A 72,089-nucleotide genomic window follows, 5' to 3' on the forward strand; every position below is an offset into this window, starting at 1 on the left:
GATTTAGTATACTGATCACAATACTTCGACATTTCTGGAAAGATTTGAGGACAAGAACACCAGATTATTTCATTGGAGTCTCATGTTACAAGCATTTAATTTACAGATTGTACATATTGCAGGTCGTGAAAATATTATCACAGATGCTTTATCAAGAGCTTAAAACAAAAATGTTTGTTAAGTTAGAACTGGTAGTGTTCAATATAGAATTAGTATAAAATATTGGTAGTGTTCAATATAGAATTAGTATAAAATATGTAACACGAGATTAATGAGCTATGGATTGAGTAATATAAAAGAGTTGAGGTTTTAAAAGAACGAAACAAAGCCATCTTTTCAGAGTGATAGTTCATTTCTTTTCTTAAGGGGAGGTGTTGTGAATCTTGGGTAGAGTACTTGCAGATTGGGAGGCAGGAAGTTAACATTTTACAAACACCAAATTCTAAGGGGGAAAGCATTGTGTGATCCCTTTAAGAGATGATGTGCTTACTCTATGCTTAGAGGTGTAAAATAGATGTCTGTGAGCTGCAGCTTGAAAGTTTGCAAATACACAGAGAGTACCCGAATTGAAACATTTCTATCAAAAGGCCATACAGTTAGCAGGCGAAGCAGTAATTTTTACCATGACAATAGGATTTTGAATTTGCCAATCAATTTTAACCAGGCACTTAGATACCGTCACCAATTAAATTTAAATCTGATGGCCAACAACATCAGACCAAACCTATGTATGAAACTGATATGTCATCAAGGGTATAAAAAAAGAGCGTGGTTGGACAAAGACAGGAGAGCTAACTGCTATCTGCCAGAGTTAACAGCTCATAGCTCTCACAGTCTCCACTATGTCTTACAGAAAGCACTGTCTAAAGAATAAAGGTACCCATGGCACAACTAGTGAATATTCCTGATAGAAGAATCGACAGAGAAGGCCTTCCTGACGGAAGAATCAATGGGAAAGGCAAAGAACATTCTAAAAGACACATACCTAGCTGTAATTTTGAGAGGCTAAATTCTATTTTTATTTTGTAAAAGTGGGATTAGCATTTATTGGTACAGCATACCATTAGAAACATATTTAATTCGGGAATAGTTCGTAATTAGAAGGGATTTATTTGGTCTGTTAATAGTTTCGTTAATTTGGTCACTGTTAAGAGTTAGGTAAATAAATTACTACTTGTTGAAAGTTTTCAAGAATACTCAGAACTAGCAAAATTAGTGTAATATGGCGTCAACATTTATCCTCAGTTACTGCGTATGACAATTGTACAGAGGACATTCCTTTTTGCAAATCCTGTGGCACACATATGAGTTATCCCTTTCAGTGGAAGAATAGTAGAGTGGCAAGATAATTCTGTAATCTGAACAAAATCTTCTCTAAATCTATAACCTAGGAAGTCACCGTGTGAAACTAGCTCTTTCTCACATCATATTTGCTCCATTTGCACATCATTTTAAATCTATGATCCCTCAGATTTGTTTGTTTTCTCAGCTGTAATTGATTCACCCTGTCTTACTCTGTTCAGCCTGCTCATGACTTCTAAAACCCAATCATATCTCCTATTAAAGGAGCAGGAAAATTAATGTTTCAGGTCAGGACCCTTCTTCAGGAAAAGGTCTGACCGGTCTCCACACAATGACCAGCTTCAGGACGCAGACCCACTGCCATTTTGTCCCCATCACTTGGCAGGGATTGTCACTTTGACCGAAAAATGGGAATCGTGATTAAAGGTCAAAGACCCATTTGTGAAAAAGGGTCCCAACCTGAAACGTCAGCCTTCCTGTTCCACTGATGCTGCTTGGCCTGCAGTGTTCATCCAGGTCCACACCTTGTAATGTCAGATTCTCCAGCATCTGCAATTCCTACTATCTCTGGGCTCTATTACAGATGAAATCCAGGTTATTTTGCTTTGGCGATTGTTATTTGTTTTGTAGATTAGTTCTTTGACCGTTAATCATGATCCCATTTTTTTTCTGTCACAGTGACAATCCCTGTTCAGGCTGAGGGAGAAAAAGACATCTTTTGCTCTTTGACCTCAGCCTATCTGACGTCACGGCCCCTGCCAAGCGACGGGAACAAAATGGCGGCGGGTCCGTGTCATGAAGCCGGTCAGACCCCCAGGGCCGGTCAGTACATGACGTCCATCTTCCTGGGGTTTGCTGTTCTCTTGCTGAGCCGCTACCTCCTGAAGCGCAGGGCCCGGGAGCAGTGCAGGTTACCCCCGGGGCCACCGTGCTGGCCCCTCATCGGCTTGCTGCTCTCTTTGGTCTGGAGGCCTGGCTCCGGAACCCGGCTCCCGCCGCATTTATACTTCACCGCCCTCGGCAAGACCTATGGAGAAATCTGCAGACTGTACCTGGGCAGACAGCTCATAATAATTCTCAATGGATTCCACATGGTCAGAGATGCGCTGCAGCATCACGCCGAGGTGTTCTCGGACAGACCCACCATTCCTCTGATCACCATCATAACCAAGCGTAAAGGTTAGAGATACAGAGGGCACCGACTGGACAGGCGGTGGCATAGCAGTAAATGTAACTGGCCGTATAAACCAGATATTTGGGTCGAGGAATATGAATTCAAATCCCACCCATGATGAAGTTTGAATTCAATATATTTTGAATTTAAAAAAAACTAGTTGGAAAATATCCTACCCACCAGAAAATTTGATGTGTTCAAGCCTCCATTGTCTTACCAGACCATAGAACTGCTCTCTGAGTGGAGAGAGATGACTGGTGGTGATTTACTGTGAAGACCACCACACCTTAGGTGAGGGGAGAGGTTGAGGAGGAGAGTCCTTCATTGGTAACATCAGCTGATGAGGGAATTTTACACATGTCATCACAACACTTTGCAAACCAACTGCCCAGCTAACTGAGCTAAACTGATGTAGTTAGTGGTCTGGCTAACCTATGACACCTGACTCATGGTGATGTGACTTACATAATTGAGAGGGCAACCAAGGAACTCCACCTGTTTTGAGGAAAGACAAGACAGTTGGCTATGGTAGAGAGCAGCAACTGGTTGACAAGAGTGGGAGCACTTATTGATTTAAATATTAAAATGTGCATTGAGTGCACTAAAAGCTGGAAATAAGTCCAGAAACATTTGAGAAGAGAAAAGCAAAGTCCACTTTTTAGAACTGGTAAAAGAGCTGTAATGTGTTTAAAGAAATATAGAGACAGGAAAGGGAGTGAGCTGGGTGGGGTGGGGGTAGAGAGGAAGAACAATGAGAAAGATCAAAAGGACAAAGACAAGGAGACTAACTGATATGTGGGTGACTGCAGGGTAGAGATCATGCTATGTGATAAGTAAAACAAAAGATGGGTATAAAGGAGCTGTTAATGGCAGAATTATTTAAACAGCTGCTGTGGAAAACTTGTAGCGGCATTGAAAATAATCTGAAATTGCTGAACAGAAATTCATGAAAATTAAGTACCAATCAAGGTATTTACAGGAACTGCAGATGCTGGAGAATCTGAGATAACAAGGTGTAGATCTGAGATAACGGGAACTGCAGATGCTGGAGAATTCCAAGATAATAAAATGTGAGGCTGGATGAACACAGGAGGCCAAGCAGCATCTCAGGAGCACAAAAGCTGACGTTTCGGGCCTAGACCCTTCATCAGAGAGGGGGATGGGGAGAGGGAACTGGAATAAATAGGGAGAGACGGGGAGGCGGACCGAAGATGGAGAGCAAAGAAGATAGGTGGAGAGAGTGTAGGTGGGGAGGTAGGGAGGGGATAGGTCAGTCCAGGGAAGACGGACAGGTCAAGGAGGTGGGATGAGGTTAGTAGGTAGCTGGGGGTGCGGCTTGGGGTGGGAGGAAGGGATGGGTGAGAGGAAGAACCGGTTAGGGAGGCAGAGACAGGTTGGACTGGTTTTGGGATGCAGTGGGTGGGGGGGAAGAGCTGGGCTGGTTGTGTGGTGCAGTGGCGGGAGGGGACGAACTGGGCTGGTTTAGGGATGCTGGAATACACCTCCTCCCACCCACCCTCCTGCAAAAATTCCATCCCCTATTCCCAATTCCTCCGCCTCCGCCGCATCTGCTCCCACGATAAGACATTCCACTCCCGCACATCCCAGATGTCCAAGTTCTTTAAGGACCGCAACTTTCCCCCCACAGTGATCGAGAACGCCCTTGACCGCGTCTCCCGTATTTCCCGCAACACATCCCTCACACCCCGCCCCCGCCACAACCGCCCCAAGAGGATCCCCCTCGTTCTCACACACCACCCCACCAACCTCCGGATACAACGCATTATCCTCCGACACTTCCGCCATTTACAATCCGACCCCACCACCCAAGACATTTTTCCATCCCCTCCCCTGTCAGCTTTCCGGAGAGACCACTCTCTCCGTGACTCCCTTGTTCGCTCCACACTGCCCTCCAACCCCACCACACCCGGCACCTTCCCCTGCAACCGCAGGAAATGCTACACTTGCCCCCACACCTCCTCCCTCACCCCCATCCCAGGCCCCAAGATGACATTCCACATTAAGCAGAGGTTCACCTGCACATCTGCCAATGTGGTATACTGCATCCACTGTACCCGGTGCGGCTTCCTCTACATTGGGGAAACCAAGCGGAGGCTTGGGGACCGCTTTGCAGAACACCTCCGCTCAGTTCGCAACAAACAACTGCACCTCCCAGTCGCAAACCATTTCCACTCCCCCTCCCATTCTCTAGATGACATGTCCATCATGGGCCTCCTGCACTGCCACAATGATGCCACCCGAAGGTTGCAGGAACAGCAACTCATATTCCGCCTGGGAACCCTGCAGCCATATGGTATCAATGTGGACTTCACCAGTTTCAAAATCTCCCCTTCCCCTACTGCATCCCTAAACCAGCCCAGTTCGTCCCCTCCCCCCACTGCACCACACAACCAGCCCAGCTCTTCCCCCCCACCCACTGCATCCCAAAACCAGTCCAACCTGTCTCTGCCTCCCTAACCGGTTCTTCCTCTCACCCATCCCTTCCTCCCACCCCAAGCCGCACCCCCAGCTACCTACTAACCTCATCCCACCTCCTTGACCTGTCCATCTTCCCTGGACTGACCTATCCCCTCCCTACCTCCCCACCTACACTCTCTCCACCTATCTTCTTTACTCTCCATCTTCGGTCCGCCTCCCCCTCTCTCCCTATTTATTCCAGTTCCCTCTCCCCATCCCCCTCTGATGAAGGGTCTAGGCCCGAAACGTCAGCTTTTGTGCTCCTGAGATGCTGCTTGGCCTGCTGTGTTCATCCAGCCTCACATTTTATTAAGGTGTGGATCTGGATGAACACAGGCCAAGCAGCATCAGAGGAGCAGATTTGGTATGGTGATGCTGCCCCTAACAAGGATATGTCGAACACTTGATGTTGCTTGTGAATAAAGTAAATTTAATGGAATCTTATGAAATATTTTTCAATGGGCATGATATAAAGAGATAAAATTTCTTGAAGCAGACAACAGTCCATTTTCCTCTAATGACTGTTAACAAGTTATATTTTGATAAAATGGCATTTTTTAAATCTGCATGATTTTGTTATTTGCTGTATAGTTAGCTTTAAATAAAACAAGAATTACACCCCATAGCCAGTTATGTAATTTTAATAGGTCCTACAATATTGTTCCAGATACTAGATTAATGTTTCATGAATTGAATATTCATTGCGACCTGATATCTGACTTCCTCAGAGGAATGTGCAATTATTTTTATGCTGCGTGCTTTTTGATTATTGACTCTTAAGGGCAGCATGGTGGCTCAGTGGTTAGCACTGCTCCCTCACAGCACCAGGGATCCGGGTTTGAGTCTACCCTTGGGCCACTGTCTATCCATGTGGAGTTTGCACATTCTCCCCGTGTCTGGGTTTCCTCCAGGTGCTCGAGTTTCCTCTCACATTCCATAGATGTGCAGGCTAGGTGGATTGGCCATGCTAAATTGCCCATAATGTTCAGGGATGTGCCGATTAGCTGGGTTATAAGGTCTTGGTGGGATACTCTGAGGGTTGGTGTGGACTTGTTGGGCTGACGGGCCTGTTTCCACACTGTAGGGATTCTATGAAAAAAAGGGAATCTTAAAGTAAGAAAGTGAAGCAAGACCGAAATGCAAAATGATTTAAAAACAACAAAGGAAACTGAGGGAGAAATATTCAGTGGTATGTTGCAAGACTCGATCATCTGCTGTGCAAAATGAGATTTTTAATTTGGCTTTGCAACTATAGGGCAGTACTCGGTGAAATGTCCAGGGCTTCCTAACTAGGAAAGGCAGAAATTGGAAAGAAGAAAGACTGCGAGTGGCATTCATTTACCTCTATTTGTATAGCATAGGAAGTCTGAAATGAAAATAGAAATTCCAAAATGATCATAAAATAATTGGAACATAAAGCACTATACAGTTTGTGCAGGTGAAAAGACAACAAAAGCAAGGTTCTCCATGGGATAAAAAGCGTAGCAAAAGCACCTTCATCTAACCAAAAATCCCAAAGTGTAGAAAAAGAAACTAAAATTCCATCACCTTACAGACTTGATGAGGACAGCATTTGCCCTCACCCACCACCTGCTGCAAACATTTTGGTGGTTTCCTGAAAACTCAAAATTGATAAAGTAGCATTGTACAAAATCACAAGGTAGTTTACAGAGCAGATTAGGATCAATTTTTTGTGAAACTAAATTCTGTGATGACTTGGTGTCATAATCGTTTGAAGAGAGTACTATGGGGGCAGATGTTAGTCATGTCTGGAATTATTGCTTCATGTATAGACATAGCAGTCACAAGTATTGTTACTGCTCAGCCTGGTTGCTGAGCATGGCTTCTGTCAAAGGCTAACTGTCCTTCCATGGTTAGGTTAAGGAGTGGAAGGTACCTTGTTTCACTCTTGTAATTTAGATCACATGAACATTTGGGAGAGGGTGAAGGGAAAGAAATAGTGCAAAGGCGTATTACAATTGAGTAAAGGTAACTGCAAAGACATGAGGGAGAACCCGGCAGAATTGATTGGAAGGAGAGCAGGGAAAAGAATAGAATGATGGAGCAGTAATGGCAGGAGTGATTGGGAATAATTTGGGAAGTATGGCAGGAAGAGGAAATGTACTAAGGGGAAGATGAGGCAACCAAGGCTGACAAGGGAAGTCAGGGACAGCATAAATGCAAAAGAAAAATCATACAGTGTAGTGAAGATCAGTAGGAAACCAGTGGATTAGAAAGTCTTTAACCAGCAGAAGGGAACTAAACAAATATTAAGTGGGGGGGCAGGGGAGAAATAAGTGGGCAAGCTGGCTAGTAATATAAAAAGATATATAACAGACAAGGGTGGACATTGAACTGCTGAAAAATGAGGTTGGAGAAGTAGCAGTGGGGAACAAAGAAATGGCAAAGGAACTGAAAAATACTTTGCATCAGTCTTCATGATGGAAGATACCGGAAGCATACCAGAACTTTGAGAGAGTCAGGAAGGCAGAGGAGAGAGTAGTGGCCATCACTAATGAAAAGGTGGATAAATCACCTGGACTACACCTTAAGGCACTGAAGACAATAGATGAGGAGATTATAGAGGCGTCGGCCATGACCTTTTAGGAATGACCGGAGGCAGGGAGGGTCCCAGAGCACTGGAAAATGATTAGTTATCACCCCTGTTTAAGAAGGGAGAGAGGCAGAAGTGGGTAATTGTAGTCTGGTTAGTCCAGACTTGATCGTTGGTAAGATTTTAGAGTCCATTATTAAGGATCAGATTGTGGAGCTCTCGGAAGCACGTGATAAAATAGAGCTGGGTCAACGTGGCTTCATCAAGGGAAGGTCATTCCTGACACATCTATTTGAATTCTTTGAAGAGGTAATGAGCAAGTTAGAGAAAGGAGAGCCAGGAGATATGATCGGTTTGGATTTCCAGGAGGCCTTTGACAAGGTACTACACAGGATGTCAATAGCTCTGATAAGAGCCCACAGTGTTAAGAGAAAGGCACTGGCATAGAAAAAGGATTGGTTGACTGGCAGAAGGCAGAGATTGGAGTTAAAGGAGTCTGTTTCTAAACGGCAACTGGTGACTAGTAGACTTCTGCAGAGGTCAGTGTTGCAGCTTCAAATATTCATGTTATATATTAATAATCTGGACAAAGGAACTGATGGCATTGTTGCTAAGTTTGCAGCTGATACAAAGATTGGTAGAGGAAACAGAGTGTTGAGGAGGCAGGAGGCTGCAGAAGGACCAGGACAGGCTAAATAGCAGATGAAAGACAATATGAGAAAGTCTGAGGTTATGCTGGGAGGAAGAAAAGAAGTGTAGATTATTTTCAAAGTGTGGAAAGGCTTCAGAAATCTGAAGTACAAAATAGACTTAGTCCTAGCTCAGGATTCACTTCAGGTTAAGATACAGATTCAATTGGTGGTTACGTAGGCAAATGCAAAGTCAGCATTCACTTTGAGAGGGCGAGAATGCAACAGCAGGGAGTATTTCTCAGGCATTTGGAATATCATGAACAATTTTGCACGCCATATCTAAGGAAGGATGTGCTGGCCTTGGAGGAGGTCCTCAGGCAGTTTACAAGAATGATCCTGGGGATGAAGGGCTTTTCGTACAAAGAGTGGTTGAGGACTCTGGATACGCACACAATAGTGTATAGAAGGATGATGGAGGTGGGGTTATGCAGAAAAACCTCATTAAAACATTCAGAATAGTGAGAGGCCTGGATAGACTGGAAATGGATCAGTGATAATGGGAACTGCAGATGCTGGAGAATCCAAGATAATAAAGTGTGAAGCTGGATGAACACAGCAGGCCAAGCAGCATCTCAGGAGCACAAAAGCTGACGTTTCTGGCCTAGACCCTTCATCAGAGAGCTCTCTGATGAAGGGTCTAGGCCTGAAACGTCAGCTTTTGTGCTCCTGAGATGCTGCTTGGCCTGCTGTGTTCATCCAGCTTCACACTTTATTATCTTAGACTGGAAATGGAAATGTTTTCACTAGTAGAGGCAAGGACTCGAGGGCAGAGTCTTAGATTGAAGGAATGACCCTTTGGAATTGAAATGAAGAGAAATTTCTTCAGCCAAAGGGGCAAGGTGGTGAACCCGTGGAACTCATTATCACAGAGGCTGTGGAGACCAAGCCATTAAGCATCTTTAAGACAGAATAGGTTCTAGATTAGTAGGGGGATCAAGGCATATGGGGAGAAGGCAAGAGGATGGGCCTGAGAAGCATGTCAGCCATGACCGTATGGCAGAGCAGACTCATTCGGCTGAATGGCCTAATTTTGCTCCTGTGTTTTATGGTCTTATGTGTTTGAAATTATGCAATATTGTGTTATTTGTAGAATTGTTGTGTCCTGTGGTGGTACATCTTAAATGTACTGTGCTACACAGTGAGGTATTAATTCATAATTATAGTCCAGCTGTGTTCTAATTTGAAATCCCAACACACAGTCTGTTTCCTTCCGCAGACTGAGATTCCTGCAAATCCTAGAAGTACCTGGATAGCCTGCATGGGACTTGATAATGTAATTTTCGTTGACACTTTGGGTTAGTAGTATGATGGTGCTGAATAATTAGAGTTGTCATCTACAGTTCAAACATAACAGCCTTTTTGTATTTATTAGTGGAGATTGCATAGAGCAATATGACAACAGAGAGCAGAAGACCTCTACTTTTATATTCAGGACTATATTTCTTTAGCATACAGTAAACGTTGGCACTCAAACATACGTGGAAAATAATGGAAATAGATCAGGCAGCTTCTGCAGAGAGAAAAATAAACTTATTATTTCAACCTGGTGACCTTTTTGTTCAATATATATTTCAGCATAGGCTGGTAGTATGTATGTAGATTTGGGAGAAATTGTTCCTTATTGCACGACAGAATTAAAAAAGATGTAGGCAGCCTCCAGAAGTTCCTTTATGGACTTGTTCATAACATTGCTGCAGACCCTAAAAACCTGGCTGATATTCAGCCCGTTTTTTTTATTCGTTTGTGGGATGTGAGCATCACTGGCTGACCAACATTTATTGCCCATCCCTAGCTGGCCTTAAGAAGGTGGTGGTGTGCTGCCTTCTTGAACAGCTGCAGTCCACCTGCTGTGGGTTGATTCACAATGCTATGAGGGAGGGAACTACAGGATTTTGACCCAGCAACAGTGAAGGAACGGCAATATATTTCCAAGTCAGGATGGTGACTGGCTTGGACGGGAACTTCAAGGTGGTGGTTTTCCCATACATCTGCTGCCCTTGTCCTTCCGGATGGAAGTGGTCATGGGTTTGGAAGGTGCTGTCTGAGGATGTTTAGTGAATTTCTGCAGTGCATCTTGTAGATAGTATACACTGCTGCTACTGACCATCACTGTTGAGGGAGTGGATGTAGTGCCAATCAAGCAAGCTGCTTTATCCTGGATGGCATCAAGCTTCTTAAGTGTGTTTGGGGCTGCATTCATCCAGGCAAATGGGGAGTATTTCATCATAGTCCTGACTTGTGCCTTATAGATGGTGGACAGATTTTGAGGAATCAGGGGGTGAGTTACTTGCCGCTGTATTCCTAACCTCTGACTTGTTCTTGTAACCTCTGTGTTTATATGGTGAGTCCAGTTCAGTTTCTGGTCAATGATAACCTCCAGGATGTTGATAGTGGGGGATTCAGTGATGGTAACACCATTGAATGGCAAGGGTTGATGCGGTTAGATTGTCTCTTATTGGTGATGGTCATAGCCTGGCAATGTGGCACAAATGTTGCTTGCCACTTATTAGCCCAAGCTTTGTTATTGTCCACATTTTGCATTTGAACATGGACTGCTTCAGTATCTGAGGTGTCATGAACAGTGCTAAACATTTTACAATCATCAGCAAACATCCGCACTTCTGACCTTATGATGAAGGGAAGGTCATTGATGAAGCAGCTGAAGATGGCTCGGCATAGGACATTACCCTGAGGAACTTCCTGTAGAGATTTTCTGGAGCTGAGGTGACTGACGTCCAACAACCATGACCATTTTCGAAGGAATGACTCCCAACTACCGGCCAGTTTGCCTCCTGTACCCATTAATTCCAGTTTTGCTAGGGCTCCTTGATGCCACATTCGATCGAATGCAGCCTTGATATCAAGGACTTTCACTCCACTTCTGGAATTCGGCTCTTGTCCATGTTTGAACCAGGGCTGTAATGAGGTCAGGAGCTGAGTGGCCCTGGCGGGACCCAAACTGGGTGAAACTGAGCAGGTTATTGCCGAGCAGGTACTGCTTGATAACACTGATAACGACACCTACCATCACTTTATTGATAATGAGAGTAGACTGATGGAGTGGTAATTGGCCATTTTGGATTTTTCCTGCTTTTTATGTACAGGACATACCTGGGCAATTTTCCACATTTTGGGTAGAGACCAATGTTGTAACTATATGGAAACAGCTTGGCTACAGGAGTGGCAAGTTCTGGAGCAAAAGTCTTTAGTACTGTTGCTGCAGCGATATCAGAACCAGCAGTCTTTGCCGTATCCAGTGTCTGCAACAGTTTCTTGATACCACATGGAGTGAATTGAATTGGCTGACAACTGGAGCCTGGAGACCGCTGGAGGAATGGATCATCCATTTGGCACTTCTGGCTGAAGATTGCTACTAAAGCTTCAGCCTTCTCATTTGCAGTGATGTGCTGGACTCTTTCGTCATTGAGGATGGGGATATTATTGCAGCTTCCTCCTCCAGTGAGTTGTTTAATCGTCCTCCAGCATTCACAACTGGATGTGGCAGAACTATTATCTGATTTGTTGGTTGTAGGATCACTTAGCTCTATCACTTGCTGCTTATGCTTTTTGATAATGTTCTTTGAGTGTGGTCTTAAGACAGGTATTAGGACCTTCATTTTCATATTTAAGGTGTCTAATTTAGGTAGGTGCACTGAACAATTGGAAGTTGCTGGCTCCACGTTTCAAAGCGTGTAGTTTCCATTGGATTGTAAACACAAGAAATGTTTTGTTTGAAAAAACATGAAAAGGGGAACGATTTCAGCCCACTGTTTCCCTACATATTTTTTGCAATGATATTGGTAATAATGTCAGTGAATACTCTTATACAAATAATCAGAGTGTAAAGGTGTGGTAACAATCAACTGACGTCATGTGCAATCTTTAATAAATGTCAGCACTGTGCTGAATGTAAGTTCATTTGTTGGAATACCTCCCACTTCTGCCCATCAACGTGTTATTCACTTGTATCTGAACTCACATTGCATAGTGTAAAGTGAGTTCACCTTGTATCTGGCCCCTTGATCAGAAGCAAACTATTGCAGATGCCAGAAATTTGAAATTAAAAGGACAAAAGTGCTCAAACTATTCAGCATTTCAGGTAGCATCTGTGAGGAAAAGTTGCCAAACAAGATGTTATTACATAAAATTCAGACTCATGGGATTGGGGGTGATATATCAGCATGGATTGCCGATTGGTTAATTGACAGAAAATTATTCGGAATCAAAGGACGTTTTCAGAATGGCAAGCTCTAATTGGTCACATACTGCAAGGATCACGACTTGGGCCTCAGCTATTTGCAGTTTACATTTTCGGTTAATTAATCCTTGTTGATACTGGTTGTGGACGATTGCAACTCCTTTCTGGTTATTTGAAAATCTGCTGTGTTCTTGGTTGCAATTCAGCCCTTACACTCCTGATCTTTGGTGTGGAGGGATGTAGGCAGATCAGAGAACCTCCTCATGGGTTTGCTGCTGGACCTGACCACGGTAGCTATTAATAGGTCCAGCCAGTTGGCTGCGGAGGGGGTTATGTTGCTGATTGTCAGCTCCATGTTCCACAGTGACATTAACGCCCAGACGTCATTGGAGAAGGAGCATGCAGTGTCCACCAATGCTCTTGATGCCTTTAGAAAGGTAGGCATCACGGGGAATGCAGTGCTTTTGATGGTTTGCATTGCCCATAATGGGCTTTGCAGGTAAACTTCAAATTGACTGCATGGGTGATTACTGATGGTAGTCAGTAGTTAAACACAAAAAAAGGTCATGGTCACTTGATGGTGGGAAAGCCATTAGTTTGTGATAACATTTCCAGACATTAAGAAAAATTGAACTTTATTGTAAATATTCATTTCACGGCTGTCGTGTGGCTAAATTTTATATGCCATTTAATTAGCCTAAGGCTGAATATTATCCAGCTCTTAATACTTATGGACACTGTCAGCTTCTTTGTGAAAAGTTGTAATAGAATAGAATGCTGGGGCCTGAGGAACCCATTTAATAGCAGTTTTGGGACTTAGATGGTCTCCCTACAGGAATCTCCCTTTTGAGCTCCTTAATGCCAAGAATGATTCTAGCTGGAAGAGAATTTATCCCTGATTGCCGTTGCACTGAATTTTACAAGGATTCTTCGATGCCACACTTGGGCAGATTTTACTTGATGTCAACGGCAGCCACACTTACCTCCGGCGTTCAGGACTCAAATTTGATCCAAGGCTGTAATGAGATTTGGACTTGAGTTGTTTCGGCAGAATCCTGCTGGATAGTGAATGCAATTAATTGACCCTTTCCATCACTTTGCTTGATAATTCTCTTTCATTTTAATGAAATATAGATGTCGTTCCTAATTGCTCCCAAGCAGGAGTTAGTGGCCCACCTTCTTTAATTGTTGAATCCACCCACATTGTTGTAATTTACCCACATACTGTTAGGAAGGGAATTGCAGGTGAATTGCAGGCTTTTGACAATGTCAGGAAAGAAATAGTGATGTGGTTCCCAGTGAGGATAGTATCTGGTTTGGAAGGGAACTTGGAAGTGATGGTGTTCCAATGTATCTGCCCCCTTGTTATCCTGAGGTAGAAGTTTAGTGTTTTGAAAGGTGCTGTCAAAGGATCCTAAGTGAGTTGCTGAGTGCGTCTTTGTTTGTGGTACGTGTTAGGCCAGTGATTAATGTTAGATTGATAAGCTGGACATTTGCTGGAGTGTATTATTGTGCTTTATGTGAACACAACTATGGATGTAAGATAGTAAGTGGTTCATCAATAAGTGTTGGTCTTGCCATTAATATATGGTAATTAATGTTTAAAACAGTTTAGAAAAATACAACAGCAAAGTTCATTTTATATTTAAAAAATGGCATCAGTAATGTTTGAGGACATTATGTGAAACATTACTACAATTACTGATTCATCCGGTAGATTAAATCCAAAGCTATTTTTCATCTTTAAGTACAAAACCTGCTAATGTTTAAAATGTTAATTGAAATAATTTTCATAGTTTAAATTGATGTTTTTTAAATTATATTTACATCCTTAGATATTGCATTGCTGGATAATTTTGCACCTTGTTGGCTAACGCTCATGTAACTGTGCGGCAACTGCAAGAGGCACAGCTAGTTCTCAAGCAAAATTGCACAACATTAGCCAAGATGTTGTTCGGTCTGGTGACCTGTGTTGAATCTGGTAAACTCGTCATTTTGTGGTATTACATGGATGGAATTGAATAGGTCACAACCAGCTTCTGTTAACTGTTGCATTGCTTAATCGTAGAAATCACTTCATGATTCACTACGTTGGGAAGGTTATAAATCACATCTTTCCAGCTTGTGAACTGGCTCTTCCTAAATCTTTAGACAAAGTATATTCAATGGTAAAGTTTTGTAATCAAATATTGTTATAAAGGAGTGATGCAAGCATTCTTAATGGACCCAGTCAGCCCTTATGCTTGGTTTTAAAGCTCAGTTTTACTGTTTTGGGTAGGACATCCCTGCTTTAATGTAATGTGTAACTCAAATATTAATTACCAATTTCTGGGAATAATCTCATTCATAATGTTGCTAAGGAGGAGTTCTTCACAAAACATCTGCTCCCATTTCATTGTAGTAAAATTTTAGAGCAACATGAAATGTCACAGGGATAGTGAGCAGCAGACAAGCATCTAGGTTCAAAATATTTTGGATAATGTAACCACTTACATTACCAATGCTATTTAAAGTAACAAATAAGTACTTGTTTGATTATTTTCAGGAATAGTCTTTGCTCCGTACGGCTTGGTCTGGAAGCAGCAAAGAAAATTTTCCCTCTCGACCCTGAGATACTTTGGTTTCGGGAAACTTGATCTAGAGCCGAAAATCATAGAGGAACTACAATTTGTGAAGTCAGAGTTTTCCAGTGCAGTTGGGACGGCCTTTTCTCCTTCTCATGTCATTCACAATGCTGTGTCTAATATCATTTGTTCGATGTGCTTTGGCAAACGGTTTGACTACGATGATGAAGAGTTCAGGACTATGCTGAATCTAATTGTCCAAGGAATGAAATTAGCATCAAACAGCCCGGCAATGCTCATCAATGTAATTCCTTTATTTCAGTATTTACCCTTTGGACCTTTCAAGGAAGTTGTCAAGACAGTAAGAGATGTAACTGCATTCTTGAAAAACATCATTGATCAGCACCAAAAGACTATGGACCCTGAAAACCCACGTGATTTTGTTGATTTTTATCTGAAAGAAATAGACTATCAAAGACATAAAAAGCAAAATACAAGCTTTAGTGAAGATTATTTATTTTATATAATTGGGGATCTCTTTGTAGCAGGGACAGACACAACATCCAATACGCTGTTGTGGGCTATTCTCTTTATGGCTGTTCATCCAGAAGTTCAAGGTAATAATTGACTCAATATGCGTATGCAAGGGATCATTAAGAAAGGATTTATCGATATTGCTGTGAGTCAGATAATCTTGTATATGACATGCAAGTAACAAAATGATTACAATATGTGAAACTTGCCCACTTTCTCCCCCAGGATGATAATACTGTTTGAAGGGTATAAGTGTCCAAAGGTGATACAATGCATTGACACTGCTCTGTCTTGTGTTACATGATTATCTTGCTAATTGTCTCACACAATGTCTTCAAACTCTGAAGCAGATATCTTAAAATGGAAGTTTCGTATTTCTTCATGACAAGAAAGGAATAGTGAGAGAATGAACCAAAGACCAACTGCTGAATATGTGTTATTCCCTTATTTTCAAACTTGCCAAAATGACATTAGCATCCATTGATGAGGAACTAGTGTTTGGAGAGAAGCTCCAGGAGGAGAAAGACACAAATTATTAGGATATTCTAGGAATTGCAGTTTAGATGTACCTAACCCATTCAAGCAAAGCTTGAGCAATATATAGCTCTCACCTAAACAATGCACTTAAAGAATGCAACAAAGTTATTATTCTTCATCCAAATAAAACAGATTCTTTTGTCTGTTGGTGCAGTGGGTAATCCCTGTCTTTGAGACAAAAGCTGGGGTTGATTCCCAACCCAGGACTTGATGATCACGGAAGTGGTTTAATAGCATAGTCAAACAGGTTCATTGTCATGCTAACCTGCAAATGGCTCTCAAGGTACAGATTGTGGCTTCTGGCGAGCAACCTAGTAAAACCAAACTACTTGCCTCATGTCCCTAGATACAGGATGTCTTCTAAGAAACCAGAGTGCAAGACTTGTAAAGCCCAGTTTTTTTTAATAGAATATTTGAGGGCAAATCTTGCAGACTAATAAGAGACCAGAGACAGCTGACAAGTTTTGAAAACCCGTGATTGGATAGGATAGAATAGAATAATAATTTATTGTCACTTGTATTCTGTATAAAAAAAAGTGAAAAGTATTTAAGTCATCAAACCACGGCATCTATATTAAAAACAAAGCATAGATAAGAAAACAGTTTTTAAAAATTAAGTGGAAAGTCATCTTAGTTCAATTCACAGCTCCTGGGTTCTGGAAAAGACAGCAGTGCTGCAGAAAGCCGACGGAGCTACCATCAAAAAAGGCTGCCATGCCAGGCTGCAAGACTCTGCAGAATCCTGAATCAGCCTTGAGGACACACCTCGTTGCTGATGCCAGGCCTGAAGACATCGCAGAAGCAGCTGAAGGGAGTTTAGGATGCTGGGCCGAAACCACCTCATCCCAAAGTTGTTGCCACCCTGGCTGGATGGGGTCCCGCCGCCGAAGATACCGAAGCAGACCATGGATGCGGGCACAGTGAGGAACTGCCATTGTGGCACGACAGCAGAACTGCAATGATTTGTCAGGCAATTTTACCTAACAGTAGTTATTTATGTGCACGGTTTCAAAAGTTTACATTTTTAAACAGCAAACATAATTCCCTCAATTTTCATACAATCCCAAATGTTATGCCCAAAGATAAAATGAAGGAAAACAACCTTTGTTGTTCTTATTTAAATTCGAGTTGTTTGTCAAGCTATTTTAGTTGTCAGAAGTAGAGATGTTTTGTCAAATGTACTCTTAAATCATCATGACATTCTGCTGTGCCAAGATTATAAATTATAATATTGGTATCAATCTACATACTGACCACAACAGAATTTTATGATATCACATATTGGAAACATCTTCCAGACTCTCTGTAGCCTTGTATTATAGGAAGAGTAGTGTTCCATTCAGCCTATAGAGCCAAATCCTCCATTTATTACGGTCCTAGCTGATTGAACACTTCAGTGTTTTTTGAGCACATGATTCCCATTAGCCTTTACATAAATTTTAAATATGCTCAAAGACCCTGCCCTATGGGGTAGAGAATTTGAAGAAGAGAATTTGAAGACTCTCAGACCTCTAAGCAAAAAAGAATTGTCCTCATCCTAAATGGCAGCTCCATATTTTTAAGTTTTGTCCCCTTGGTTCTGGACTCCCAATGAGAGGAAATATCTTGCCTGTCACGTTAAGTAAATTGTAGGTTTCAAAATGATCACTTCTCATTCTTCTAAACTCTCGAGAAGACAGGCCCCAGCTCTCTTTACATGATAACCCTACCATCCCAGTTACAGACCAATGCAAGATGCTCAACCAAATCATTTTTATTCAAGTGTCCGTTTATCACGTTCTTTATGATAGATTAGTAGCAGGGAAAATGGTAGAATCATAGAGGTCTGTAATTCTGTTTCTCTCCCACATGTTTATTAAATAGTGGTGTGGAATTTTCAAGTTTCCTATTTGCAAAAATCATCTCAAAATGTGTAAAATTTTGGAAGTTGACTACCTCTGTAGGCACCTTGTTCAACATAATGGTGTTGTTGAAGTTCTCACAATGCAAGCTGACCTGTAAAGATGTATTTCCTCTTTTCGTAGAAAGGGTTCACAAAGAGATCAGCACAGTTATTGGTGAGTCAAGACCTCCTTCCCTCAAAGACAAACTTCACATGCCTTTCACAGAAGCAACAATAATGGAAATCCAGCGTATGACCACAGTGGTCCCACTTGCCATTCCACATATGGCATCAGAAACTATTGGTAAGGTTACAGTTGAGCTAACAATTATTAAATAGGAAGGTTTAGTCATGTGATAATGGGAACTGCAGATGCTGGAGAATTCCAAGATAATAAAATGTGAGGCTGGATGAACACAGCAGGCCAAGCAGCATCTCAGGAGCACAAAAGCTGACGTTTCGGGCCTAGACCCTTCATCAGAGAGAGGGATGGGGAGAGGGAACTGGAATAAATAGGGAGAGACGGGGAGGCGGACCGAAGATGGAGAGCAAAGAAGATAGGTGGGGAGGTAGGGAGGGGATAGGTCAGTCCAGGGAAGACGGACAGGTCAAGGAGGTGGGATGAGGTTAGTAGGTAGATGGGGGTGCGGCTTGGGGTGGGAGGAAGGGATGGGTGAGAGGAAGAACCGGTTAGGGAGGCAGAGACAGGTTGGACTGGTTTTGGGATGCAGTGGGTGGGGGGGAAGAGCTGGGCTGGTTGTGTGGTGCAGTGGGGGGAGGGGACGAACTGGGCTGGTTTAGGGATGCAGTAGGGGAAGGGGAGATTTTGAAACTGGTGAAGTCCACATTGATACCATATGGCTGCAGGGTTCCCAGGCGGAATATGAGTTGCTGTTCCTGCAACCTTCGGGTGGCATCATTGTGGCACTGCAGGAGGCCCATGATGGACATGTCATCTAAAGAATGGGAGGGGGAGTGGAAATGGTTTGCAACTGGGAGGTGCAGTTGTTTGTTGCGAACTGAGCGGAGGTGTTCTGCAAAGTGGTCTCCAAGCCTCCGCTTGGTTTCCCCAATGTAGAGGTAGCCACACCGGGTACAGTGGATGCAGTATACCACATTGGCAGATGTGCTGTTGAACGTCTGCTTAATGTGGAATGTCATCTTGGGGCCTGGGATAGGGGTGAGGGAGGAGGTGTGGGGGCAAATGTAGCATTTCCTGCGGTTGCAGGGGAAGGTGCCGGGTGTGGTGGGGTTGGAGGGCAGTGTGGAGCAAACAAGGGAGTGACGGAGAGAGTGGTCTCTCCGGAAAGCAGACAGGGGTGGAGATGGAAAAATGTCTTGGGTGGTGGGGTCGGATTGTAAATGGCGCAAGTGTCGGAGGATGATGCGTTGTATCCGGAGATTGGTAGGGTGGTGTGTGAGAACGAGGGGGATCCTCTTTGGGCGGTTGTGGCGGGGGCGGTGTGTGAGGGATGTGTTGCGGGAAATAGGGGAGACGCGGTCAAGGGCGTTCTCGATCACTGTGGTGTGAAAGTTGCAGTCCTTGAAGAACTTGGACATCTGGGATGTGCGGGAGTGGAATGTCTTATCGTGGGAGCAGATGCGGCAGAGGCGGAGGAATTGGGAATAGGGGATGGAATTTTTGCAGGAGGGTGGGTGGGAGGAGGCGTATTCTAGGTAGCTGTGGGAGTCGGTGGGCTTGAAATGGACATCAGTTACAGGCTGGTTGCCTGAGTTGGAGACTGAGAGGTCCAGGAAGGTGAGGGATGTGCTGGAGATGGCCCAGGTGAACTGAAGGTTGGGGTGGAAGGTGTTGGTGAAGTGGATGAACTGTTCGAGCTCCTCTGGGGAGCAAGAGGCGGCACCGATACAGTCATCAACGTACCGGAGGAAGAGGGGGGGTTTGGGGCCTGTGTAGGTGCGGAAGAGGGAAATGCTACACTTGCCCCCACACCTCCTCCCTCACCCCTATCCCAGGCCCCAAGATGACATTCCACATTAAGCAGAAGTTCAACTGCACATCTGCCAATGTGGTATACTGCATCCACTGTACCCGGTGTGGCTTCCTCCACATTGGGGAAACCAAGCGGAGGCTTGGAGACCGCTTTGCAGAACACCTCCGCTCAGTTTGCAACAAACAACTGCACCTCCCAGTCGCAAACCATTTCCACTTCCCCTCCCATTCTTTAGATGACATGTCCATCATGGGCCTCCTGCAGTGCCACAATGATGCCACCCGAAGGTTGCAGGAACAGCAACTCATATTCCGCCTGGGAACCCTGCAGCCTAATGGTATCAATGTGGACTTCACCAGTTTCAAAATCTCCCCTTCCCCAACTGCATCCCTAAACCAGCCCAGTTCGTCCCCTCCCCCCACTGCACCACACAACCAGCCCAGCTCTTCCCCCCCACCCACTGCATCCCAAAACCAGTCCAACCTGTCTCTGCCTCCCTAACCAGTTCTTCCTCTCACCCATCCCTTCCTCCCACCCCAAGCCGCACCCCCATCTACCTACTAACCTCATCCCACCTCCTTGACCTGTCCGTCTTCCCTGGACTGACCTATCCCCTCCCTATTTCCCCACCTATACTCTCTCCACCTATCTTCTTTACTCTCCATCTTTGGTCCGCCTCCCCCTCTCTCCCTATTTATTCCAGAACCCTCACCCCATCCCCCTCTCTGATGAAGGGTCTAGGCCCGAAACGTCAGCTTTTGTGCTCCTGAGATGCTGCTTGGCCTGCTGTGTTCATCCAGCCTCACATTTTATTATCTTGGGTTTAGTCGTGTGCTGTTAGAGGAAAAACCTTGTCAAACTTCATTTTGCATAGGGACAATATTAAACAATTATGTTTATGTGATACTTCTACGTTATAAATTTGACAGAAATTGTCAAGATAAACAAAATTATCACATGATTGACCAGCACAGTGTTGGGTCCAGATTCTAAATCCCATCTCCAATAACAGAAATAGGTGGATGAGCAGGTTAAATTAGAGCAGTGACTTCACCTCTGTGGTCCTGCTGTCTTATTGCTGTGTCCCCATTTTACAGTGCTTCTTCGAGCTGGTGAGCAGGACCATCCTGCTGGAATGTAGCAGTGTTCTTTATTAGATCTAAGTTGCATTCTTAATATCACTGCTAGTTTAGCTGGAGGCCAGATGATCTACTGAGAGAGGAAATAGGGCCCCACAAGACAGGTTTAAAAATGGTTTCCTGTGGATTCGGAGAAGCCTTCGGTCTCCAAAAAGATGCAGTGTTACTCGTTCCAATACACTGCTGGAACCAGAGACCCTCCACAAACACTTATAACTAATGGGACTGTTTATTGGCTGTGGCCTACTGGTGTCAAATTGTCCCTCACACCTACCAGGCATGTAGCAGATCTGTCCATTTAGGCTGGTGAAAATGGGAACGGGATGTTTGAAATTGTTTAGAAATGACAGCACTTTCTGTTTGGAGGTAAATGATTAGCAGTCGGCGTCAAGTGCATCATTTTTCAGTCATCACAGTAATACATAAAATTATATTGTATGGTTCCTGTGTGTAGTACATAAACATGGAATGTTGTTGGATCCCTTTGACTGATTCCACCCCCACAACTCATTACATTGTGCATTGTTGTGTTGCACAATATGCTTTTCCACCTCTTCATTATTTCCCCAAGAGAAGTGAGTCATCACCTTCTCTGAAGTCCTCAAATATTCTTCAGAGTTATAAAAACAAATGCACTATTATCACATTGCATGCTTTGAACTATTTGTATCCCATTACAAATCAGCCCAAGCGCTCTGCTATTTTAGCCAATGGTACAAAATCTGTGTTCTCTAGATCACATTCCCTTACAATCTTAAAAATTCTGTGTACATCAGGTGTAAACCAAAGGTGCAAACAGATTTTAGCCTCAACATTTTCTTGACCAGCCAACAGCTTATTGTTTGCTTATATGTAGTTAGTATTAGACACCAAAGATAAATGTGACTTTGTTGCTTATTTGCAGGGTCATTAATAAGAGACCTACATTAAACGGTTTGGGCCACTACCTTTACACCCAGCAAGCTGCAGCATTCATTAAACTGTTGGGAACCACATCAATTTGCATGCAGCCATCTTGTAACCAATATTACAGGAACAGCCAATGACGGTACCAAAGGATAAAATGGGAGTAGGGAAAAAGAATAAAATTTAAAAACGCTGTAAACTATTGTGGAAAATATATATGCATTGAAACCAGAAATTACCAATTTTAATTTATAAGTATATGACCTGGAGATGAGGCTAAATATAAAATGCAGATTGAATTCAAGTTTTGATACTAATCCCTCCCTCTCATGTATGATGTCAATTTGAATTTTTTTTCAGGTTTTAAAGGCTATACTATACCCAAGGGAAGTATGGTGGTTGCAAATCTGTGGTCTGTCCATAGAGATCCAGGCATGTGGGAACATCCTGATGAATTTAATCCTTCTCGATTCTTGAGTCCAGATGGAAATATTGTGAAAAATGAAGCATTTATGCCATTTGGAATAGGTAGTTTTTTTATGAAATATTTCTCTTTAAGCACCTTTCTGATTTCTGCAATTTGAATTCACCACCACTTGTCAGCTAAGGAGGCAAATGGGCAATCCATTTGTAATTACCTATGAGCATTCACTGCTCATTTCACGTAGAAGAGGTCCAGGAAAAAAAATAGACCAGTGAATCTTGCACCTTTGTTTTCCTCTGCAGTTCATACTGCCATACACAGTGAGACTCTGGAACCACACCATGTGACGTTTAACACAGACTTAACCACACAGTCATAGACCGTTGCCTCATGAGACAGAAGTCTGTCATGGCTCCTTGATTAAATTTCCATGCCTTTTGTCAACTGCAAGCTTTGAAATTATGCCACTCAGACCCATGTACAAGGTATTGATTAGAAAGAGCAGCAATGCTCATATTGTCTCCTGAGAAACACTGCTGCCTGTTTCCCTATAGTCTTGGAGTAAAATGTACTACTGTCTGTTTTTTGTCTCTCAGCCCAATGAGTAAGTTAAAAGTTGCATTTTGAGGTGTTTGATGATTTGTGGGTAATAATTGATTTTCCTGGGATGAAATGGTGTATTTCTTGTACATTGGCTTTTATTAAAAAATAATGACAATATAAGTTGAGACTATTTTATACATTTAACAGTAATACCACTTCAAGATCACCTTAATAGACTACAATATAAAACAATTCCAACATAGGGGAATAAAGGGACTTATCAACCCAATGGAACATTCTAACATTGTTGTACTCCTTTCGTTTTCATCAAATGAACAACTGTGTGTCTTCAAGATGTGTTGAGTTTCATTTAATCATCAAGGAAAAATGTGCTACCAGGCTGTACAGAATATTGGCAATTTATTAATTCAGCACAGAACTCTATTCATGACCAGTTATATAACTACTCTTGTTTCCATTGCTGTGCCTTTCTACAGTGAGATAGGAAATTTTATGTATTGCCATGGTTTCAATCCTCCTTTGTTCCTAAATGTTAGAGATGAGAGGCTTTTTTTCTTTTCCATTGAACAAGGGAGAACAAGGATACAACAGGGTATGGGACTATCCCAGCTTTCCATACATTGGAAGTAGCTTGAGTACTATAAGAGGAAACAAAGTAATGATCTAGAGATAACAAGGTGTGAAGTTGGATGAACACAGCAGGCCAAGCAGCATCAGAGGAGCAGGCTGGCTGATGTTTTGGGCCTAGGCCCTTCTTCAGAAATGGAACCCAAGTGCTCCTCTGATGCTGCTTGGCCTGCTGTGTTCATCCAGCTTTACACCTTGTTATCTCCGATTCTCCAGCATCTGCAGTTCTTCCTATCTCTGAAGTAATGATCATGTTGTTTTGTTGCTTAGAGTCAGCAAGTCCAAAAGCGTGGAGACAGACTCTTCAGCCCAAACTAGTCCATGCTGACCAAAATGTCCATCCACATTCACCCCCTTTCACTGCATTTGGCCCATATCCTTTTAAACCTTTCCTATCCATGTATTCATTCAAATGCTTTTTAAATGTTGTTAATGTACCTGCCTCAACAACATCAGCTTGTAGCTCATTCCATATTCATGCTACCCTCTGTGTTTAAAAAAAAATTCTCCTCCTGTTGCCATGTATTCTTTCCCCTCCTACATTAAACTGATGCCCTCTAGATCTTGATTCCCCAACCCTGGGAGAAAGACTGAGTACATTCACCCTGTCGATGTCTCTCATGATCTTGAACACTTCTATAAGATCCCCCCTCAGTCTCGTAATCTGTAAAGCAAAAATTCCTAGCTTGTTCAACCTCTCTCTGTAACTCAGTTTCTTGACTCCTGGCAACATCCTTGTAAATTTCTTCTGCATTCTTTCCAGTTTAATAACATTGTTCCTACAGCAAGATGATCAAGACCGAGCACAATAATCCCAAGTGTGGCCTCACCAACGGCCCGTACAGCTGCAACATAACTTCCCAGCTTCTGTACTGAGTACCCTGACTGACAAAGGCCAGTGTGCCAAAAGCCTTCATTGCCTTGTCTACCTGTGACTTCACTTTCAGAGGACCATGCACCCGCACTCCAAGGTGTCTCTGTTCCACTACATTCCAAAAGCCCCTACCCATCACCATAAAACTCCTAACTTGATTTGCCTTTCCAAAATGCAACACCACACCTACTTTTAATAGATTAAACTCATTTGCCATTTCTCAACCCACTTACCCAGCTGATCAAGGTACTGGCGCAATTTCTGAGAACCTTGCTGTCCACAATACTGCCTATTTTTGTGTCATCCGCAAACTTACTAATCATGCCTGTACATTCTCATCCAAATCATTGATATAGATAACAAGCAGCAATGGACCCAGCACTGACTCCTGAGGCACACCACTAGTCTCAGGCCTCCAGTCCGACAGGCATCCATCCACTATTATTCTCTGCTTCCTACTGTCAAGCCAATTGTATTTCCAATTTGCCAACTGTCCCTGGATTCCATGCAATCTTACCTCCTGAGCAATCTAACATGTAGCATCTTACCAAAGGCCTTACTGAAATCCTAAAACTGTAGCTACTGCCCTGCCTTCATCAACCTTCCTGGTCACTTCATCAAAGACCTCTAACAAATTTGTGAGGCATAATCTCCCACGCACAAAGCCATGTTGACTATTCTTAAACCCTTTCTAAATGCTTGGATATCTTATTCCTCAGAATCTTCTCAAATAACTTACCTGCCACAAATGTTAAGCTTACTGGTCTGTCATTCCCAGGTTTTGTTTTTTGCAGCCCTTCTGGAAAAAGGGCACAACATTGCTACCCTCCAGTCATCTGGGACCTTACCCATGGCTAACGATGATGCAAAGATATCAGCCAGGGCCATGCAGTTTCTTTGGCAGCCTCTTGCAGGGTTCTTCGATATATCTGATCAGGACCAGGAGATTTATCCATCTTCGTACATATTAATACTTCCAATACCTCCTGTACTGTGATATGGACTGTCCTCAAGATATTGCCGCTAACTTCCCCAAGTTCCCAAGTTTTCATATCTTTCTCCACGGTAAACACAGAGGAGATATATTCATTGAGAACCCTGCCCATTTCCTGCTGTTCTACACACATGTCCGCTTTGGTCCGTGAGGGCTCCTATTTTGTCTCTGGTAATTCTTTTTCCTCTAATATATTTAAAGAATCTCTTTGGAGTTCTAGGAAATGTATTTGTCTGTAGGTTATTTGCAATATTATTTTATGATCAAAGTTAATTTCATTTTATTGGAGCTCAGACAGTCCTCCTGCCACTGGCGTATTCATTTTAATTGATAACCGAACAACCAGAAACTTTGATAAAATATCTTTGACAACATATTAGGCTTGATTTGTAGGCAACAACAAAGAAACATTCTTTACCATTGCATCAACCCAAAGACTTCATGAACTTTTGCACTGGAGCATGCTGTTATTTGAGAGCCAACACGACAATGCTGCATTCTATGGGAGATACGGGAGATGTCACAGCAATACAAATTACAATCAGATTGTTGAATCATAACTGTGACATGTAGAGCTAAGTTAATAAGTGCATTTCAGAATATTTAATTCAGTGCCAGATCATGTACAGAAAGTGATACAGTGGGTTAGAAACAAGGGTATCTCTGAGAAAAATGGGAGACAGAAAAATCTTCAACAATAATTAAAATGTGTTACACCTTTAAAAATTAACTTGCACTTGAATGGTCAAGAACATTTTAAATATTTTAGGGGGTGTCTACGCTTGAAAAAGAGCAGTGCTTTTAGTCAAAATTCAACATAGAGATTGGCATGGAGCCATGTTATAATGTAAATGTGACCAGGAGTGATGTTGTGCTATTTTAATACCAATAAGTTTTACATGAATCTGTTTTATTGATTAGGGAAACGGATCTGTATGGGAGAGCAGATGGCGAAGATGGAACTGTTCCTGATCTTTAGCACCCTCCTACAATCGTTCTGCTTCAAACTTCCTGAAGGCAATGATGCACCAAATATGGCTGGCCAGTTTGGTCTGACATTGTCTCCACATCCTTTTAAAATCATTCCTGTCATGCGATAAACTACTTGATGACACAAGTCACAGTCTTCAAGGCTTAGAAGCTGCAATACAAACTAAAGAAGGCACTCTCTCTTACTGTGTCACTGTATTATGGTCATTGTAACTCAGTGACAGTTCAATGTTGACAGGTTGGTTTGCAAAGTATCCCAGTTTCTAACTTGATGCCTTTATTTGTGATGTTGGGTGTCGCTAATGGCATTATGTTGCTGCTTCTTCTAACAGAGAAGTTACAGTCTACTCCAAAACATGTTCAATCTCACTCCATAATTGTATGTTTTTGTTCCTGTACAGAATATAATCCAATACTTGAAAATGCGTAATTTTCTGCCATCTTGGGTGTGATATTTTGACTCGAAACACTCATGATTATTTTATTTTGTGCTTCACCCTTAAAGAATGTCTACCATTAAAAACAAGCACACAAATAACAGTGAAACAACTGAATTGAAATACAGCTTTTACATCTTTATGAACATGATTGCCTTTCATCATTTTTTTTAAGGAAAAATGTAAATTCATTGAAATGAAGATCACGTTGCTGAAGGATTGAGTGTATTCTCATTATGTTTACTGCTTTGGATTTTTCCAAAGGAAAGAAATGCTAATTATCTATAGGAAAAAAAAACTGCAGCAGGTGGTTCACTTAGAAAATGCTTTCTTCCTTATTGTCAAGGCTGAAGAACCTGTATATTCTGGGAGTAAAATTGGGCTCGGTGATACCATCTTCAAAAAGTTCCTCAAAGTTTCATATGGTGTCTACAGTATTTTGCACACTGATGCACTAGGTGCCAATCTGTCAATGAATTTGCACCTGCATTCATGTCTATAAGAAATATACAGAGCTCACGTTTGATGCTGATCAAAGTATGATGCTGGTTTGGTATCAGAACTAGCAATTTAAAGCTCTCCACCAGCCCACACTTTCTTGACCTTTTTACAACTGAACATGCGTTTAGTGCAGTGAAGGGCTCCATTCCTTCTCATGCCATACTATTTAAAAGGGTAATTAAATCTTCAGTCTTAGTTGCATGATTAGATTTTCTAGCTGTTGCAATTCCACACGTTTTCCACACATTTGAAGTTTGTGTATAAAGAACAAAGAACAGTACAGCACAGAAACTGGCCCTTCAGCCCATCAAATCTGTCCTGATGTGTGACACCTTTCTAGAATAAAAACCTTTTCCTGTATGTGGAAGAGAGTCATACAGCATGGAAACAGGCCCTTTACCCCAACTCGTCCATTCCGACCTGGTTTCCTAAACTGAAATAATCTGATTTGCCTGCATTTGGCCCATATCTGTCAACGTTTCCTATTAGGTACCTATCTAATTATCTTTTAAATGTCGTAATTGTACCTGCCTCTATCACTTCTTCTGGGAACTCATTCTGTATACACACCACACTCTGAAAAAGCTGCCTCATAGATACCTTGCAAATCTTTCATGGCTCACTGTTAACCTATGCCCTCCAAATATGGCTTCTCTACCCTAGGGAAAAGACCTTGATTATTCACACAATCTATACCCCTCATTCCTTAGGAGTGTAAAAAGGAAAAGATTAGCTCAATAAATTTTGGTCCATTGCAGCTGGAGACAAGATAATTTATAGTGGAGAACAAAGGAATGTGTCTTGTCTTCATAGAGGAAGTTACAGAAAATCTCCCAGAAAATTCCTTCAAAGTACAGTCCCAGATAGGCAGGGTGATGAAGAAGTGGGATGGGAGCAGGAGGATTAAGTCCACAGAAAAATGTGTCATCTAGATCTTCAGCCCCTGATGGCTAAATTGCTTACAATTATCTCACCATTGCTAAGATGACCTCTTCCCAGGAGGCTAGGACATGCAGTTTTGCTTTTCCCCTTTGAGTTAGTTCCTGCTGCCTCAGGTTGTGTGTCACTTGCAAGAGAGAAGGCAGGATATCAGTAAGTATCATCAAATAATATGGAGTGGCTTACTTTGTTGACAAGCTGCCAATGTTTGCAAGCTTTGAAGTGCAAGTTTGTGGTTTGTATCATTAAGTGAGGGAGTGAATTGTGCAATATACACATTATACCCAAGTCCTGGTGGACATTGTTTAAAACTGAATGGTAAAGGTGTGGTGATCCTGAGCAATAGTTGAATCTAGGGTATGAGGTTATTCGACTTCTTGTGGTACTATGTTGCTTGCTCTGGCTGTCCGTCTAACTTTGACTTGCATAACTAGTTTTTTACCAGTGCCACCGGCACTGATGACCTTAGATAACTCCACTTCTCCAGCAAGATCTCCACCACAACATCCAACACTTGGCGGTTCATTCTTTCCTGTAGTCAGCCATTAGTCAGAGACAGCTGCAGAATGTCTCAAGCACCTGCTGAAATCACAATGCATTTCCATTTAAGGTTCCACATGCTAACTTTAAGCAGAGCAAGTTACAGATAATATTCGACGTCATGCTGCCCACATTCCACTCAACATGCCTTAGTTATTTCTGTGTTGTAATCTTTGCAACCTTTTTGGGGGCATGATCACTTTATAGCTCCATGCTTTATATTTGGTGCCAACATTAAATGCATTAATGTCCAAAATTATAAAATTGTGCGGCAATGCTCAACCACCTTTGAGTCTGCTGCAAATGTAATGTAAGCATCTTTAAATGATTAAAAGGGATTATTATTTAGAAAATGAAAGGTAATATTTCAGGTAAGAAAGCAATGTCCCACCTTCATATACATTTAATTCAGGCCTCTTGTGGTGCAATGCTCTCCATGGACCAGGATGCCTGGTTTCAAGTCACACCTACTCCAGAGGTGTGCATTTTCACTTCATATCTCACTTCATAGTACACTCAATTGGTGTGTAATAACAGCACCTAACAGGTTGATTAGCAATAAAGTGTTTAGGTACAATTAAATTTTGACAAATGGCTTTCTGCTTGGAATTAACTTAATCTTGGGGCATTTTATTAACTTTTCCACCATTACATTTTAATGGGTTGTTGTTGGAGTTTTGTGCAAGCCATTGAATAGTGAAGTAGTTCCTCTGTGCACAATTAATGATCCTTGTCATTTTTGGAGTGTATGTATTATTTTTGATCTAGATATGCAGATTTTTCTGAAGCATATTTAATAAATCATATAGTGTAAACCGATTTCTTTGGTTCCTTTCAAAATCGATGTTATTTAATTATTTAGAGGCATACAATGTAGTGAAGGCTAGTGGGAAGGTAGAAGATTAGGAAGTCTTTAAAAAGCAGTGGAAGATAACTAAAAAAAATGCAATGGTTGGGGGGCAGTGTTGAGCATTGAGAGAAGATGAAAGATGAGGGTAAGCTAGCTAGTAATATAAAAGAAGACAATTTTTTTTAATATATAAAAGGTAGGAGAGAGACAAGAGTGGATATTAGACTGCTGGAAAATGAGGATGGAGCAGTGATGGGGAACAAAGAAACAGTGGGACAATGGAATATGTACTTTGCATCAATTTTCATGGTGGAAGTCACCAACAGCATATCAGAGCTTCAAGAGAGTTGGGGGCAGAGGTGTGTCGTGGCTGTCACTAAGGGGAAATGGTGAGGAAGGTGATTAAGTTGAAAGGAGGGTAAATCCCCTGGACCAGATGGACTACACCCTAGAATTCTGAAGAAGACAGCTGAGGAGATTGTAAAAGTATTGGTGGTCACCTTTCAGGAAAGCAGGGAGGCAGAGTACAGGAAACTATAGGTGAACCAGCCTGACCTTTTTTTTAAAGATTTGAGAGTCCACTAAGAGATCACAGAGGATTTGGAAGTGAATGGTAAATAGGGCTGAGTAAACACGATTTCATCAAGGGGAGATCATGCCTGACAGATCTGTTAGAATTTGTTCAGGGTGTAACAAGCAAGCTAGCCAAAGGAGAGCCAGTGAATGTGAACTATTTGGATTTCCAGAAGGCTGTACAGGAGGCTCTTAAATAAAATAAGAACCCACGGTGTTAGGGGCAAGGTACTACCATGGATAGAAGATTGGCTGACTGGACGATGGCAGAGAGAGGGGAATGGCAACTGCTGACTAGTGGACTTTCACAGGGGTCAGTGTTAGGGCCACAACTATTCATGTTAAACAAGAATGATCTGGACGAAAAAATTGAATATTGTTACTAAGTTTGCAGATGACACAAAGGTAGGTGGAGGTACAGGCAGTGTTCAGGAAGTGGAAGGCTGCAGAAAGACTTGGAGAGACTGAGAGAGTGGATAAAGAAGTAACTGATGGAATACAAGGTGGGAAAGTGTCAGATCATGCACTTTGGTAGGAAGAAAGATATTTGAAATCTTAAGCACAAAGGCACTCAGGAGTTCAAGTTCAGGATTCTCTTAAGGTCAACATGAGGGTTCAGTTAGCAGTCAGGAATGTAAATGCAATGTTGGCATTCATTTTGACAGGGCTAGAACAAAGACGTACTGTTGAGGCTGTATAAGGCTCTGGCCAGGCTGCATTTGCAATATTGTGAGTAGTTTGTAGCCTTTTATCTAAGGAAGGATGTGCTGGCTTTGGAAAGAGTCAGAAGAGGGTTATAAGACTGATCATGGGGATGAAGGGCATGTCCTGGGAGGAGCGGTTGAGAACTCTGGGTCTGTACTCAATGGGATTTAGAAGGATGAGGTGGCATCTCATTGAAACATAGAGAATAATGAGAAACCTGTATAGAGTGGATATGGAGAAGATGTTTTCACTAGTTGGAAAGGCTAGGATCCCAGGCACAGTCTCAAATTGAAGGGCAAACCGTTTCAACTGGGATGTGGGAAAAATTTTCAGCCAGGCAATCATGAATTGTGGAATTCATTGCTGCAGAAGACTATGGAGGCTGTTATTGAGTGTGTTTAGAACAAAGATAGATATGTTCCTGAATGGTAAGGAAATCAAGAATTATAAGGAGAAGGCAGGAGAATGGAGTTCAGAAATATATCAGCCATGATCAAATGGTGGAACAGACTCGATGGGTCAAATGGCCCACTTCTGTTCCTATATCTTACAGTTTTTTCGAACTATTACCTCCAATTTTGATGCACTTTTCCTTGGAACAACATAACTCAGGGATATAAATATCTAGTTAGTGATTGACCATTGTCATCTTACGGAAGCCAAATTTAATTCTCAATAAAATCTAGTATACGTCTCTGTACAAAATAATTTCACTTGTTGGATGCTGCATGTTGTTTTCCATTACTTTATCAGAAACAGTTTTTAAAAGGGACTTCAATAGGGCTTGACTTTTTTTTTAGCAAGGCCATTTTCAGAGAAGATCCCTCATAATCATGACCATGATTGATTCTAGAAGGAGAAAAACAGATCTTGATTTGTTTTAAATTGTGGTGTTTGAGGATCATTGCCTTTTAAACAGACATTATCAAAGATAATGAGCTTATAGCATCATACTTTCAGTTTAAGGAATTTCTAGCACTATTAGAAAGGAGTTGGGAGGGGAGCAAAACAATCATTCTCAAAATAAAACTCACTAGGGCTGTTTTACACATCCTGAATTGGTTTTGTACCCAACATCTGCTTGTTTGCAGAGAACAGTGAAATTTTTATGAATTACAATTAATTCAAATAAATTGGTTTGATTGGCCAACAAAATTCCTGTCTCTTAGAAGGCATACAGCTCACCAATTTAAAATAAACATTAAAAGCCTGTCAGGAAGAATCTTATGAAGCTGCTAGATAAAGAGACAAATATTTAACTCCACTTGCCTTAGTGTGGAATTGGGAAGAACAAGAGTTTAAGGCAGTCTAACTTTTTTCCCTATTGTAACCATTGAGCTGCGTATGGGCAGACCAGGACCTGCACTTCATCAGTAATAAAACAAAGGAGGCCTTCAGACAATTTGCCATAGTTCTGCCTCTTTTAGGTGGGCTGGTTGACATCATAGAATCCTTACAGTGTGGAAACAGGCCATTCAGCCCACATCAACCCACAAAGAGCATCCCACCCAGACTCACATACCATTCCTGCATGTCCCATGGCTAATCCACCCAGGAATCAAACCCAGGTCCCTAGCACTGTGAGGTAGCAGTGCCAACCACTCAGCCACTGTGCCACTGCATGATCTATTGCAGAAACATTTCCAGGCCTTAGACCGGACACAAATAAATAGGTCAAACATGAAAGAAACTGAATTCACCCATCTTGGAAAATTTAGATTTATTACTTTATAATGCATTTTAAAGAAACTAATCAAGACAATAAAACAAAAATGTTCACTTAAGCATTTATACATTCAACACATCAAACCAATAACATAGGGACAAGTCAATATTTGGGCTACTGGACTACTGTGTCATGAACAAAGACCCAAGGAAAACTTAAAGCTTTTATCAGGTCAAGCTTATGATTTAAATTCCTGTATGACATGTTGCTATTTATTCTGAGAGTCAGTGTCAGTAACTGGAAATTGAACTTATTACCAATTAAATAAGCATACTGACACATATTATGGAAAATTTCTATGCCTGAGATAACATAACAATTTCAATATTAAATAATGATTTGTAACTGTCGCAGAATCAACAGTTCAATATCATTGAACATTTTGATGCAATAACCACACGATTTCATTTCACCACTATTCACCAAAACCCATCTTTCATTAGCAGTTTTTTCAGCAAAAGAGGTACAAATCTCGTTATCATGCTAATTATCTCTCCCAGAAGTTGCACCCTGAAACTCAATTTCAAGACAAATGCATTTGTACAATCCTGTTATGAACTGTCAATGGTTGTCTCACACCTCTTAACAAGCACAACTCTGCAATATATTGCACTGAAATCCTGTACAAGTTCTACATTTAAGTAATATTAAGGTGAATGATATCCCATAAGTGTAAAACTTCAACAGGTGGGCCTCTTGTGCTTTAGGGTTAGTGTTCTTACCTCTGGACAAGAAGGGTTGGTTTAAGTCCCATCTGCTTTTGAGGTGTTTGAAAAATAAAGCTTTAAAAGACAATTATTCAATTTACTGTTTGACATTGAGCAAGTTATCATTTGCATTACTGTCAGTTTTCTGAATGTATCATATCTCTTCCTGCATATTTCCCTCAATCTCTATTTTTCACATATCTTATCTCCTCACTCCTATAGTACACAGGGTTGTGCAGGTATCAATAATCTACACTGGATTGTTGAACACATACATCTGTTGTTCAAATTCAAACTGCTTTCCAACCGAGGCACTACTTAGCCTGTTTTGGTGCACGATATGTATTGTATAGATCAATGCCACCAAATATAGCAAATGATAGTTGTTCAGTTTGTGTGAGATAGGTGCCTCTATGAATTGGGAGGATAGAATACCATGTACGTTCTTAGTATGTTGGGTGGTTATTTTCATACATGTGCTTTTCCGAAAGCTAGTCAATCTAGGTTTCACAACATTATGGGAGATTGATCATATTGTGTATCAGGTATGAGAAAGATAAATATCATTTATTTTAGAGCAAGGTTCTGAGGGTCACCGGACCCAGAACGTTAACTCTGTTTATTCCCTTCACAGATGCTGCCAGACCTGCTGAGCTTTACCGGCTTTACCGGCAACTGTGTTTTTGTTCCTGATTTACAGCATCTGTAGTTCTTTTGGTTTTCATCTATTTTAGAGTTTGGATTTTGAACCAATGCTACATAGGTATCGGTGTGTGTGCATGTAGGGATTTGACAATTACCTTGTCAGAATTTCTACAGCTGTGATTTTATTTATTGAGTATGAGAGAGGGAATTGCTGAGGTAACAAGAATTTGTTCGCTCTTGGAGAGATTTGTGAGAAGTCTTAAGACCATATACTTTTGATTGTGACTAAAGTGAAAAAAGAAGATTGTTTCAAAATGAAGGAAAATTAAAGAAATTGCTAAGAAGTTATTGTGTGTGGTGCTGTTTTGTTCAAACATTTCTGTGAATGGCATGACATGTATACAGGGTGAAATTTGGCCAGTGACAATTAGATGTTTTGTTTGTGCACTTGTGGCCAGTCATTGATGCCTAAAGTCAGCATCCTGGCGACACTTCTCTGTTTCGATCCTTGACAGCTGAGCAGCTCGTGGGTGTGACTGATCCAGGAAGAAGCCTTCAGATTGTGGAAACGCATGTGGGTAAAATGTCTCTATAGTAAAATACCTGAAGCTAGGAAAAGCCAGTTTCTATCTGTATATATGGGAAAGGGTTTTAAAAGGTGGCTAAATGCTTTAATTATTAGAGCCATATGATTGAATAAAATATAATGCTTTAATTATTAGAGCCATATGATTGAATAAAATATAGTTATTTGTTATAAATGATAACTCTTGTGAAGTACAGGAAGCTGGTCAGTGTTTTGTGTTAATTTAACTCCAAGAGACATATAAATTGGGGACTTTGAATGCTTTGCTTAAATTGTTAACTTTTGTTATTTGAAATGCAGTGCACTTTCCCAATTGAGTAGTAATAGAGTAAACATCAAGGGACATTAGCTGGCTTTCTGTTTAGAAGAAGCACAATTTTTTTTGCTTAAGGGAATATCCCATATTTTTGAAAGCTTTTGTTTTTCAGTTTGCAGAAGTTGTGTTTGAAGTTAAGTGTAAGAAATAGTTCCTCCTAGGTAAAGGAGTAGTTCAGGAAAGTTAGGAAGCAAGTTACCTCAGTGTAAGGATTTTAATTTAAATTTCCATACCAGAAAAGTTTGTTTAGAACTCTTAAGGAGTTGTTTAAAGCTCAGAAAGTCTAAGCTCAGTTATATAACTAAGTAAAGAAGTCAAGACCAGGAATTAAAAGAAAATGCTAGTTAAATCTTTAGACGTGATAAAGAAACAAACTCAACCTGCTGTTTAAGTACTGTAAAGTAATGGTGTTGAAAAAGATAGCATTGTGCTTTTACCATCTGTTTTAAAATCTTCCAAACTGTGTTATTTGTACACAGCTTGGTTTACTCAATGTTACCTTCTTTTCTTTTGGGTAATAAACTTCTGTTTTATTGTTAAAACTAAATTTGCAAAATTTTGCGATTGAGCTTCAATGAAAAACCACTTTGTTAAAGCCGGATTTCAATCTGGAATGTGTATAAGATCAGCAATGATCATAACAATATGAAAAAGAATGTTTTTAGCTCAGATTTTTGGCTCCGTTGCCAGAACTTTTCTCTTCACTGCAGAAGATTGTGGATTTAGAATTTGGTATCATCCAATTGAAGTATAACCTGATGCTCAATACACTCTCCATACATTTTTTTAAAATGCTATACTTTACAGGTGGCATCTTTTGAGTGACATATTGCATTAGTTGCTTTCCAAATTGTGACTCTTTTTTAAATGAAAGGTTGTGCTGTAGAAACCAGCACTTGCCAAAAATCATTGCCTTTAGGGAACAGACAATTTGAAGTGATTGTTAACATTGACCGTTTCAAACTATTGGTCGCATTCAGTTTTGCATTGGAAGAAGTTGCAAAATTTTCAATAGGTCTCTCAATACAGATATCACTGAAGAGCATTTATGATATCCCAGTTAGTTGGAGAGGAAGACAGAGGCAAGGAAGAACTGTTAAGTCCTACTGCAAAGAAGGCAACTTAGAGCCAATGGGTCTGTGTAGTCAAAACTCAAAGAAATTAGTAAGTGGATAATTAATACTGTAGCTGGGGTTCAATGAGAAGTCAAGACCAGTTAGTTAGTTCTATGTAGTCAACTAAGCGTTGAAGTTAATACTCAGGAAAGATCATGCGAGCTGAGGGGGCTTAAAAGATGCACTAACCATTAATAATTCAGTGTTCCTGTTAGTAAGCCTGAGGAAAGCCCATACACAGTAGTTGCTTGGTGCAACTATGTGAGGTTAGTGCTCATGAAACAAATCCGGGGGCAGTACTGGCTTGGTGCAACTTGCTGTTGTGAAAAGCTGGAATTTTGCCGGTTAGTAGTGCTGGAGTGTAGTTTCCAGGAAGAGTATAGATCCAGGAAAAGAGGATGAAACACTAAAACATGAGAAGTCATTGAGGCAGTCCAACAGAACAGTTTTTGATGGAGTTCCAAATCCAGATGCTCAAAATTGAAAAATTAGAATCCACATTGATGTTTTAAATGAGATTTGCTAGACCACAGGATCATCTAATGTCAGGGTGGTATGGGGTGAGGGGTGTGGAATTGTTGAGATATTCCTAGGATCTGTTTTGATCACATTTGTTGTTTGATGTGTTCTGTTAAGTTTTCGATCATAGGTTGGCCATTCAGGAGTGAACTCTGAAAGCACTTTGTCATACAAAGCGGAACAGAAAGGTCAAACCTTATGCCTCAAAAAGTTGTGGGCAATTAATAATCATAAATTTTTGTTAGATAATAGTTCCGGATGTTAGGAAACAGAGAAGAAGAAATAAAGTTCAGGCATTCATCATCAATGATATATCTGAGGAAGGGTCCCCAGACCCAAAACATTAACTGAATTTTTTCTTCACAGATGCTGCCAGACCTGTTGAGCTTTTCCAGCAGCTCCTGCTTTTGTATCCGAGTGATGGAGTAGGCTTGAATAGCTAAAATATTTATAAAGGGCAGTTATAACAAACTAGCAGCCGTAAAATGTACTATACAGATTGGAGTGTGACATGAATAAACTTATTTGCTCTCACCTCTCCTCCAGAGAATATACTCATTCATTGTCTGCAGGGGGAATACAGCCAGGCACAAAGTACTTGAACTAAATAGTCATTCTTCAAATTTAAACTTGGACAGTAAATGTCAACAGGACATTATGCAATTGGTTGTTTCTCAGCTTAGTCCAGTCACTGCATCACCTTGTATACAGTTACTTGTATATAGACCTTTCAGAAGGGTTCACTGAATAGTGACCAGTGTTGCTTTTTGGATTTTTTTTCTCACAATAATCCAGGGCATAACTGTGGACAAAAATCGAAAGAACTGCAGATGCTGTACATCAGGAACAAAAACAGAAGTCGCTGGAAAAGTTCAGCACATCTGGCAGCATCTGTGAAGGAAAATATCAGCATTAACATTTCAGGTCTGGTGACCCTTCCTCAGGAACCCTCAAGATCCCTGTTGAGGAAGGGTCACCAGACCCAAAACATTAACTCAGATATTTTCTTCACGGATGTTGCCAGACCTACTGAGCTTTTCCAGCAACTTATAATTGTGGCCCCACCAGGGCTAATCGTGTGCAAATGAGCCACTTCAGCCACACATACACCAAACAAAGAATCAAATCCATCACTTATTGTAAAAACCTCAGATTTAAGCATCATGAACACGAACCGGGAGGAACTCTGTATAGAATCTTATAGCAGCAAGTTGCCTGACAAGGGGGCTAATGCGTGCTAACAACTTTGTTAACTGCACATTTTGCTTCATTATTATGTAGCTTCTTATCCGACCATCTGCCATGAGCAAACTAAACTCTGAGAATTCCCAATATGGAAACCAGATTGGGTACCTGGTAATTTTAGATCACTGCTCGCTCTGAAGGACCTCCATGTTAGACACCAGGCATCAACATTTCAGGGCACTTTCCACAGGAACCAGCCACACATGCCCCACACCTAAGGACACTGGCATTTGACATGTGCCAGCCTCTAAGAATCCTCATGGTACAGAGATAAGGAGAAACTTCTTCAGCCAAAGAGTGGCAAATCTATGGAATTCACTGCCACAGAAGGCTGTGCAGCCCAGGTCATTGAGTACATTTAAGACTGAGATAGATAGGTTCTTGATTATCAAAGGGATCAAGCGTTACGAGGAGAAAGCAGAAAAATGGGGTTAAGAAACTTATCAGCCATGATTGAATGACGGAGCAGACACGATGGGCTGAATGGCCTAATTTCTGCTCCTATGTCTTATGATCTTATGGTCTTATCTCTGATCAATGTTCGGTCTAAGCTGTGTGCAAATGGTAATCAATGTCCAGTTGCAGAAGTCGCTGCTGCACATGGACCTAAGAGGTCCACACAGCCAGGAAGAAAATTGAGGGAAACAGTTTCTCTGATCCACTTACAGTATGCTTGCGCACCTTAGTGCTGCACCTACCGTTGCAATGATAACTATCATTATAATGCTGCAGCAAAGATACTTAGCATTCAGGAGTGCTCAGGGCCCAGCTCATGGGTTGGACCAGGCTTATCTCTGGGCTCTTTGCTTGTTTTGCAAGCACTTGCTCATTCTGCGCCTACTCACAGCATCCCTGCCTTGCCGTTTTGCACCTTGCCCCTCAGTCAAAGATACCAGGTTCACAGATTTGCTGTATTGCCTTGTTGCTTAATGCAAAGGAAGGAGATTTGTCATGATTGTCAGCAGTCCTCGGTCAAGACAAGGGGGACTTTGGTCAGGGCATCCAAGCACCAGCTTGAGGGCTTGGAAATGGTCAGTTAGCCACTTGAGGCAATCAGTGTCAGAATCCTCTCAAGGGTGAGAAGTCAAATGTTGGGCAGGCCACTCCCCATCTTGACACTTTCTGCCCTTCCATAGGCTGAGAGTGCAGCAGGTAATAAGGGATTTGAAAATGGTTGTTATGTTGGTGCAGGTGGGAGATACCTGAGTAAGTGATTAAGCAGCACAGAGTGCATTGATAGTTAGTGTTATCAGGGTTGGGGGGTGGCTGTGAGAAAGTGAGGGAAGATTTTGTAGCTAATAGTGAAAGTGGGAGAGCATGAGCTGTGTTGGAAGGTGACCACAGTAGCAGAGTTAGAGTGAGTGTGTGGTATTGGAGAGAAAACGGTGGAACATTTTCTGGCAGAGAGGAGAAGGTCATTGACCTTATTTGCTGTGTAAATTGCTGTGCATTCCTCCAGATGGCTATGACTACACTGATGTAGGTGGCAACCTCAGAGCAAGTTTGCATGGTCTAGTGTTGTAGCCTCAACTAGTGGCCGTGGGATAGTGGTTGTTGCACCTCTGTATGCTCTATCCCCGTGGGTCTCCAGATGCCTGCCCATAAAGTGGTATGCCAACTTTCCTTTATCTGCCATGATTGGGGCAAATACCAGTTATTGTGTAGGGCAGCTTTGGGCTAACTGCACTTGCCTGGGCACACAATAGCCTTTTAATGATGGCTCTGACACCAGCAACGCAGGTCTGTTCCAGGATATCCTGGCAGTAGGGAGTTGTTATAGGCATGACGAGTGATAGAGTGGAGCTAGGATAGAGCAGGGTGGGCATCTAAGGGTGGGGTAGGTGCTTTATAAGGTGGCTTTGGTACGACACAGTGAAGGCCTTGTGGAGAGAAGACCTCCTTGAAACTTGACAAAAATGACAATTAGCCAAAAGAAGTAAGCCTTCCATCTCTGATGTGGACAGCTTACTGTTAATAGCACGTCTCTTTGTAATTTACCACCAGGGCAATTTTGAACATGTTATCAAAATAAAATCCACTCTTCTGCTAAACAGTGCTGTCAAATCTGTATTCAGTGCAGATTCATTTCTAACAGACTGAACTCCGCAGTGCACATCCAGGCATTTGTCACTGTCTGCAGAAATATTTTATGATTAGCTTAATTTCATCTCCCCAAATTCTGCTTCCTGTGAAGGTGACGTTACAATGGTAAGACAGAAAATGGCATAAACAAAAGGGGGAATCTGCAAAGATGCTTAAATTCATGCCAACGACAAGAGGAAGGACAAATGAAGCAACAATGAAATTTTAGGATGAAGCAAGAAAATTCTCAATCGAATCTCAATTTTTGAGGGGATTTTTGTTCTTCTACTCCTTGTTAGGATATGGGTGTCACTGGTAAGGCAGACATTTATTGACCATTTTCCCTCCTGAGAAAGCCATAATAAGCCTTCATCCTCAATTACTGCAATTTTTCATGCTACTGAAAGGCTTCTCATACCACTACAATTTGCTGTTACAAGTCAGCAACATCAGCAAGAGCTGAGGTCACATATTATCCAGATGTGTCATTTACCTTCCCTAAAGAACGGCAGGAAGCCAATAAAAATTAATACAACAATCTGACAGTTTCTTGGTCACAGCTAGTGCAGCTAAGATGAAAAACAATAATTTTAAAGAAAGTTAAACAGTATGTTGGAGCACTCTCATGAGAAGAATTAATAGCTCTCTTTGATAGGATTTACTTAAGTGAACTTTTATGCGAAGTCTAATTTTGTTTTTCAAATTTCTGCTCACATTCTACTAGAATAAAATGTAGCATTCGTTAGTAAAAGTAATGGATTTTTTTTAGTTTAGGATCTTTGCTTCTTTGTTTTCTGCCAATGATTTTTCCCAGGCCAATCTCATTAACCTTCTCACCTCATTCAACCCAACATCCTTGGGTTACGCCTATAGATAATCACTCACTGATCCTTTCTGCATGACACACTAGATACCTGCTCACTCAGAACTAAACCTTTGGTATCCCTGACCTAATTGTGGATGATTACTTTCTCATGCTAGTTTTAATTGAAACTTGGCTTAGAACTGGTAGCAGCTTGCCCCCGAATTCTCCTCACCTGTCCTATCTGTGGTTGTCACAGTGGAGAGTGAGCCTTCACTGGTCATTTGGTGCCTTTTATGTCTTTAAGCGCCTCAACCCATCCATTTCTCTCACCTCCATGTTTAAACATTCAGTGTCTGCTTTACTCTGAATTTCATCTGAATCTATCCTACCACTACTTTCATTCAGACAGAGGCTGAACTGATATCACTCTGAATGAGACTGTTTGCATTTGTGCTTTCTTCAGCCATGACCTTGTTACTGGACACCCACTTATCATGTTAAAGGGGCAACAGAACCTTGGAAGTGCTGAGGAGCGGTTTACAAATGGCTTTTCCGTGATAAATATGAATATGTAATTTTGTAGTTGAAATCACAGACACTTAAGTATGGAAATTTCATAAAGAAAAATATTCGTGTTTTTCGAAGTAATCTTTTTATATGTCACCTGCTTTAGAGATAGCTAACCTCTTCGTGACATCTTATTCTAATAATTGAATATATACATGAATTAAATTTGCCTTTCAGGTATTTTTGTGGAAGTTAATAATGTACAGATAGCTTAATGAGTGACACAGTGAAGTCTCAATCAAGTTATTACACTGAATGAAATATTGGATTTCATTTTACTGAGTTTAACTTTCTTCGTTGACTGCATTAAGGAGGCTGCCAAAATTGACAATTTCATTGTTATAAGAGGTTTGTGATTAATTTTCTTCAATGTAATTCTGCCACATAAAACTATGATTGGACTGCAAACAGCAACAAGCATGTAACATGTCTTTGCCTGCTCAGAAGATGAAAAATGAATGAAAATAATTTCAGAAATAGTGTATTCAATAACAGTGAATGCTTGGTTTGCATTGGTTAGATTAAGTAATTGTTTTAATATTAACATGCTGAATTTAGAACAGATTTAGAACTTAAGTGTCACAATTAAAATGCTTTGTTTAACATTTTTGATTCTGACATTATTTAAAATTTAACATTCTTGATTCTTTTGTGCCTTCCCAGTTAAATGTTCAAATACACGTTTGCAAGGCAAACAAGACAATAAAAAAAGCTTAAAACCTCTTCTGCAAGATATAGTTTTGTTGTTCCTACAATCTTTCTATATGGAATTGCACAATCATTGTCTATTGATAATTCAGACAGTGATTATCAGCATTCAGTACAATTATTGAATAAATCCCAGTTGAACCTCATCTCATCTTAACTAGATATCCACATGTGGAGTGTTGAATTTTAATATTTTCTTCTTTCTGGCCAAGGGACCCTAAGGCCATTTATTGTAGTCTGTGACAGCTGCAGTTAAGATTTGCTTGTAACTACAGGCTGGTTTTAGTATTCCCAACTACCAGACTGGTGCATTTAACCAGAAGTAGTAGGGGAGCCTTTACAAATGCGATGGACTTGCTAGATCAACAGTATGAAGGAAATGTTACTAACACAATTTATTTTTTTCTAAAACATCTGTTAAATCATTGCTTCTGTGTTCCTTAATTGACAGCCTTCCTGGAGAATATTGAATGTACCAGACAGATACTAAACAAACATTTAGTGTCACTAGGGTTGGTGACATTTATGACAAAATCAGAAATTGCTGGAAAATCTTAGGTTTTGGTCTAGTGACCCTTCTTCAGCTCTGAAAAACTGAACAGTTGTCACTGCACCTAAAATGTTAACTCTACAGTCTTCCACAGATGCTGCCAGGCCCGCTGATATTTTCCAGCAATTTCTGATTTTGTCATAAATTTCTGGCATCCACAGTTGTCTGGTTTATTATTTGGTGAAATTTATGACTTGTTCATAGATCACATAATAAACTCCAACAACTATACCTAATTTTTGTCACGACAATGTTACTACAAACAGATGAGACAAATCAAATTGATGAAATACTTCTATATAGCATCTTGCAAAGTAACAATTCATCAAGCACGTTTCTCATGAAATAAGAACATTTTTAATATCTAATTAACACATTATTAGTTATCCACACTCCATATTCCTATAAATTTAAGAAACCCAGCCTTGATGCATGTTTGCAAGTAGATAGAGAAAGCCATGAATCAAAATATATTTGAGCAAAAGAAGAGTTGAACAACTTCAGACATCAAACACAAGCAACATAAAAGGAACTGTATTGATACCTAATTTTAACATATAATCTTTTTAATAAGTATATGTCTTCCACATGACTCTTCAAAGAAGAAATATAACCATTTAAATTAGTTATGTGGTAATTATAACCCACATTTTATGTTTATATATGCTTTGTAGGTTAAAACATCTTTAATGTGAAAAATACTATGATCAGCCTAGTGCAGCAAATAGATACTAGGGATGAAAGTTGGTTGATTTTATTTAATTACTTAATGAAGTATAGTTTCTTGAGTTCTAAAGCTTTCATTCCCCCTCAAGAGACAGACTCAAACTGTCAACAGCTTTTTGATAACGATATTCAATAAAGTAAGGCACTCGAGTCCCATCAGAGTTTGCATAAAACTTTAGGAAATCAGAAATTGCTGGGATGTAATAAAATATCACCTGAAAAACTGCCGAATCATCTGACTTTTTCATGTAGAAAATATGTAATATGCAACGAATAAACAAGATGTAAATCACCCAAACTCGCTCACTTTTTTTGAGGCTGACGTTAATCTAAACTTTTTCCGGAAGAGGGTGCTGTTTACAGCTATCCTTGATGATGAGGGTTCGTTTGATCTACTTCGAAAGGACAGTGTGTCTGCATTCAGCCCATCAAAGGAAATAACATATTTGCAGCAGGTTTTTTTCCCTCTCGATTCCCTAGCCCACTCGGTATGCTTGAAGGATCATTGAGCAAACCGGAAAGCAAGCAGTCCGTAAAAAGAAGTGACATGAAATTCTGATTCACCGTAACATATTGTTCTGCTGATCCCACCAAATAAAACAACCTGAAAAAAAGTGACTCGACTGACAATGATTATGCACACTCAAGTGCAGGTTATAAAAACCTGTAGGAAGAAGTAATAAATAAGAGAGAAATAACGCACCTGTTAATTTCACTGCCTTGGTGGTAATATGATGGCGTGGATCACGTGTCTGAGACTAATCTGAATTTCATCTCATATCGATGATATAATATTTTGCAAGATTCAGACAATCTGCCCTACCATATATGCCCGTGTAGAGATATTGGAGATTGACCTGAAAATTAACTCAAAGACGACCCACGGCCAGTCTAATATCGATCAGAGGGCAATTATAGAATCCAATATGAAGAAGGCTATAACAGGATACTTAATTTTTTAATGTGATTAACCAGAGTCAACATGAGTTTGCGAAGAGGAAATTATGCTTAACAAGTTTATTTGAGTCTTTCAAATAAATAACAAGCAAGTAGGATAGAAAGGAACTTAGAGATTTTGGGTACCTGAATTTCCAATTTGTATCTAATAATGATGTCACATCAAAGGGTACTAAATAAGACAAGAGCAGAGAGAATCTCTACAGTGTGGATGCAAGCCATTTGGCCCATCAAGTCCATACCAACTCTCCAAAGAGCATCCCATCCATACTCACGCAGCACACACCCCGGCCCAACCCAACTCTAACCTGTAACCCTACATTTCCCACGTCTAATCCACCCAACCTGCACATGCCTGGACATTATGGCAATTTAGCATAGCCAGTCCACATAGACTGCAGACATTTTGGCTGTGGGGAGAAGCCAGAGCACCCAGAGAAAGCCCACGCAGACGTGGGGAGAATGTGCAGATTCCACATAGACAGTCAACCAAGGCTGGAATTAAACCAGGGTCCCTGGCACTGTGGGGCAGCAGTGCTAACTATGAGACAACGTGCCATCCATGATATAGATCATAACATATTACCATAGATACAGATTGCAATCGGATTAAATTGTCTTTTTCAAGTTTGAGTGTTACAGAGGTAATGTTGGGGCCTAAACTATTTGTATCAATGATTCGGATGAAGGGACCAAATGCAAGTTGGCTAACTTTATCAATGGCACCAAACTAGATAAGAAAATAAGTTGCCAAGAGTGGGTAGAATGTCTGCTAGGGGATGTAGCCCCTAGTCCTATCCATTGGATTGGACCTGTACCCATTGGAGTGTCAATGAATGAGAGGTGACCTTACTTGCACATAAATAGTTCTGAGGGGACTTCATAGAGTACCTGCCAAGAGGGAGCTTTTTTTTGTTGAGGTGTTAAAAACTAGGTCACAAAGTTTATGACTGTGAGTTTACCCTTTCAAAAAGAGATAAGGAAGGTTGTTTCTCCCCCAGAGAGTTTATGGCCTGTGGAATACCCTTTGCTAGAAAGTAGTGGAGGCTGGATCATTGACTTTATTTGAGGTAAAGTAAGATAGTTTTGTGATACACAATGGAGTCAAGGGTTATAGTGGGGTCGGGGGTGTGGGGAAGGAGAAACAAAAAAGTGAATTTGAGATCACACCCAGATCTTTGTAACTGGCACAGCCGCCTTGAAGGGCTGAATGGTCGACTTCCGCTCGCAAATCTTGTGTTCGCACTTGGACATGCTGACTGACACACCGAGCATGACTAGTGACCCATATTCACAGTGAGCCACAGAGTTGCTCACATCTGAGGCCCTTGTTCAGATTTGATCACTGCATTGGCAAGGCTGAATATCCACTTCCAGCAAACTTCCCAGTAACAGATGGGCACATACTGTGGCACAAAATGCTGATCATGAGAGACACTGTGTCTGTGTGTAGATGCAGGTAAAGCATAAGCACAATGTCAGGGTGCGGAGTGAGCTGATGGAGGAGGAAGCAGTGGAGAGAGGATGGATTCCAACTGGTAGGTTTGTTGCAGAGGGTGAGATGATTATAAAGTGCATAGAAATGATGGAGTAAAGCATCAATCTTCCAAACGTAGGTTCAGTAGTGGATGAGGCGTAGATGACAGCTACAGGATTATGTAAAACCTCATTAAAAGGATTAGCCGATTGAGGAATTAGTGTTATATAAGTCCAACACACCCTCCACCAGCATTATACCCTACATGGTAGGCATTGGTATACATTTAGGAAATGGGCACTACTAGCTGGCAAGCATGGCATGGATGCACAGGAACATGTAACATTGGCAGTCACAGCTACAGCAATGGCCATCTGAACGGAACATGGGTCCAGCGATGATCGGCTTCCTGTAGTTGGAAATTCTCTAGAGTCAGCAGCAAAGTTGCAAATGCTGGAGAAGGAACCTGATATGTGTGGATATCTTTCCAGAGTTCCCAAAGTCTGGTTACACTGATGCACACATTTGGGTGGTGGTGGTGCAAGTATGGCTTTGTATCTCTGAAATGTAAGTCGAGTAGTCACCTTCTTTGAGAGGTTGAAGACCCTCATTGAGAGCCATATGCAGCATAACATTCAATGGATGCAAGAGATGAACACAGTATGCCTCATTCCATATGCTCTGTTGAATGATTGGTAGGTGAGTTGGCCCTAGGACACAAAGACACATGGTCAGCTGAATATTCATTCTAGGAAGCTGGGAAGGGTAGTGTGCTTTGAAAAGCTCAAAGAAGTCAACGGGCTGTTATTAAACTGCCTGTGCATTGATGGTACACAGTGGCATGAATGCTGCTCAAAGTTTGATGGCAACGCTGACCCTTGCACAAATGTAGGTGACTGCAACTACCCAGGTTTCAGACACTTAGAAGGCAGAAGGCAACCTTATGCACTGGCCCATCAACTGCAACTGCCAGGAGCACACACCATACAGGCCCTGCATTTTATTTTGGCACAGTGAAGAATAATATCAAGGACTTTGAGGGGGTGCAGAGGAGAATGGCCATATTATTGCCACAGCTGAAAGAATTCAATTGCACTTAGAGAATGAGTTGGTATCTATTTCCCTGGTGCAAGGAAAAATCAGGTGCGATTTCATTGAGTCGTTCGAGATCATGACAGGTTTTGAAACAGTAAGTAGGAAGAAACATTCAGTAGCTGTAGGACAACCAGAGGGTGTAGGTTAATTGTAACTAACAAAAGAGCCATATGTGGAATGGGGAGATATCTGCTTTCTACAAGGAGTTGACATGATATTGAATGCATTGACTGAACTAGATGTGGAAGAGAAAACAATAAGCTATCAACAGAGAACTGTACGATTACTCAAGGGGAAGAATATGGTCAAGGGAAAAAATGTAGAGCACTGGAGCAAGAGTTGAATAACAGGACTAATTAGACAGCCCTTTCAATGAGCTGGGATAGACACAATGGCTAGAATAGCCTCCTCCTGTGTTGTGTCATTGTGTGATTTGAATGTATGATATTACTTGGAGGTGAAAAGTTGTTTTCACATATTGGTAAACACTAAGTTTTTCCAAAATAGTGTATCTGTTGTAAAGAAGAAGGTGTTTATTCAGGAGGGAGCTCTAGCCTTCACTGACAGTGCTAGTTACCAGCCATGTTCCATCTGAGCTGCATGACTGGACAATGGCTTGTAGGGTCCACACAGACTGACTGGTGTGCTGATGCAGTTCCCTGCATCGTCTCCTGGTTTCAGAAATTGCTGCCATGCATAGACTTGGAGGTTTGTGCAGCAGAAAAAGTAATTGCACGGAAGATTAATTATTAGTGAATTTTAAAGTGTATCAGTAGGTAAAATTTGTTTCGAAATAAAATACTTTAGGGTTAGTTCTTGCCAGCAGTATCTATAGATCAAACATGGGAAAAAAATTGAGAGCCATTGGCGACATACAGACACCTCTTTTTTTATACATTTTCGTTTCCTCTGCTTTTCTCTCCTCAGTTTCACCCTGAAATAATGGTACATATTGATACATTATTGGGTACAAGCAGATCACTGAAATTTCATTCAAATAACCACTTATTTGAGTAAACTGAAAGAGCACACACTGTCTCAGGTTGACAGACACTAGATGGTGATCAGGATAACTCAAAAGCTAGGAGCAGAAGTAAGCCATTGAGTCTTCCTAATCTGCTCAACCATTTAATAAAAATATGGCCGAAGCCCAAACTCAATGCCATTGCCCTGGTTTCTCTCCAGACCTCTTGATGTTTTTAACATCTAAGAAAAATCAATTTGTTTCCTGAATGTATCAGTGACTTGCCTTCCACTGCCTTCTGTGGTAGAGAATTCCACAGGTTCACTACTCTTTGAGTGAAGAAATTTTCCTCATCTCAGTCCTAAATGGTCTATCCCAACCCTGTGACTGTGTCCCCGGTTCTAAAATCACCAACCAAGGAAAACATCATCTTCTGCATTAAGTCTGTCCAGCCTGGTGGAATTTTATACATTTCAGTTGGAATCTGAGTCATTCTTCTTGGCCCTAGTGAAAAAAAATCAAACTAATCTGTCCTCATAGAATGATTCTACCAGCTCAGTATCACCTAGCAAACCTCCACTGCACCCCATCTCAAACAAATATATTCTTTCATAGGTAGGGAGACAAAAAATGCATACAGTACTCAAAGTATGGTCTCACTAAGGTCCTGTATAACTATAAAAAGATATGTCTTCTTCTGGACTTAAATTGTTTTGCCATGAATGCCAATACACCATTTCCCTCCTAATTGCTTGCTGTACCTGCCTGTCTACTTTCATTGGCTGGTGTTTAAGGACACTCCGATCCCTTTATATATTCACACTTCACAATGATATATCATCATTTAAATAATACTCTCCCCTTCTGTTTTTCACACTGAAGTGTATAACTTCACATTTAGCCACGTTGTCCTACAGCTGCTGGATGTTGGCCCAATCATTCAACTTGTCTAAATCATCTTGAAATCTCTTTGCACCCTGCTCACAAGTTACAATCACTCCAAATTTTCTGGCACCAGCAAACCTAGAAATGGTTTGGTTCCCTCATCCAGGTCATTGGCATGTATCATAAAGAACTGGGGTCCATGTTCTGGTTCTTGCAGTATCCCACCAGTCGCTGCCTGCCACTCAGAAGGAGACCCATTTGTTCCCGTTCTCTTTTTCCTGTCTGTCAACCAGCTATTGATCCATGACAACATATTACCCCTATCCCATTTGCTTTAACTTTGCCCACTAATCTCTTATAAGAACCCTATTAAAAGTCTTTTGAAAATCCAAATATATCACATCTACTGATTCTTTCTTACCTATTCTAATAGTTACTTCTCAAAAAGCTCCAGTAGATTTGTGAAGCAGTTAAAGTACTGAATGTCTACTCTGACTCCTGTTCCTTACATTATTGTGTTATGATTAAGAAAGGTACTTTTGACTTCACTTGATTGTTTCCCTTTATTCTCTAGCTGAAAAGACACTGAATCCGCTGTAGTGCCCTCATTGATACCTTGACTGACATGAGCTAACCTATTCCTGAATAGCTCTTCTTGGCTGAGTATCAGGAGTTATGGTATTCTTACTCTAGCTATTATCAGCAATATATTACATACAATATTTCCTGGTCAGAGATTGGGTTGGACTTCAGTGCTACAAGGTGATTCAGTTATTATAATTCAATTTAATTTTATTCAATTTTGAATTTTAAAATTGAGAACATACACAAATTGAGTCATGAATTAAATTGAAATATAAATTCAAGCATACACAATGCATCTGTAAGACTTACGTTGATTGTTACAGTAAAAAAAAAAGACATTTTTCTTACTTGCAACACAAGGAAATTATTAAATTGGAGACGGAGTAGAAAATGTTTACAAAGATGTTACCAGAACTGGAGGGTTTGAGTTATAAGGGTAGATTGGATAGACTGGGACATTTTTTTACTGGAGTATACATGCTGAGGGGTGACCTTATAGAAGTTTATAAAATCATGAGGGGCATGGATAAGGTGAACAACAAAGGTCTCTTCCCTAGAGTAGGGGAGTTCAAAACTAGAGGATATATTTTTAAAGTGCGAGGAAAGAGATTTAAAATTAACCTGAGGGGCAACTTTTTCACACAGATGGTGGTTTATATGTGGAATGAACTGCTAGATGAAATGGTAGATGAGGGTACTGTTACAACATTCAAAAGACATTTGGATAGGTACATGAATAGGAAAGGTTTGGAAGTGTATGGGTCAAATGCAGGCGATTGAGACTAGTTTATTTTGGGTAGATGGTCAGCATGGATACGTTGGACTGAAGGGTCTCTTTCTGTACAGTATGACTCTAACATAAGAAGTAGGAGCTGGAGTTGGAGTAGCCCATTCAGTCTTTTGAGCATGTTTTGCCATCCTCTGCCATGAGGTCATGGCTGAGTTTTGATGTTAACATAGAATCACAGAGGTTTTGTGGCACTGAAGGAGGCCAATTGGCCCATTATGTCTGCACCAGGTATTTAAATGAGCATCATTTGCTACTGCCAAGCTCCCACTGTTTCTCCATACCCTGCATCTTATTTCTATCTGAATAATAATCCAATGGACTCTTCAATGCCTCAATTTAATCTGCCTGTACCATGTTTCTAGACAGTGCACTCTACATCCTATACAGAAAGGGAGAAAATGATCCTGCTCATAAAAGAAACAGGAATGAGTGAGCATGGATTGAAAGTGATTTGCAAAAGAAGCAAGGGTAAAGCGATGAAAACCTTTTTTCACACAACGAGTAGTCAGGGTATCGAATGCACTGCCTGGAAGTATAATGGAAACTGGCTTCTCTGAGGCACTGTAGAGGGCATTGTGTGATGATAAAAATTAATGTGTAAGGGTTTGGGAAAAATACAGGACATTGTCACTAGATAATGATGCTCATTTAATGAGCCAGTGCAGGAGCAATAGACTGAATGGTCACATTCTGTGATCGTCAGTGCCATTCCCATGTTAGTTGTTGTTTCTATGGTCCCTTCTGAAGAAGGGTCACTGGACCAAAACATTGACTCAGTTTTCTCTCCAAAGATGCTGCCAAACCTCCAGTAATTACTGTTTCTGTTCTTTCAATGATACGTCTTGTGATTCCATTGTCATCATTGGAACACTATAGACTTCTGGGTGGATGATTGCTGTAATCTTCACCAATAGTGTGTTCACCTGTTTTGAACAACTTCTCCAGGTGTCCACATGTGGCTGCAGTTGACTGGTCATTTTCCTCCACTGGGTAGGATGGTGGTGACAAGTACTCTGCACGAATACAAAGCTGCCACTCGGGTTGACTCTTGCTGAGAGCATTGAAGGTTTGCACTTGGATGACGTTCCAATGCCCAACTCCAATAATGTTTGTGTAGCCTCATCAAACTGAAATTTGGCTTTATGCTATTTCATCTAGATTCTGTCTCTTATGCCTGTTACTATTTCTATCTTCATTGACGTTTTTGCTCTTGCAAGTTTAGTTTGGTTACAGTGTTGCATTAGCCTTTCTACTAGACGCATTCCACATTTTCCGTAGGTCTATTTTTTCACCCTTGAAGTGCCTTTATTCTGGCCTTGCTTGATTTCTTTACGATTTCTTTGGTGGTTTTCATTGTTGCCCATGTCTTTCCACTTGATTGGTGATCATGCAGAGAATGATGTATGCTGTTAAGTTTCCCAATACGTTATGAAATAGATGAATTCTTCACTCATGAACAGATGGCCCTTGCCATCATCTGTTTCAGAAATGCTGTAATGACTGAAGTGGGCTTTCAGGCATTCTACAATCTCACCAATAATAATTAAAGTCAACCAATCTACCTCTCAGTACTCAGAACTGCAGTCAATGTTGTCTAGATAATGCATTCTTTTGAGATTGTGGAGGTCTGTCCACAGCCTCACCCATGGTCTATCTGGATGTCATGTTTCCTCAGCATTTCTCTAGATTCCTAGCTTGGTACTCATTACAGATGCTGCACTAGTTTATGTCATCCTTGATTTCACTGCTCACGTTTGCACTGTAGAGCAAAGGAATCTTTGCTATTCTGGGATTTGACTCAATCTCTTGGTGGCTTCGATGTTTGCAGTTTAACATCTCTCCTCTCAACTTCTTAGGGAAAAGAAAGCTTTTCCATTATATAATATGCCAACTCTGCCTGCTAATTCATCTCTGCAGGTCCAAAATTCTATTATTACCACAGGTGTGCCCTAAGCCTTTCAGGGCATCATTCCATCACAATTTTGGATCTAGTTGGGTAGCTTGCGTGATATGAGCAAGAAGCCTGTTTGTTTGGTTCAATTTTTCTGCTGGGCTGATGACTTCCAGAGAATGTCAAACTGCTGCTTCACATTGAATTTGGAAGATTTTACATTTTATCATAGCATCCTCTGCTTTCTTCAGAGCTGCCATCACCAGTGTGTCAGCTACATACCTCTGTTTCCCTTGCTTGATGATATCTCTGTAACCATTGTAATCTTCATAGCAGATGCTATGAGTAGATAATAACAGATTGAGGAAGATGGGCTGAAGTGACTTGTGGTCAATCTTGACTGTCACTTTTTCCCATTCCAATTAGGAATTGATCAATATGTTCAGAAGCGAAGATGATGGTCTGGCATTCTTTCTAGATCTGACCACAGTTTTGTTCCATTTGTACTAATGTACTGGATGCAAATGTCCATACTGCATTCAAGTTTCAAGACTGGTCTTTCTGTGATTACACAGCAAGGTGACTTCATCACTTACTTCAGAGCATTTTAGCACTGGCTTTACCACCACTAGGTGCTTGGTTTTTCTGAACCTTGCTCCTTGTTCCAGGATTCAATACCACTTCACATCCTTTGTAGTGAATTAGTGTAATTGTTAACATACTGACAAAAGAAGGGCAGGAACATTGCTGAATATGTGACATATTTAACAAATTGTTGCACTGCTCTTATACCTCACTGTTGCCACATCGCTACTACAGCTCTCACCTTTTTTGCAATTTGGGCAAAGACATTTTGTTGACTGTATATGAACAATGTACTTGATTTTGGACATCTTTGATTGTAATGTTTTCTTGTTCAACTTCATGTTCATTTGGAAGATCTTGATTGGATCTAGTTGGGTAGCTTGCGTGATTTGAGCAAGAAGCCTGTTTGTTTGATTCAATTTTTCTGTTGAGTTGATAACTTCCAGAGAATGTCAAACTGCTGCTTCACATTGAATTTGGAAGATTTTACATTTTATCATAGCATCCTCTGCTTTCTTCAGAGCTTCCATCACTAGTGTGTCAGCTACATACCTCACTAGATTTTGATCTTCCTGAAAAATGGTTTTTCCATTGTACACCCTTATCCATAAACTATAAGTTATTCACTACAGCTTTTTCTCTGGGAAGATTGTAACTAATTCAAATTGTTTAAGTTGAAACTCCTTTGGAAATGCAGGAAGGTATGCACAACTGTCTCTGTCTCTGAAACAGCATCCAGCTGCTTTCATCCAGCTTCATTTGCAAGTAATCACCTTCATTTCGAGGTTGTGAAGACTTTTTACCCTTGCAAGTAGTTGCAAATCTCATGAGATCGTGAGATCTCTTCAGTGCTTTATTTAAGTCCTTAGTGGCCAATGCATATTCTCATACTGGAAATCCACTCTTTTGGAGTTGTCACTTTTTTGATTACTTCCTTTGTTAGCTCATCTATCTTGGCTTTCAGACTAGCTTTGAGGCAGCTGGAACTTTTTTTGGCAGATACTGAAGTTATCTTATATTCTCAAATACTTCAAAATAATATTCACAGGATTATGGAAATGTTTTGGTGCAGAAGGAGACCATTCAGCCCAACTCATTGAATCAGCATCATTATATTGTGCAAATCTCCTGCTTTTTCTCCATATCCTTGCATATTACTTGTATCCAAATAATCATCAAATAAGCTCTTGTATGCTTTCACAGAACCTGCCTCCATTACACTTCCAGGAAGTGCATTCCACACCCTAACAATGCTAACTACTTGCAGGGTGAAGGTTTTCCTCACTTCATCCTTGCTTCTTTCTCAGATCACTCTAAATCTATGCTCTCTTGTTCTTGTTCCTTTCATGAGCAGGAACTGTTTCTCCCTACCTACTCTATCCAATTTACTCATGATTTTGAAAGCCTCTATCAGATCTCCTCTTAGCCCTCTTGGTCCCAACTTCTTTGAATATCTTCATAACTGAAGTTTCTAATCCCTGAAACCATTTTTGTGAACTGCTTCTGCACTCTCTTGAATGTGTTCACATTCTTTCTATCACGTAGCACCCACAACCTTACACAATACTCCAGCTGAAGTCTCACAAGTGTCTTATAAAAGTTCAATATGACCTCTTTTCTCTTGTACTCTATGATCACATTAAAAAAAACTAAAGACACTTTACAGGTATTTCTGCTATAACACTGTTTCGTTAACACGAATTGGCTGTAACATGATTGTTGAATAGTGGACGCTGTTTGGATAACATAAACTTTCTACTGTACAAGTATATCCCATAATGTGATGTTCTATGGCGACATTCTTTACTGCAATTTTCTGTAGTGCAAGGTCATATGCAGCTGTCATAATATAGGAGAAATACTTGTACTTATCAATATCTAACTCTTTTGCCATTTTCAATGATCAATGCACATATACATCCAGGTCGCTCAGCTCCTGCACCCCATATTAGAATTGTACCCATATTTTATGTGATCTTATATGTTCCTCCTATCAAAATGCATAACCTCTCACTTCTCTTCAGTGAAACACATTTGCCACTGATCTGCCCACTCACCAACTTGCCTACATCCTTCTGGAGTTCTGCACTGTCCTCCTCTCAGGTTACGGTTCTTCTATGTCTTGTGTCAGTTGCAAACTTCCAAATTGCTTCTGCACACCAAGATTTAGATCATTAATATATATCAGAAAAAGTCTGGTCATATTACACCCCCTGGGGAACTCCACTACAAACCTTCCTCCAGCCCAAAAAATATCCATTGCTCTATGTTTCCTATCACAAACCAATCTTCCATCTATGTTGCTATTCTATTGACCCTCTTATTTCTATGAATTATAACTGTTCTCACAAATCTGTTCTTGATTCTCACCAGTCTATTCTGCAGGAAGATATCTTGCTCTGTGAGCACACGATTGTCCTCCTTTAGTATCTGTTCCACAATCATCCATTTTGTGTGTCGCTACAGGTTGACAATCGCCTTTGGCACATTGAGGGTTACCAGTCAAGTTTTAGACTTGGTCCAGGAGAATTGAATAGCTTTTATTTGCCATTTATGATCTGGAACCCTAGATCTTATTATTTCATTGGCTCACAGAGTAATATTTGTTCTCAACATGAATGTGGTGCAATTATACGGATTCAAATTTGCTTTTGAAGACTTCATGTTTGAAGAGCCATGTTGAGTTGTTTCACATAGAGCTATGAAGGTCTTGATGTTACATTATGCCCCAGTGCCTCTCTGACAGATTATGTCGACCTGGTATTCTCCTCCTGTGGGTCTCTTTCCAATAGTAACAAACTACATGTCATATTGCAACCTGACCAAATCAACCTGTTATATATTGTAGAGTTATTCATCAGAATCTAATATCTTCCCGGTGGTCATCTGTATTAGCTTGTTGTCCTTGTACGTAAAATGGTTCAGCTTCTTGCAATGCAAATATGCATACTGCATGGGTCTTAGTGTGGAGCTGGAGGAACACAGCAGGACAGGCAGCATGGGAAGGGCAAGAAAGTTCTGATGCTACATGGCCTGCTGTGTTCCACCAGCTCCACACTCTGTTATCCCTGACTCCAACATCGGCAGTTCTTACTATCTCCTACTGCATGGGTCTTGTTTTGTTTTGTGCCTGCAGGAACACTTGCATCCTTTCTTTCATTCATGCATGTCCTGTCTTTTTTTTGTTTGAATGTCTGTCAGCACAATAAGGTCTGTCCGTTTCACCATGAAATGGTCTAGCTTATTTAATACAACTTCAATACTTTCATACGTGTCAATTGCTTTCCTGAAGGTAAGTTTCTCTTTTCTCAGCAGACATGCTCTCACTGTGGGATCGCTTATGCCTAAAACAATCCTATATTCAAAATCTCCCCTTCCCCCACTGCATCCAAAAACCAGCCCAGTTTGTCCCCTCCCCCCACTGCACCACACAACCAGCCCAGCTCTTCCCCTCCACCCACTGCATCCCAAAACCAGTCCAACCTGTCTCTGCCTCCCTAACCTGTTCTTCCTCTCACCCATCCCTTCCTCCCACTCCAAGCTGCACCTCCATTTCCTACCTACTAACCTCATCCCACCTCCTTGACCTGTCCGTCTTCCCTGGACTTACCTATCCCCTCTCTACCTCCCCACCTATACTCTCCTCTCCACCTATCTTCTTTTCTCTCCATCTTTGGTCCACCTACCCCTCTCTCCCCATTTATTCCAGATCCCTCACCCCATCCCCCTCTCTGATGAAGGGTCTAGGCCCGAAACGTCAGCTTTTGTGCTCCTGAGATGCTGCTTGGCTTGCTGTGTTCATCCAGCCTCACATTTTATTATCTTGGATTCTCCAGCATCTGCAGTTCCCATTACCACCCATATTTACTTGTATTGCTTTTCAATTTATTCATTGTAATTATTGGTTTCTGGGTTTTGAGTTAGTAACCAATGGGTTTTCTGTTTATCTAATGTTAATAAGTACTTTGTCAATATTTCTGCAGTCATGGTGATTTCTTTTAAAATTAGTTTTTGAGACTTGTGTTTAGAATGAATGTGTTTGGGGTACCATTAATGGACTTCTGTTTATTTTAGATTATTTTGTAACCCAGCAAGGTAGATAATGGATCCTCAAGGTTTGTTCGAGAGTTCTGGAACTTATATTTTCGAAGCTTAAAGGAAACACACAAACTTAGGGAGGAAGACTTTTGGGTTTTAGTTTTTACTTTGAGTGGAGTAGTCCTGTGAAGTCCTTGGAATAGGATGACTGTATAGATAAGTGCCCTGGAAAAGAGAAGAATGTATAGTGAATGAGGTTACCTTAAAATGAAAGGTTAGTGTTAGTCTCAAGATCAGAAGCATTAGAATAAAACCCTGAAGAGGTAACTTAAAGCTAAGTACATTTAATCTCAAGTATATGATAGCTTCTTGCTAGAACTATGGTTCCAGTATAAAAACTGATGCCACAAGTGACTTAACCCTACCAAAACTCTGTGTGAGTATGGTTCTTTTAGGTATTGTACTAATATGTGTTTTGGATATTATCCAAATGTATTTTCTTAAATTTATAAGGTAGAGTTTTGGATTTGATGATATTACGTCTTTAATATGTGCTTAAAATTCTTTGAATTGGTGTTATAAGTGGATGTAATTGTTTATTCAATTTTATTCTCAGTTCTTTTGCTAATAAACTTTGTTCCATTGTGAAAGCAAAATCTGCAGTATTTGTGCCTATGTTGCAATGAGAGATCACTTTGTTAAATCCAAAACAAATTTTTGAAAATTCGAGTTAGGCACCTGTCTGGGTTCTGATTTGTCCAGCAATAACATCAAGTGGGATCATAACACACTGACCACATACCGTTTATGATTGATGTTCGCTTGAAGTTAAAAGTACGACTTCATGACTTACAAAATATCTGCAGTCTGCCTTTTCTGTTCTTCAGAAAGGTTCAGCATGGATTACTCTTTGAAATGGCCTCCACCCAACAGTGATAAAAAATATTGTTACGAATAGCTGTTCTGGTTTGTGAAATAGATTTGTTGCCGATTAAGAATTTCACCGTTGCATGTGGAAAATGTGCCAATTTTGTTTCACATTAGCTTTCATTTTGACAGGTGCTGGGAGACGGCATTTTGCAGATATTGAGTGCGGTCCAGCATTTCAGCTGTGGCTTGCTTCTTTCTTTGTTTTCAATGATTTTCAGTAGCAATTTTCCCAAACTTGAACATTCCTGTGTCTCTCTGTTTGTACCTGTGCTTCTGTAAAGCTTTCGATGAAGAACTTCACAGGAGGGTCCACGGTACTGAGGATGTCACCTAGTAAGGGGATGAAACACCTGCGATCAAACCTCCCAGATCGGCGAGCTCACCAACATCTACACCAGCACCAGAGCTACAAATCTTCACTCAAACTTTGAATAACCATTGAAGTTTTCAGTATGTGAAAATATATACAAATCTCAGTCTTGAACACAGTCATATCTAAGCCTCAAAAAGCCCATTGTAATAGAGAATTCCAAAAGTTCACCACCACTGAGTGAAGAAATTCCTCTTCATTTCTGTCATAAATGTGCTTCCCCTTATTCTTAGGTTGTGTCTCCTGGTGCTAGATTCCTCAGCCGTGGGAGCCATCCTTCCATTGACTGTGACTCCTTTGCACTGTTTATAAGTTATGGTCACTTTGGGTTGGAAGCAATCAAAACTATTCCTGACATAGCAAGCTCCTTGCTATCAACTAATCATTTTACCTTTTATTATTAAACCAGTACATATTTGAATAAAACCTAAGAATAGGGTCTTATGGCACAGTGGTAGTGTCCCAGCATCTGGACTGAAGTCACAGCTGCCCCAAGCGTCTTGTTGTAATGTATCTAAACAGGTTGATTTGATAACTCTAATTGTTTCTCCAGCCTTTGCTCAATGATGATGCAGTCCTAAGGGCCAGAACTAAGAAATTACATTATCTTTATATTTTTGATGTCCAGCAACTTACAATTTACATTTATAAAGCACTTTTGTAGTTAGAAAGTATCTCAGAACACTTCACAGATGGGGAGTTGAGTAGATATATCAAAGATAAGGGAGCAGATAGAACAAAGTTAACGGGCAAGGCTTATAGAGGAGTTGAAGAGAAAATAATTTTGTATGCTTTTAATGTAAATAAAGAATGGTGGAGGCCAACAGAACATTGAGACATTCTGATGACAGGGGTTGAAAGATTGGTTACAGTTGGTGATGCACAAGACATCAGTATCAGAAGAGTGCAGAGTGTGGGTTGTTAAGTAGGTTTAAAGGAAATTGTTGAAGTGGAATGGGAAATGTCTTGGAGGAATTTGAAAGGTAAGAATGAAGAACCATAAGTCTGATCAGAGGAAGCATAGAATCAGTAATACCTAACAGAGAAATGTTGCATCCAGTCCTGATCACCACACATTAGGGCTGCATCAGTTGAAAAAGGCAGCTCCACACCACCTTCTCAAGTTCAAGTAGGAATGGGCACTAAATACTATCCCACCCATGAATTAATAAAAAGGGGAAGGATGTAACTGTCCTTGAGAGGCCGCAGAGATTTATCAGAATGTTTCCTGGCTGGGGGACTTTAGTTACGTGCTTAAGTTGGAGAAACTGGAATTATTGAAGGTAGATTTGACAAGAGGGGTATAAGGTATTGACATGCCTAGATAAGGTAAGCAAGGAAAATCTGTTCCTATTAGTTGATTGTACAATGACAAGAAGACACAGATTTAAAATTTTGAATAAAAGAAACTGCAAGGAGTATGTGGGAGAGAATTCCTTAAAATAGTGATTGAGAATAATTTCAAGTTCATTACTTATGAAAGAGCTTAAAGAAGAGATGATCGATAATTTTAAACAAAAATTGGATGGACCCTTGAAAATAATCTTGCAGAGCTACAGAGATGGAGCTACTGTAGGTAGAGGTAAAGTTATTGTCCTACAGAGAGCTGGTGAGACCTCATTGGGACAAATGGTCTGCTTCTGTGCCATAATGAGCCTATGGCTCTATAACTGGGGGCTTTGAGTGGTTAAGAATAGAGGCAGCGGCATTTTACATAACCAGCAATTTACAAAATGACTGTTGAGTTGCAGAGTATTAGATGTATGAAGTTGGAAGATGTATGAATTTGGAAGATAACAAAGGTTTCTGTCTCAGTGGTAGTTAGAGGGGCAGAGATAGAGGTAGAGAAGTTTGCAATGAAGGCAGTGAGCAATCTTGGTGATGGAGCAGTTTACCCACTTGAGCCAGAAATAGCAATCAGCAAGAGTGATAGATAGAAATATGGAAACTCACAGGTGCTGACATAAACCTTGCAAAGGTTTGTTTTGCTTGGGGAAATTTTGACTCATCTGAACCTTGAAGTTGTGAACAGATGAAAAGTTGAATAATGAGATTACTATTCTGTGAACAAAGCATTCTTTTTCACAATTTGGCTCTATTTCCAACATAAAGTGCTTTCAGGTGAAGCAAGACACAGAATAGGTGCTGGATAAATGACTCCTTCTCCTTCAACACTATATTCTAATATTTGCAGGTGACTTTTAAAAATTCATCTAAGTAATATTAGGCTTGTTAAACTTTAACGTTGTATAAATTTGTTTATATTTTATTGTTTCAACCTAATCATTCCATGTTGGTTTTTGAAAATTATGCTGCCAGTCTTCTATGATCATACAGTCATATGGTTTTATGGTCATAGATTACTAGCAGTATATTTTTCAAAGAAATAGTGGGTTTATGACTAAGATTTAAAATAATGCTTATATATAACATATACATGGTGCCATATTAATAGTCAAATAATCTACAATGAATAGAACCTTCTTATTTTATTTAATTTAAACATTATTTTATTGTTTTAATATTTTAATATTTTATTTTATTAATCACCATAATGTTTTGTTGTGAGATAACTTTTTTGCTTGCATTTCCATCTCTCCTGAAGACGCTGATGGTGCGTTATTGTTCTCAAGATACCAGTTAACGACTTGTATATTCTCAGTGAATAAAGAATCAGATGTGTTACTGGTCATTAAAATACATATTTGATGCTATTTAGCATCTGCACAGGAAAATAATCAAGAAATTTTAGAAAAATTATGATAATCTAATGTCGCATTTATTTTCCATTACGATAGATGCTTTCTCCCAAGTTTTCAACTGAGACATTAATTACCATAGTTAGGAAAAGTTGACTCGCCCCACTAGCACTGACACATGTCCTTAATATTCACACCAGCTTCAAAATCTCCCCTTCCCCCACCGCATCCCAAAACCAGCCCAGTTCGTTCCCTCTCCCCACTGCACCACACAACCAGCCCAGCTCTTCCCCTCCACCCACTGCATCCCAAAACCAGCCCAGCCTGTCTCTGCCTCCCTAACCTGTTCTTCCTCTCACCCATCCCTTCCTCCCACCCCAAGCTGCACCTCCATTTCCTACCTACTAACCTCATCCCACCTCCTTGAACTGTCCGTCTTCCCTGGACTGATCTATCCCCTCCCTACCTCCCCAGCTATACTCTACTCTCCACCTACCTTCTTTTCTCTCCATCTTCGGTCCACCTCCCCCTCTCTCCCTATTTATTCCAGAACCCTCACCCCATCCCCCTCTATGATGGAAGGTTCTAGGCCCGAAACGTCAGCCTTTGTGCTCCTGAGATGCTGCTTGGCCTGCTGTGTTCATCCAGCTTCACACTTTATTATCCTGGATTCTCCAGCATCTGCAGTTCCCATTATCACATCCTTAATATTCTGACCTCTTTATTCTTTCATTCTCTTTTAATTTTACTGGGTCAACTTTCTTTTATTTGACCATCACCCCATCTCCACCCCCAGCTTCGACCTCTATACCTCTCTCTGAATCTGATCCTGTCTCGTGCTTCCCTTATTTTTTCTGCATCACTCAATCTCTCTCATGGATTCCATGTTTTCTTCTCTCTTATTGTTTGCTCTCTCTCCATTGTCTCCAGCTCCTCTCTCTTTCCACCTACTTACATTTCAGTCACATTCAGGATCTCTGTGTTCTGTTACCTTGGGTTCTTTCTAAATACTTGAATTTATATTCAGATCCCCAAAATATAATGCAAACATTTGGGGTGAAGTCAATGTACAATAAATGGTCTTTTTCTGACATGACAAAAAATTTCTCAAGCATTTATTTCTGTATTTATCACCATCTTTTTCCTTTCATTTTCAATTGGTTTTGCACTTCCATATGCATCAGACATGACATCTGCCTATATTTAGACATGTTTTGCATCCAAATTGAAAATCCCCCACTATTTTGTTCAAAGAATGTGGTCAGTAAATGCCTCAGATAAAAGTGTTTTTCAAAAAAACTCAGTGGCAGTGTTAGAAAAAACATTTAGCTGCATGACTCAGTAATGATCTTAATGTTTAAAAGTTAATTTTGAAAAGTTTTTCTGTCTTACAGTAAAAGACATATTATAAGTGGTGCAGTACCATGGATGCTCAGAGATTGTATTGCTTACATCACTTGCTTAAATATTGTTCTTTTTGACAATGCACTTTTGGAAATTCCTATGATTGTAGTTGCATGAGAAGGGATATATATAGTTATAGCCTCAAATAAACAGTCATGAGGTTAGACAAAATGTTTCATTCTATAGTCAAGAATACTATCAATATTTTATTCCAATGTTGCTTATAAATACTAGTTATGGTTCAATGAACAGAATTTTTGATGTCTTCATATCACTGTGAGACATTGTCAGGCACCTTACAAGAAAGAGCACAATCTGATGGAAGGTTATCTCTATTTGTGTTAACTGTACCTGCTCTCAGTTGACTTCAGGATGGTACTTAGTCAGGGTCTATTGGTAAGTCATCCATCCAAGAGCATATTTTGTTCAAGATGCATAAAGCTGGGAGAGTCAAGAATGAGGAAGGAGTGAAAATAATTTTAAAAGAGGATATTTCACTCTGATTTAGAAATACAAACAACGTGAAGCCAAATAAATAAACATTGATTTAGGAAAATATTGAGTGGTACTATTTAGATTGGAAGATGAACAGTAATTAATAAAAATCTTTTTTCATGTTGGCTCCCAATATTGCATCCAAACCAGGCACTTTTGAATGGTTGCTTGAAAGAACACAAGAAATATATTTTTTTCACAAGCACCCATATGAGGTTCACATTTAAAATAATATTAAACAATCAAAGCTACAGAAGGAATAGAAACATAACTAATGACTATGAGTGAGTTGTAGTGAAGTTCACCTCATGGAAAAAATGTCCTATGTGTATAAGGAAAGTGAATAATATTTTGAGTGTCCACTATTTATTATTTTCAGATGAGGGAACAGATGTTACAACCATTGGGTGGTATCTTTAAAAACCACAATGAAATTGTTGTGACTAATTCCTTGCTATCGGCCCAGATAACAACAACAACTTGCACCTGTAAGTAGTAAGATGTGCATGGGAGTGTTGTCAAACAAAACTTGGCAATGAGTCACCGAAGCAAACATCAGTGCAAAGGCAAAAAACTTGTTCAAAGAAGTAGGTTTTAAGGAGAGTGAGAAGTACTGAGGCTATGGGAAGGAAGTACAGGGCTGTAAGTTCACATATAATAGTGGTGGGCCAATTAAAATTGGGAAATTGCCAGCATTTGAGGAATGCAGAGATCCTGGATGGTTAAAAGGGTGGCAGAGATAGGGAGGAGCATGAGAAGCAATAGATCTATGACTATGTTTGGGTTTGTAGTTTTTTCCAAGTTGGTTTTTAACATAGCTTTGTGAGAATTTAGAGAGCGTCTGTGTATGAGTTGTTTGTGACAGTGTGTAATTTCTGAAGATGTGATGTAAAGGTCACAGAGGGGCTGAAGTTCCTGCTGCCATTCCTAAATTTAGATAACATGTTGAGTGCCTTTGTGCATTTTTAGTCATTTACACATCATCTTACTAAAATTATTAACAGGATTTTCAGCCACGTTCCTTAAGAGAGTCAGTTCCAGTTGATTCTGAGTCATATTTATTTAACATATGATTTTTGATAAGGTGCTATATTGTGATTGAGAAAAGAATTTCATTGTTGCACATTTCAACAGCAGCATAACCTATGTCACCGTAGAGATGTTTGGAATTGAAGATTAAGGGTAGCTACAGATTTTTTCAATCGCTCCAAATCTTTACCGAATTAAATGTACTTTCAACACAATGTTTTAAGATCAACACATTTATCAGATTCATAATTGTTGATGCCTGAGAGCTTCTTTGTGTGCTAAACAAAAACAAGTTCGAGTGACCGTTGAAATGTGTTGTGATATTGATAAACAATGTTTCACATCTGTGACATTTCTTTATTGTGGTGAAGATGTACATTGTCATTCCTTCATTGTCGCTGGATCAAAATCCTGGGACTCTCTACCCAGCAACACGGTAGCTATCTCTACACCCCAAGGGCTGGAGAAATTTCAGAAGGTAGCTGACTGATCCCTTATGCAGGGCATTTAGAGATGACAATAAAAGCTGACCTAAATAGCAACATCAGCATCCCATCAGGAACTGAGAGAAAAGACCTCCTAAGGAGATTTCAGCACAAAGACCTAGTACTGAGGGAGTGATACACTGTTGGAGGTGTCACCTTTCAGATAAGACATTAAACCAAGTTCCCTTCTGTTAATAGAGATAACAAAGTGGAGCTGGATGAACATAGCAGGCCAAGCAGCATCTCTTCCCTTCTGTTAAGGTGGATGTGAAAGTATCCATGGCATAATTTTAAACAAAACCAGGGCAATTATCACAAACCCCAATAATTATCCCACAATCAACTTTACAAAAGTAGATCATCTGATCATCATCACATGGGTCTTGATTGCCCATATGTAAATCAGCTAGTGTATTTTCTTCGTGACCACAGCAACTACATGCCAAAAGTATTTCCCCATGAGCAATGTGCTTTTTGAATGCAAGTCAGGCTTTTCAGTTTGAAAATTTACTGTGGCACAGTCCCCTGACATAAAAGGATCCATTTATCCTTCCATATGTTGATTGTCTTGGTTTTAGTTATAATCGGTATGACAGATCTTGGTTTCAATTAGAGTAATCAAAACTATAGAGAAAGCAGCTATGTTTCCAAATCCTACTGTCCTGGCTTTAGCACTGACCTTGCCATTGGGAAATGAAATGATCTGGTGTGATCTTGCACAGATAGCCGCAGTCATATTTGTGGTCATGTGTCTGAGAGATCCCATGCAGGTCACCAATCGCTCCCTGGAAGCAACCAGTAACAAAGACACTACACAGCCACCAGGAGAGGATGCCTACTACTCCTGCAACCTTCAGGTCACACCCTACATCTGGCATAATTCCATCACTGTGTTCTGGGATGTACAAAGCCTGCATCAACGCTGTACCTCACTCACTTCCAGGAAGTAGAAATGGGGCCAAAAATCTCTTGGGTTCCTGCAAACCCCATTCATTCTGAGGGCGCTGTGCTATGATTTCTGTGTGAGCTGCGCATTCCTTGTCATCTGCTCTGACCTGCTGCTGCTGTCTTGGTCCTCCTCTATCCATCTTCACCTTCTTAGAAAGTCAGCCACAGTGAGCAAAATCCCACCAGCAGCAGGATGCAAGACTGTCAGTGGAAATTACCTACTTTAGAAATGTCAGGAGTGAAAGGGGTCATTAGGTCAATGATGGCATACTCTGTAGATAAAGGCTGCACACATTCTTCCTCTGTACAGTGAAATATGGTGCACCTAATATTGAGGACCATGTCTCTGCCATTCTATCAGCTCCAGCCTCTGTGTGTGCAACAACTGTGTGAACATCACATTACACCATAAAGGGGTAATAAAGTGTGGAGCTGGATGAACACAGCAGGCCAAGCAGCATCTCAGGAGCACAAAAGCTGATGTTTCAGGCCTAGACCTAGGCCCGAAGCGTCAGCTTTTGTGCTCCTGAGATGCTGCTTGGCCTGCTGTGTTCATCCAGCTCTACACTTTGTTATCTTGGATTCTCCAGCATCGGCAGTTCCCATTTTCTCTGACACCATAAAGGGGTACCTGCTGCTCTGCGATGGCCTTCCCATCCCAGACACATATGATGCGATCAACTTTCATTGCATTCAATACAATTAAACTTACCATGATAGATGATGAAGCGATGGTTTCTGCCTCCCACTGCACCTTAATGGATTGCCTTTGGCCAGTATGTGATTCCTTTTAAGTCATTGTTGCTACTGTTGGGATCATTGAGATGCAAGGACCACTGGTATGGAAATTTGCCTTTTGGCCAGCTTTTAAACTGTAAGAACTTTCACTTTGCATGCATAGCAAATGACCAATTAAATGATTGCAAATGAAATGGAGCTGGAGTTTGGAAATACCTGCTTCATCTATTTGACATTTCTAAGTCTTTGCACCCAACAGACATGGATTGTACGCTAGCACTCTTTAAAATGACACCAACTCCACAGACAATGGATATTATTTCAGCTATTTTTCTGTTGCATTTCACATCTGGAGAACAGCAGGGGATACTCACAATTCGTAGTGGACACCATCAGCACTGTGCCTGATTGCCAGGTACCATTATACCTCCTCCCTCCAGAGACCCCATGTCCTCTTTTACTTTGCATGACCATAACTGTCCATTTCTACCCATTCCCATGTGAGGAAACCCACTACATTGAACTAATCCTCCAGCTGTCCTTTCTGCTCCCTGAGCCCCGACATTACATCTTAAGGACGCCTGCCCTAGTCTGCTCTGCACTCCATGTGGGGGTCACGATGGTGGTCACTGCCAACAAGCTCTTCCAATGTGTGCCATAGCTTCTGTTGCTGTTCCACCCACTTCCCCCTTCACCTTGAGTTTCCCCCTATCATTGCCCTTGTTCCCAACATCACAAATGCCTCTGGATCCCCTACTTCTCCTTTACCTTCCCTTCTGCTTTTGGCTATGATACTCAAGGTTGCCCCCAAAGTCTCCCCTTGTACTCTCCTTAACCATCAATGACAGTACTGTACCAAGACTGCATTTGTCTCAGGCCCCTGGTCCACTTCAATGCCCAGCCCAGAGCCATGGCCAACCAGATCCCTGATTGCTGTCTTTGCACACCCTGACTTCTGGTGCTGTCCTTACAGGACTAAGCTCGCCCAGACTACAGTTGGAGGCGTCACCTGACATTGGAGCATTCCAAGCAGGCGACTGACTGTGGCCAAGCCCCTGGGCTCTGTAAAGTCTGTGCCTGTGATTGATGGGCAGCAGGCCCCTCTTTGACTGGAGTGAACACTAGCCCCCATACAGTTTCCAACATTGGCCAATTGTTTGAATTAATGTGCAAAGTGTTTGGCATACAAGCAGCTGGCACATGCTGTGGTTGTTAGATGATGACTCAGTGTGCTATACAGCAAGATGTCCCTCCAAACCCCGCACCTCCCACCCACCCCAGACAAATCCTTATTAATGAGTAATCTGTCAGCATACCTGTGCTAAAGAACTCTTCAATACAATAGTACCAGTAGCCTTTTGGCTCAGCTTACATGCCAATGCTCTAAAAGGCATGGCATGGCATGGCAAGGCATGGTAAGATGCTGTGTGCATGCAGGGAGGTGTTAAGTGAGCAAGAGGTAAGACATCAAGTGAGCAGCCCTGAGATGGTTGCCTGTCACTGCAAGCCACATATCCCTGGTCTGGGCTTTTGAATGCTAGTCATCGGAGAGCCCTGTCATTTAGGTCTGTGCTTCCTAAGCAGCAGATTAGAAGGGTGCCACGTTGGTTGTGAAGCTGGCAAATGTCAGAAAGCAAAGTCATTGAACTAAGAGCTTGTGTGGCTGGTGACATTGATTGCACCCTCATATGCTGGTTTGCGCTGAGCAACATGGCTGCCGGTTCTAGCTAGTGGCGAGCTGGGATCGTTAGGTAGCTGCTCTGACCTCCATGTTGACCATTCTTGATGTCTGATTTGCTCAGTGAGTTTGAAAAGATAGGAATCTGAATATGAATGATGTGAGTTGCAGTATTTATGTGGCATTTAACAAGTTACAAGCTCCACCACCAAGTCCCACCTCCCTCCCCCACCCAGATACTGGCAATTCACTGCTGCCTAGCAAGAAAACACACTTAGCAAATGCACAAAAGAAGCAGCATGACACTCCCAATGTTGAAATGGGTCTCACTGAAACTTTTACTCGATTCTGCCACAAATCGCACCATTTCCCTTATTGTTCATGTACCTCCAAGGTTCGACTCAAAAGGAGCAGAAGTAGGTCATTCAGCCCCTCAAGTCCATTCTGCTATTCAAAATGATATGTCTAATCATCTCCATCAATGTCATATACAACATCTCCACAACTTCCATGAATGCCTTTAACTTCTACAAATCTACTTTATTTAATGCACTGAGTGACTTCTAAAGTGGTCTGTGTAGGATCCATGTTCACCGCCCTCTGAATGAAAACATTTCTCCCCGTCTCTGTCTAAAATGGCTGACCACATATCACAGAAGCACAGGATTATTAGAGCAGCAGAGGAAGCCATTCAGCTTTCTCATGCCTACGCCAGTTTAGTTATTTGTCCAGCTCTACTACTTAGTGCCAATCACCTTCCTTTTTCCCATATCCCCGCACAAAATTACTGCCCAAAACACTATCCAATGTACCCATGAATGCCTCACTTGAATGTGTCTCCATCACATTTCAAGGAAGTGCATTCTGTGCCCTACCAACTTGCTGTGTGGAGAAGTTTGTTCTCTTTCATCCTTACTCTATTTGCATGTCACTTTAAATCCATGTCCTCCCCTTCTTGTTTATTTTACAAGAGGGAACAGTTTCATCCTATATACTCTGTCCTGCCTGCTCATGATTTTTAAAACCCCAATCTGACCTCCTATTGGCCTTTTTCTTTCCAGGGAGAATAGTCCCACCTTCTTCAATCTATCCTCATAGCTTAAGTTTCTCTTACTTGGAACAATTCTAATAAATTGTTTCAGCACTCTATTTAATGCATTGGCATCTTTCCTATAATGAGGCACTCACAACTGGATACAATACTCTTGTACAAGTTCAACGCCACATCCTTGTACTTGTACTCTATGCCCTTATTGGTGAAGCTGAGAACACTATGCTTTATTCACTGCTCTCCATCTGTTCTGCTACATTCAATGATCTATGCATACATACACCCGGGTCCTTATGTTCCTGCATCCCTTTTAAAATTGTATCCCTTATTTCATACTGCCTTTCAATGTTCTTCCAGCCAAAGTGCATCACCTCATGCTGGTCTGCATTGAACTTCCTAAGGCCAGACTTCTGACGTGTCAATGTCCTTTTTGAGTTCCACCTATCCTTCTCACAATTTATAAATCTTCCAATTTTAATGTCATTGGTGAAGTTGGAAATGGTGCCTTGCACATCGGGTTCCTGATCATTAGTAAAACTCAGGAAAAGCTAGAGTCCCAATACCAACTGCTGGGGTACTCCACCATAAACTTTCCTTCCAGACCAAAAAACATCCATTGGCCATTACTTCCTGTTTCCTATCACACAGCTAATTTTGTATCCACAATATCACTGTCCCTATAATACACTGACACCCAACTTTCCTCTCAAGTCTGTTAAGAGGCACTGCACCAAATGCCTTCCAGAAATCCATATTAGTCCATAATGCAAAATAAGTTCATCACCATTTTCCATTACATTTTCAAAAAGCTCCAAGAAATTTTGCTTTAGAAGTCAATGCTGAATCTTCGTCATTAATCCCCATTTTCCCATGTACCTACTGATTCTATCCCAAACAAGTATTTCCAAAAGCTGCCCCACTACTGAAGTTAAACTTCCTAGTTTGTAGTTGTTGGGATGATTGTTACAGTCTTTCTTGAACAAGGCAATAATGCTGGCAATATTCCAGTCTTTTGGCAATTCTTGGGAGTCTAGGGAAGACTGAAGGATTACATTCAGTGCCTCTGCAATTTTTCCCCCCCACTTCGATAAATACCTTTGAATGCCTCTGAGCTGGTCCTGGTGCCTTATCAACTTTAAAAGACAACATCAAATCCAAGCCATTTTCCTTATTAATTTTGATCCTTCCAAAAACAATGTTTCTTCCTTTGTCACCGTGGTTTGGACAGCATCTTCCTGTTTTGTAAAGACAGGTGTAAAATATTTAATTAACATCTCAGCCATAGTCCCTACCTCTGTCTGTAAATCCCTTTCTTTTGTCTCTGATCAGCCCTACTTCTCCCTTAACCAATCCTTTACTGTTTTTATGTCTATAGGAGACTTTGGGATTTCCCTTTCCCATAAGTCTTTCACATAGGTCCTCGCTGCATTTTTTTAGATGCTTTTCCACCTTCCTCCTAAACCTTTGGTATTCCCGATGATTATCAATTGTATTTTCTGCCTTAAGTTATTAGAAGCAGAGCGTGTATTTCTAATGTTAATATCTATCTTCTTGGTTATCCAGGGAACACTTGATTTGCCTGTCCTATCTTTTGCATTTGAGATAATACACCTCAACTGTACCCAAACCACTTGCACCTTGAAGGTGGTCCATTTTCAGTTACTTATCTTCCTGCTAACCTCTTACTCTGGTCACTCCCGCTCAACTCTGTACTAGCCTGTTGAATTCTGCTCTCCACCAACTGATTTTTCTTACTCTGGATTGTTGCATGTCATTCTTGAATACCAACCTGAATATTATGATACAATGATCACTGTATCCTAAAAGTTCCTGCACTGACATTCATTGGACAAGACACAGTCTGCTGTATGAAACTCTCCCTTACAGAATCCAGGAGCACGCAACCCTCACTGCCCCTTTACATTACCAACATCCCAGTCTATAATTGGGTCATTGAAGTCCCCTATTATAACTGCTCTGTAATTGTTGCGAAGTTGTGTGTAGTACTTGTGGATTGGGAGGCAGGGCATTAGAATTTTGTGTTTATAAAATATTGATGTTTGTAAAATGCTTGGTGGAGGGGGTAAGATATGCGTGGTCACTTTAAAAGATGATGTGCTTTTTCCATGTTTAGAGATTTAAAAAGGATGTCTGTGTGTTTGCAGGTGCACAGAGCAACTGCTTTGATACATTTGTATCAAAAGGTTGTACTGTTAGCAGACAAAGCAGCATTTTATCAAGGCAACAGTCTTTTGAATTTAGCCAACTAATTTAAACCAGGCCCTTAGATACCAAAAACTGATTAAATTTAAATCTGATGGTTTTGACAACATGGGACCAATCCTGTTATAAGGGATTTATACGTCATCAAGGGTATAAAAGACGAGAGCACTTGGTCAAAGATGGAAGAGAACCAACTGCCATCTGCCGAGAGGACAGCTCTCAGCTCGAAAAGGAAGAATCGCTGGCTCTCACAGAATTCTCTCAGCCTCAGAGTAAGGTCCATCTAAATTAAAGGTACCTACAGCACAAACAGTTAATGTGACAAAAGAATTAGATGGAGACGGCATTCCTTACAAGGTGAGTTCACAGAGAATACGTTTCTGATAGAAGAATTCAACGGAGAAGACACAGAAGACGTAACCTTGCTGTAATTTTGACAGACTAAATTCTCGTATTTTTATTTTGGCTTATGCAAGTGGGACTTACGTTTATTGGAACAGCATACCATTAAAATCTTGTTTTATTCAGGAATAGTTAATGTTTAGAAAGGATTTATTTGTTTTGATAATAGTTTGTTTAATTTTTCCACTGTTTGAGTTAGATAAATTGTTACTTGTTGATCATGAAGTGAGTGTCAGAGGGTTTATTTTATTTAACCACTCCTTTATAATGGATTGTTGGCTCTTTCAACAGATTATAGGGCAAGGCTTCTCTGGGTGTTTTGGTTTTTGTTATCAGAGGGAAGTTGACATCCACTTTATAACATAATGCTGACACCAAGCAATGTAACTGGTCTCTTTTATCCTGAGACTATAACCTCTTGTTCTGGACAACCCACCCAGGAGAAAGATCATCTCTACACCCAGTCTGTCCAACACTATTAAAATATTATACCGTTTCAATGAAATCACTCTTTTTTTCTAAACTCCTGCGAATACAGGCACTATCAATTCAATCTCTCTCCATTTGACAAACTTACTATTCCAGGGATCAGCCTGGTGAACGTTTGCTGAACTCCCTATATGGTAAATATATCTTACCTGAGGTTGTGACAACAAAACAGCATATAATACTCAATCCCTCTTGCAATGGTAACCAACATACAACTTGGCTTTCAAACTCCTACTGAATCTGCAAGCTTGCTTTCAATGACCAGTGGTGATGTACTCCAAGGTCCCTTTGTACATCAATCTTTCCCAATCTCTATCACCTTTTACATAGTAGTATGCCATTCTGTTTTTCATACGGAAGCAAAAAAACTTCATATTTATCCATGTTTTACTTCATTTGACATGTATTTGCCCACTCCCTCAACTTGTCTAAATTTGTCTGCAGCCTCTTTCATCCTCCTCACTACTCGGACTTAATGTTGTGTTGTCAACAGACTTGGAATTATTATGTTTGATTCCTTCATCTATATCAATGATATATGTCGTGAATAGCTAGTGTCTAGGCACTGATCTCTGCAGTACTTCACTTATTACTACCTTGTACTCCAAAAAAGACCCATTCAGTCCTACTGTCTGTTACTTGTCTTCTAGC

At 40.8% G+C, this 72,089-nt stretch overlaps 1 protein-coding gene across 5 annotated transcripts; it reads left to right on the forward strand.

Annotated features, from left to right (window-relative positions):
- Window positions 1–2,057: 2,057 nt before the first annotated feature.
- On the forward strand, window positions 2,058–31,346 carry LOC125458313 (cytochrome P450 2U1). Of its 5 annotated transcripts, XR_007248808.2 has the most exons (6): window positions 2,058–2,481; window positions 14,944–15,579; window positions 18,058–18,219; window positions 22,276–22,443; window positions 22,642–22,824; window positions 26,320–26,416. XR_007248808.2 is itself a non-coding variant. In XM_048543502.2 (5 exons), exons 1-5 carry the CDS (start codon window positions 2,079–2,081, stop codon window positions 26,496–26,498), a joined length of 1,548 nt encoding a protein of 515 aa, XP_048399459.1. In that variant the 5' UTR covers window positions 2,058–2,078; the 3' UTR covers window positions 26,499–31,346. The 5 variants fall into 5 exon arrangements, 4 of the variants coding, with proteins under 4 accessions (XP_048399459.1, XP_048399460.1, XP_059506618.1 ...); XM_048543502.2 differs by lacking the exon at window positions 22,642–22,824 and having other exon boundaries at window positions 26,320–31,346; XM_048543503.2 differs by lacking the exon at window positions 26,320–26,416 and having other exon boundaries at window positions 22,642–23,026.
- The last annotated feature ends 40,743 nt before the right edge of the window (window positions 31,347–72,089 follow it).

This window comes from Stegostoma tigrinum, chromosome 13, assembly GCF_030684315.1.
Source record: "Stegostoma tigrinum isolate sSteTig4 chromosome 13, sSteTig4.hap1, whole genome shotgun sequence".
NCBI classification, from domain to species: domain Eukaryota; kingdom Metazoa; phylum Chordata; class Chondrichthyes; order Orectolobiformes; family Stegostomatidae; genus Stegostoma; species Stegostoma tigrinum.

Coding starts and splice junctions, on each gene's coding strand:
- LOC125458313 (XM_048543502.2), top strand. CDS start 2,079: ATGGCGGCGGGTCCGTGTCATGAAGCCGGTCAGACCCCCAGGGCCGGT. Junction 2,482..14,943: donor CATCATAACCAAGCGTAAAG/GTTAGAGATACA, acceptor GATTATTTTCAG/GAATAGTCTTTGCTCCGTAC. Junction 22,444..26,319: donor ATTTATGCCATTTGGAATAG/GTAGTTTTTTTA, acceptor TTTATTGATTAG/GGAAACGGATCTGTATGGGA.